At 38.3% G+C, this 72,089-nt stretch overlaps 2 protein-coding genes and 1 non-coding gene across 3 annotated transcripts; 2 read left to right on the plus strand and 1 right to left on the minus strand.

Annotated features, from left to right (window-relative positions):
• Nucleotides 1-27,688: 27,688 nt before the first annotated feature.
• LOC140891999 (protein OSB2, chloroplastic-like) lies at nt 27,689-29,227 on the plus strand. Its single transcript, XM_073300723.1, has one exon. It carries the CDS (start codon nt 27,694-27,696, stop codon nt 28,966-28,968), a length of 1,275 nt encoding a protein of 424 aa, XP_073156824.1. The 5' UTR covers nt 27,689-27,693; the 3' UTR covers nt 28,969-29,227.
• Nucleotides 29,228-29,572: 345 nt separating this feature from the next.
• LOC140892799 (beta-1,4-xylosyltransferase IRX9) lies at nt 29,573-33,186 on the plus strand. The gene is made up of 3 exons (XM_073301800.1): nt 29,573-30,418; nt 31,485-31,716; nt 32,901-33,186. Exons 1-3 carry the CDS (start codon nt 29,769-29,771, stop codon nt 33,018-33,020), a joined length of 1,002 nt encoding a protein of 333 aa, XP_073157901.1. The 5' UTR covers nt 29,573-29,768; the 3' UTR covers nt 33,021-33,186.
• A 37,457-nt stretch (nt 33,187-70,643) lies between these two features.
• Nucleotides 70,644-70,754, minus strand: LOC140894059 (small nucleolar RNA R71). Its single transcript, XR_012153612.1, has one exon. It is a non-coding gene; the product is annotated as a small nucleolar RNA R71 (small nucleolar RNA).
• Nucleotides 70,755-72,089: the final 1,335 nt, after the last annotated feature.

The following is a 72,089-nucleotide window of genomic DNA, read 5'->3' on the forward strand; positions in this document are numbered from 1 at the left end:
AGGATTGATACCCGATGCAGCGGAAGTTTAAAATTTTTATATGGAACGATTCCATAATGGGTATCAACCTTACGATTAAATTGTGTGTGTAAAAATTAAATAACGATTATAAAATTTTTACCTTTAATCTCGAATCGAGATTTTGGACACCAACAGATTTCTCTGCTCTTGTTGTATATCCCTGGAACTGATGGACGAACTGTTCTTCAATCAGGTCCACGAACGGATATTTAATCCCTCTGATAGATTGCACTAGAAAATCTATCAGAAGTTTCTACGAAGAGATTAACGAATTTGATCCGTTAAACCAGACTGCAATTCAAAATTCACAGGCTGGATTTTTCGAGTAGAGGGAGGGAGGGGGCGGCCACTTATTAAAAACGCAGCTAGGGTTTTAAAAAATATTTTGTGACCTGTTGTGTTTAATTTCTGTACTGCAATAACTTATTTATAATGTAGGCCACTAACAGCTTAGGGCCCATTAGTCATAAGTTCAAGCCCGACAAGCAAAGCCCGCATGTTCAAAAATTAATATAAAATTCATCATGACTCCGATTGATAAACCGATTTCACCAATGTGCACAGAAACCATTTCTGCACCTTTTAAAGTCAAGATAAATTTTTCTGAATCCGAATTCAGTGGTTTCCAAAAATGTCCATCCCTATGTTATTTTAGGAAATCTTACTCCTCTACTCATAATTAAGAAGTCCAACTTCTTTGTTCATTAAATTTAACTCTTTAAATTTAACTATCTCAACGGGGATTAAAAATCCATTACACTGTGTGACCCTCAATGGTTCAGGGATACAGCTAGCCGTGGGCTCACAACTCCTTGTGACTCGGAACAACAATTTCCGACTTGCCCATTGAATCATGGTAAGAGTGCCTAGCAACATCGCCCCATGATTCCCTAGGTATCACTGATAGTGCCTACAAGAACCAATAGATTTTGGTTAGCGTACAGTACGGTCTTTTCATCCATATATCCCGATCAAATCAACAACCATTGGTATATCGAGAGTCGTTCGAGATTCGATAACTATGCAATACATCTTGAAGATCAAATAGTGACATCTCATGTGCTACTAAGAAACCATTTCTTAAACCACATCATGTACTCTGGCCAGAGATTCGTCACACTAATATCTCCTCAGATCGCATAGGATATCCACACTCGCAAGTATGTGGTGAATCCTTGACAACAAAGCATCGACTCCTATATGTGTTGTAACTGTACCCAATCCCGACACCTGATGACCCCAATAGAGTCGATAAACGAGTCAAAGCACAGTACTAGCATATAGAGTCTCAATGATGTTTCAAGTAGTAAGGACTAATGGTGTACAACCAAAACCGCGGACTATATCCACTCGATAAGTGATAACCACTTGGAAAGTCCGGATAGGGTAGTTCGATCATTCATCATATGAATATCCATTTGCATGCTTCGAACATCTCTATGTTCCTTACCAATGAAACGTGGTACTCCGCATCGCAAATGCTAGTCTCAAACTCGAGCGATCCTTATCCTTATTATCGGACGGCTCAATCGACTAGGAACAGTTTTAGAATATACAGTGACTATAAGATGTGTTTCATGATAGACATCTCCATGTTCTACCACATCTTACATACACTATAGTATATTCAAGGTCTTTATCAAAACAACAATAGTATATCACAATATAACAATATGAAGAAAGATAAAGTCATTGCCATTAATAAAAGTGTAAATAATATTAAACAAAAGATTGTTTATACAAAGAGTCATCAAAGCCCTTAGCCACAAGTTGGCTCACCGGGCACCCACTCTTTCAAGTTGGAGTAGGATATTTGTTTTAGTATAGCCAGACAGTGTCTGACATAGTAGCGGAGCAGTGCTCGTGTTGTAGAGCCGTGTTCGAGGCTGTGGATTCGCAGCAGGGGAGTGCCCTAGTTGCGGGATAGTCGCCATCAGTGGGCTGACGACGGACGCAGGTATAGCTATGGTCTCCTTAAATTATTTAGGAGTATGCAATAGCTTAGTTAAGGCTTTTAGCGCTTATTGAATGATGCATGGGTATTTGCATTGTAGATTTGATGATAGGCTTAGAACCTAGAGTGGGACTACTAGGACTGCCTTAGAAAGGTACGTAAGTACTGACTGAGATTGCCAGCGGATATGCATGCTTATATGTTGCATTTATGTGTTTGCATGTTATTATTGTTATGCGGCATGTGCATATCTTCTTGTGCCTGTACATCTATATATCTTTCGAGACGAGCCAGTTAGGGTTGCTCAGCCCTGTTAGGACGTTTGATATCAAGTACCCTTAGGTACTGATACCTCGAGGACTCCGTGGTTCGTGTCCGGGATTCGGGAATGAGTGGTCGCACACAGTGGTTAGCTACCCCGATGTGACGAGCTTATATCCCAGGCGCTAGTTTGAGCAGTTTGTATACAGTTATCCCAGATATGGATACCCGGTCATTTGCATGCATCATATTTGTATGTTTATCCGTGCTTTCGTATTGAGCTTAGAGCTCACGTCCAGTATTTTCTGTGTATCTGGATACCCTATTCGATGGGGCAGGTATAGGTGCAGGATTGAGCACCAAGAGCCTGAAGTAGCCAGTGACCTTGAAGACAGCAGGATTAGCTGTAGGTTTTATTTAAAGTAATTCGATTGGGTTGTATAAATCGAGTTTGATTAGCCGGTTGTATTCTGCCGGTATACTTGTATATAGTCTTCCGCAGCAATTTGATTTAATGCATGCTTAATTATGCTCTTAACTCTGATTAGGTAGTGGATCCGGGTCAGATCGCTACAATAAGAGCGAAATTTTTCTAATGCAAAAACTACAGCTAATAGCTCCTTTTCAGTGGTGGAGTAGTTCCGTTGGGCATCATTTAGGATACGCGAGGCGTAGTATATAACATGCGATGCTTTCCCAACTTTTTGGCCTAAAACAGCGCCAACTGCATAGTCACTGGCATCACACATAATCTCGAATGGCTTGCTCCAATCCGGTGGTTGGATTATTGGTGCAGATGTCAAGGAGTCTTTGAGTTTATCAAAAGATGTTTTGCATGGTTCATAAAACTCAAACGGTACATTTTTTTGCAACAGCTTGCACATGGGGTATGCGATCTTGGCGAAGTCCTGAATGTACCTCCTGTAGAAACCTGCATGGCCAAGAAAAGAACGCATTTCCCGCACACATGTGGGATAAGGGAGAGACTGAATAATATCAATTTTAGCCTTATCTACCTCTATTCACTTAGATGAAACGACATGCCCTAACACAACACCTTTCCCAACCATAAAGTGACATTTTTCAGAATTTAAAACTAAGTTGGTTTCAACACACCTCTTAAGGACAAGTGCAAGGTTAGACAGACAGTTTTCGAATGAATCACCATAGATAGTAAAATCATCCATAAAAACTTCTAAGATATTCTCAATGAAATCTGAAAAGATACTAACCATACACCGTTGGAAAGTGGTCGGTGCATTGCAGAGTCCAAAAGGCATTCGTCGATATGCAAAAGTGTCAAACGGGCAAGTGAATGTCGTCTTTTCCTGATCCTCTGGCGCAATAGCAATCTGAAAATAACCAGAATATCCATCAAGAAAACAATAATAAGGGTGACATGCTAAACGTTCAATCATTTGATCAATAAAGGGTAAAGGAAAGTGGTCCTTTCGGGTTCTGGCATTCAGCTTCCTATAATCAATACAAACCCTTCACCCATTTTGAATACGGGTGAGAACCATCTCTTCATCCTTATTTTTCACCACAGTAATTTCGGTCTTCTTGGGTACCACTTGGACCGGACTGACCCACTGACTATCAGAAATTAGGTAGATGAACCCAACTTCAAGTAGTTTTAGAATTTCAGCTTTTACCACCTCCATCATGGGTGAGTTCAACTTCCTTTATGGCTGACGCGAGGGACTCGCTCCATACTCCATCAAAATTCTGTGCATGCATGTAGAAGGACTAATTCCCTTGATGTCTGCTATGGTCCATCCAATATCAGTCTTGTGCTCTTGAAATACTTTGACTAACTGTTCCTCTTGATCGGCTTCCAAACTATTTGAGATGATGACTGGTAATGTTTCTCCTTCTCTAAGGAAAACATACTTAAGATGGTTTGGAAGCGTCTTTAGTTCGATCACTGGTGCTTGAAAAACAGATGGAAGGCGCCTAGTGTTAGAGATTGGTAGAGATAAATAAGATACATTACCTGACTGAGGTAGCTCAAGCGAATTGTTCAAAATTCTCTCAATCTCTTTTACTTCTTCACTGATTCCAATTCCATCTTCCTGCTGAATGGGTGCAACGAGTGCCACCTCAAGATCATCTTTTCCTGCATACTCACAATAATCTTGGGCCAAGTAATCCACAATATCAACATAAAAAATGCAATCATCACTGCCAAAAAATTTCATGGCATCATAAATATTAAATTTCACAACCTCGCCATCAAATTTCATAGTGAGTGTGCCACTGTGAACATCAATTTTAGTCATGGAAGTTTTCAAGAATGCTCTGCCTAACAAAATAGGACTATTATGATCACCGTTTTCCATGTCTAGCACATAAAAATCTGCAGGAAATACCAAATCTCTCACTTGCCCTAACACATCTTCCACTATCCTCCTAGGGTATGCATTAGACCTATCAGCTAATTGAATAACAATTCCAGTTTTGTTCAAAGGACCAAGTTTCAAGGATGCATAGATAGAATATGGCATAACATTTATTGATGCTCCTAGATCTAACATGGCCTTCTCAAGTCTAACATTCCCTATGGTACATGGGATAGAAAACATACCTGGATCCTTGCATTTTGCGGGCAATTTTTGTTGGATCACAGCAGATACGTTCTCACCAAGTTCCACTTTTTGACAACCCTTCAGTGTCTGCTTCCTCTTTGCTGTGCACAGTTCTTTCAAGAACTTCGCGTATCAAGGCACCTGCTTAATAGCATCTAACAACGGAATATTCACCTCACATCTACGAAAAGTCTCATACAGATCCTTTATCCCTTCATCTTTTCTAGACTCCTTAAGTGCTAAGGGAAAAGGGCAACAGGCTTATATTCAGAAAGTGGAGGAAAATTACCTCTTGGCGTCTCTTCCTCGGATGCTTCTCCATCAGTCGCCTTCGGTTCTTATTTTGGTTTCTCCTTGGGTGAAGCCTCCACTTCTTTCTCCTTGATCTTCAACTCCTTCCCATTCCTTAGAGTGATTGCACTTGCGTTTTCTCTTGGGTTTTGAATTGGTTGAGAAGGTAAAGAATTGGAAGGTTGTGCTTCTAGTTTATTAATGGCGGTGGCGAGCTGTCCCATCTGGGTGTTCAAGTTTTGGATACTTGCTCTAGTTTCCTGTTGAAAAGCTACAGTATTAGTTGCAAGATCCTTAACGATATTTTCAAGAAACTCACCTGGTGTTGGTATCTGAGGTCGCTGCTATTGTTGAGGGTACGGTGGCCTATAAGTTTGATTGTGCGGTGGTGCTTGAGGCCCTAATTGATTTGCTTGAAGGTTCCCATATCTTAAATTTGGATGATCCTTCCAACCAGATTGTATATGTTGGAATAGGGATCATATTTCCGCTGTGGTGGTCCAGGAAATCCTCCAGTAGCATTGACCTGTTCCACCGATTCTTCTTGAAGTATGGGACACATATCAGTAGCATGTCCCACAGCAGCACAAATCCCACATGATTTTGCAGTCTGTCCATTTCCTACAGCCATCTGACGCACAAGAGATGTTAATTCAATTAATTGCTGCTCAAGAGAATAGACATTTACCTCGGTGTTCTTCATTTGTAAATTCTCATTTCTGATGGTGCCAATTTTTTTAGAATTGGCAGCCATAATCTCTATCAAATTCCTTGCTTGTACCGGAGTTTTGTCCACAAAACCTCCTCCACTGACTGCGTCTAGCATACTCCTATCCTGATGTAACAAACCTTCATAGTAAAATTGTATCAATTGATTTTCACTTATCTGGTGCTGCGGACAGATAGCACAAAGCTTCTTGAACCGCTCCCAGTACTCATATAGTGATTCTCCGGAGTATTGCTTGATTCCATAGATTTCCTTCCGGATGTTCGCAGCTCTAGATGCTGGGAAATATTTCTGCAGAAAGATCCTTTTCATCTCCGTCCACGTTGTGATAGACCCAGAGGGCAAGTAGTATAGCCAATCCTTAGCAACACTCTTCAAAGAGAAAGGAAAAGTTCTCAGCTGAATCTGCTCCTCTGTCACTCCATGGGGCTTTATACTCGTGCAAACCACATGGAATTCCATCAAGTGTTTTGTAGTGACCCGTATCCAGAATTAGCAATTAATGAGTATATTAATTGTGTAATCATTTTTAGATTAAGTAAAACATGATTAAGGAAATTCCAAATGGGTTAACGGAGTTCATAAATGGATCCAGGACACTCGAAGATGGCTTAGAAGGCCCCAAGACTCGAGTGGGATCGGAACCACCGATCCAGGATCGGAGCTTCCGATCTTGGTGACATCGGAACCCAATCGGAACCACATCGGAAGCAGGGAGATCGGAACATCCGATCAGCAATCGGAGCTTCCGATGGTTTTCGGTGACAGGTGTGTGGTTTCATGTGGACTGAATTGACACGTATCGAACGGAGCTTCCGATCGGGAGAACGGAGCTTCCGATCTGCCGGAACGGAACGTCCGATCGAGGAACAGAGCTTCCGATCGACGTCTATAAATATAGGGTCCGAGCTCCTCATTTCTTGCCAATTCCGAATTCCTCTCCTTCGCCCTAGTGTCTCTATTTTAGGGCTTTGGGTACTCTTATTTTAGAGTTGAAGGAACATATTTTAGTATAGTTGGACAGTGTCTAACATAGTAGCGGAGCAGTGCTCGAGTAGCGGAGCAGTGCTCGAGGCTGTGGAGCTGCAGCACGGGTGTACCCCTAGTTGCGATATAGTCGCCATCAGCGGGCTGACGACGGACGCAGGTATAGCTATGGTCTCCTTAAATTATTTAGGAGTATGCAATAGCTTAGTTAGGGATTTTAGAGCTTAATTATTGATGCATGGGTATTTGCATTGTAGAGCTGATATAGGCTTGGAATCTAGAGTGGGACTGCTAGGAACTGCCTGTAGTAAGGTAAGCAAGTATAGACTGAGATTGCCAGAGGGTTTGCATGCTTATATGTTGCATTTTGTATGTCATTTATTATGCAGCATGTGCATATCATATTGTGTCTGTCCATCTTGTGAGATGAGCCACGTAGGGTCGCTCAGCCTTGTCTGGACGGTTGATGTCTAGGGCCCATTGACTGACGGGTCATGGGTGGCTAGCATCGGGGGACACGGTCCATGTTCTGTAGGAATGAGCAGTGTACGCAGGGTTTGCTCCCCGGGTTGTACCACTCATATCCTAGGCACCATTACTGAGCAGTTATATACAATTATCCCAGATATGGATACCCTATCATTTGAATGCATCATATTTTGTATGTTTTACCCAGTTCTTTCGTATTGAGCTTAGAGCTCACGTCCAGACTTTTTTGTGTATCTGGACACCCCATTCGACGGGGCAGGTGTAGGTGCAGGATTGAGCACCAGGAGCTTGGAGTAGCCAGTGACCAAGTGAAGACAGCAGGATTAGCTGTAGGTTTTGCTTTTAGGATTTATTTATTTGATTGGGTTGTATAATCGAATTTATTTAACCGGTTGTATTCTGACGGTCTGTTTTTATTTAAGTCTTCCGCAGCGATTTATTTAATGCATGTTTAATTATGCTCTTAAACTCTGATTAGGTAGTGGATCCGGGTAGGGTCACTACATTTATTGGTATCAGAGCATATGCATGCAAGAGACTTGGGATATAGTAATGAGAATTTGGGTTATCTTTATAGGATGGATGAGACCTTGGAAGAGGTGATGATGCGGCGATTAAGTTGCCCGAAGACTATCATCATCGGCAGGATTTCTGAAGATTTGGCTTATGGGATTCCAGCAAGTGCGGACAGGAGTGATGGATCGTGTCCGAGTTTTCAAGATTTCTACTCAGGTGGATCCTAGTTTTGGATCGAGTATCGGATGTCAGAGGCAGTGGCAGAGCATTGGATGGGACGCACTTGATGCTTGCATCTGTATCGTCCATACCATGATGACACTACTCTGCAGATTCTCCAGTCATAGTTGGAGAGATTGTCAGATAGACCTTCACCAGAGAATGCCTCGAGTGCCTAAAGCATGACAGGTTTTGAGAGTGAGGTCTTTAACCTCATGCAGAACATGGTTTCACCGGTATGCTGATATCTATGCATTCGGTAGGCACACGAGAAACATAATTTTCAAAAGCATGATATGAATACAAGAAGAACGCTGATGGTAGATCGTGAGCAGAAGGGGTCAACTGACATGCACTGACGCAGAGCATAGCTGATTAGCTATCACGAGCCATTTCTCCGGAGTTCTTCATAGGAGGACATGTAGAGAGATTTGGTCGGGAGTATGCTTGTATCGATGCGTGCGTCGATTAGAAGCTTCATGCTCAAGAAACGAAGACTAGTACGATGATTTAAATACTGTATCGTTGTAGTTGTAAACAGTATTTCAGTTGTAATGAATCATCATACTTTGGTTGTATCATTTCAAGTTAGATTGTACATTTCATTTTATTTTGAATGCCGTATGTATTACATGAGATTATAATAAAGAGAATTGTACATAACTTGAAATAAGTGATACATGTTTTATTTATCCAGCAATTCGTGAATGATTGCAAGTGATTTTTCTAGGATTGGCATTGTTTTAGTTGATTAGTGTTCGAACTATTGCAGCTCATGAGGTTTTGAGTGGGCCGACTGTGACAGTGTGACATGTGGTTAGTCTAGGCGTTTTCCTAGAATTGACCTAGTTAGTCGGTGAACTAAGTTAGTGCCAACGATGAATGGACTCATCTAGAGGCATTAAGAGTATTGTTCGGTTTAGAACATTTGAACTTTGTTCTAGGTTGTTTTCTTGAGAACAGTAGGCTGTCTGACCTTTGTTAGGGTGAGGCTTGTGATGATGGGTTTTCATCGGGATACCAGGTCCAGTATATACCGAGAATTGTGGACTATGACCAGGACTAGATGTGATGGGGCGCGACCCTATGCCAGTGTTACTCTGGGAGTCCTTATACTTCAGAGGTTATCTGGGAGCCTTTGTGCTTCAGGATTGGCGGTGGGAAGGCTACTCAGTCTAGGGATTTGGTGACCTTGGATTAGATATCAGGTTTGATATCGATGGTTCGATGTCGTCTGGTGTGCCAGAAATATATATATTGAGTTTTCTGCTATGGGAACCAGTCTTTGGAGGGATTTCCTTGACGAGTGTGTACCTTGAGTAGATAGGTATTAACCTTTGGGTTACTGCTAGACGTGTGGATCTAGTAGGTGGACGGATTTCTACCTGCGATGACTAGGGGTTGTCATCAGATTTGTGGTAAGAATTTCATTGTGATAGGAATTATCCAAGATACTTGATGGAATGCTATTTTAAAGACTTAGACTCGAATGCGAGAACTACTCCATGATGAATGACTTCATCTGCGAGGGATTATATCAAATGTTGGGGATTGTACATGACTAATTAAGATGTGGGGAAGCATGGCCTATACCCGTGAAACCTTGGTGGTTGTCCAGGTGGGTTATTGAGGTAAGCTACCTTAGTCTTGAACTGTTGCACAATCTTAACGAGAGATATAATCAAGATAGTGTCCGAAGATTGTGGAAATATTTGGGATTATTTAGTTATTCTTCCTGGACTTGACGAGCCGTGATGTTCATTCTGAATGAACGAGGTAAGGACAGTGAGTCCAGTGGTTGCGCTAAGTACTGTCTGATATTTTCAGAGAGTGAGCGTAGGATTTTTCATGGGAAGGAAATGGCTTAGCTTATTTTGATGTTTTCCTTGGGTGAACAAGACAACGATTAGTAGTGCTAAGGTGGCACGGGATCTGTGCTAGTGACTACTAGTGGTTATTGGGTAACTCTGTCAGAGTTAGGATGATTAAGTTCAGAATACGAAGCAGCGGTTAGTACTGCTGAAAAGGCGTAGGACTTGTGCCAAGTAAACTACTTATGTACCGTGATCTGACACCGTTTGGAAATGGTTCTTTGTGGCAGCTGAGTCATGGTTATTGACCGAGCCATGTAGGTTGGATGATCAGTGGTGGTTTGATCTGATAAGTGCAAGTTTAAGTAGATCGACGAATTCGATTGGTTGAGCCAATCAGGGTTGATCAGGATGTAGCAATTAAGAAATACTTGAGATAGTATTTTGTCGAGTAGTGCTTATGGGATGAGTACTGGATGCCATCTTAGAGCATTTGACAATTTGGATGATTTAGAATCTCTAGGTTTGCCGGAGACGAATCTATCGAAAGATTGCAATTGACTTGTATGGTCAAGTTAGGTGCTAACTTGACAGTGGAGGCAAGCAAAGGAGTTGGTAGTTTCCAAGGATTATGCATTCTTGTTAAGAAGGAAGCTGATATTGATCAAATCAATTGCTTAGTGATAGCAATAGATAAGGAAAGGATCATGTTGTTGTTTCATGTGAGATTTTTCCATTGAACAACAATAGTAAAGAGTGTCAACCGAACATTTCTATGAAATGTTCCTGTGAGGACATCTATGTATACCATTGTGTTTGGATCCAACGAATAGTTAGAAATGCTAATGGACATTAGCAAGGAACGTTAGTTGTCTGATCTGTGTGACATTAGTTAGGATCTGATTCTCGAAATCTAGCAGGATGTGTCACTAGTCTTCTAGCGTGAAGAATGATGCCTCTGAAATGACAGAAATAGTCAAGGATTGACTTAGTAGCCAACGAGGTTTGCCTTTGGGATAGAAGATTTCGCAAGATCGTGATGGATCAAGTTATTTCTTTCGAGTCAGTGATTCTCATCTATGCAGACTATTTGTCAAAGATATTGTGTTGCAGCAATAAACGACAATCAGAGACGTATTGTGTGGCAAGTTACTTCAAGCACAAGTATTTCCCAGGATAGACTAGGAAATCGACGAATTAGATCATTCAGTGCTGAGACTGATGCGTTCGGCAAGGGAGCGATTTGACTATTGAGAATCCGTTGGGATTTAGTTCCAGAATCAGTATGTTCAACCTTGGGAGGTTGGTATGAGCTGATGGTATTATCAGAGACTCTGAGTTTAGTTATACCAGGCGCAATGACTGTCGAGTTTCAAGACGGAATAGGAAGCGTTTCCATATGTCTATGCACTGTGGAGTGTCCCAGTCAAGCATATTGGTGGGAGCTTGCCTTAGTCTTGATGAGCGCACGGTGATTGCGGGTATGTATAACTATTAGGAGAATGTTTATCAATCGAAAATTCATGAGATGAATAATCTATGATCGAGATGATGTAGATCATCATGGGTGTAATAAATTCTATTGCAATGTATGAGTGACTTCGTAGGCCAATGGCTATGAGATGACGTAGCGTCATGAATTGCAAGTGATGATATTTATCATCAGGGCACAGTGTTGAGGTTATACTAAGAAACGTGGACAGCAGAATGCACTAGACATGATGGTTTAAGTTTCCAGTATTTCTTGGGAGGCCGGTTATGCTTCAGGGAGAGTGGGGAGAATAACCAGTCTAGGGAACATTATGAGCAGTTACGTTGGAGTATAGACTTGAGCAACTAGATTCTCTTGAGGGGAATTTGGGCTTTGTTGTGTCGGCACAGTGTTGGGAAAAGTGTTTCCTAACTAGAGGTGTTGAGCACCGAGAACTTTTGTAACCATTAGGTGGTTAGTCTTGATTAGTGATTCGACAAATGCAGTAAAACCAGTTAGGTTATGACTTGGTCTTCGTCAGTATAAGATTTCCTTTGAGACGATAATCTTGATCAAGCGGGTATTGTATCCTTCGTGGTTAGGAAGATTGTGGTCCGAGGGAAAGAGGTATCAGTGTTACGATACGCTAGCGCAAGGGAAATTCGATTGTCGACCAGTAGCGCAGTAATTTTCAGCTGGGAAAATGTTAATGCGGTTCAGCATTAATGGAGCTTGCAGCGAATTCGACGGGAGTCTGAGTGTGTCGGAAGCTATTTCGACCAAACACTCGAGCAAGGGTTTCTTGTATGTTCTCGAGGTATTACCTTAGATTTCGACGACGAAATCTTTTAAGAGGGGGAGAATGTAGTGACCCGTATCCAGAATTAGCGATTAATGAATATATTAATCGTGTAATCATGTTTAGATTAAGTAAAACATGATTAAGGAAATTCCAAATGGGTTAACAGAGTTCATAAATGGATCCAGGACACTCGAAGATGGCTTAGAAGGCCCCAAGACTCGAGTGGGATCGGAACCACCGATCCAGGATCGGAGCTTCCGATCTTGGTGACATTGGAACCCAATCGGAACCACATCGGAAGCAAGGAGATTGGAACGTCCGATCAGCAATCGAAGCTTCCGATGGTTGTCGGTGACAGGTGTGTGGTTGCATGTGGACCGAATTGACACGTATCGAACGGAGCTTCCGATCTACCGGAACGGAACGTCCGATCGAGGAATGGAGCTTCCGATCGACGTCTATAAATATAGGGTCCGAGCTCCTCATTTCTTTCCAATTCCGAATTCCTCTCCTTCGCCCTAGTGTCTCTATTTTAGGGCTTCGGGTACTCTTATTTTAGAGTTGGAGTAAGGAACATATTTTAGTATAGTCGGACAGTTTCTGACATAGTAGCGGATAGTGCTCGTGTAGCGGAGCAGTGCTCGAGGCTGTGAAGCTGCAGCAGGGGTGTACCCCTAATTGCGAGATAGTCGTCATCAGCGGGCTGACGACGGACGCAGGTATAGCTATGGTCTCCTTAAATTATTTAGGAGTATGCAATAGCTTAGTTAGGGCTTTTAGAGCTTAATTATTGATGCATGGGTATTTGCATTGTAGAGCTGATATAGGTTTGGAACCTAGAGTGGGACTGCTAGGAACTGCCTGTAGTAAGGTACGCAAGTATAGACTGAGATTGCCAGCGGGTTTGCATGCTTATATGTTGCATTTTGTATGTCATTTATTATGCAGCATGTGCATATCATATTGTGCCTATCCATCTTGTGAGATGAGCCACGTAGGGTCGCTCAGCCCTGTCTGGACGGTTGATGTCTAAGGCCCATTGACTGACGGGTCATGGGTGGCTAGCATTGGGGGACACGGTCCACGTTCTATAGGAATGAGCAGTGTACGCAGGGTTTGCTCCCCGGGTTGTACCACTCATATCCTAGGCGCCATTACTGAGCAGTTATATACAGTTATCCCAGATATGGATACCCTATCATTTGCATGCATCATATTTTGTATGTTTTACCCAGTGCTTTCGTATTGAGCTTAGAGCTCACGTCCAGTATTTTTTGTGTATCTGGACACCCCATTCGATGGGGCAGGTGTAGGTGCAGGATTGAGCACCAGGAGCTTGGAGTAGCCAGTGACCAAGTGAAGACAGCAGGATTAGCTGTAGGTTTTTCTTTTAGGGTTTATTTATTCGATTGGATTGTATAATCGAATTTATTTAACCGGTTGTATTCTGCCGGTCTGTTTTTATTTAAGTCTTCCGCAGCGATTTATTTAATGCATGTTTAATTATGTTCTTAAACTCTGATTAGGTAGTGGATCCGGGTAGGGTCACTACATGTTTATTCGGGTCCTCACCTGCAAGACCATGAAAGGAGGGTAATAAGTGAATTAATCCAGACTTAAGCTCAAAAGTAGCATTATTTTCTAAAGTAGGAAAAGTAATGCATAAAGGTTGTTGATTGGGATCAGGAGTGCCCAATTGTCTAAGACTTAGGTTTGCATTAGCAGTCATCTCTTCTTCAGGAAAAGCAGCTCGAGCGGCTGCTTCTTGTTGTTGCCTACGAAGTTCTATCCTTTGCCTGTGCAAAGTTCTTTCAATCTCCGGATCATAGAGAAAGTCTTTTTCAGCAAAATCACCTGAAAGCATGAACAAGAGAGAACTAGAAACAAGGAAAAAAAAGAAGAGAGTGAGATAAAACAGAACAAAACAAAAGAAATAGAACACAATAAATTAGACACCGTTCCTCGGTAAAGGCGCCAAAATTTGGTAGCGCTTAGTCGTGTCGCGCCCAAATTAACCCAACTCAGATTAACTAAATAAACATGTAGTAGCGAGAGTAGGGATCGTTCCCACGAGAAAAGTGAAATTTATTTGTGTTATTAAAAATACTGGAAATAAATAAAAGGGGATTTTGAGATTTGAGATTAACTACTGAAAATTTTAAGCAATTACAGTTTAAATTATCACTATCATGCAAGAATAACAATTCAACTAGAGAAATCAATAAGAGATGAGACTTGGTATCGGTCGACTATACCCTTGATATTCATTCATTCAATCATCGATTCCCTAAAAATAATTAATCCTATCAAATATTCTTCATTGGAAACCAAATTCCTGTTTCACCTTAAGTTTAGCTAATTAGAAAACAACATTCTAGATTAACCCTTACCAATAAATTAACCCGGATTCCAGCGATCTAGATTTAAATTTACGGTAGCATTCAAACTAGTAAAACTGACGAACCTAGACAACACAAATACCAGCGGTTGTATTTAGCCTAGCAATACTTGATCCTACGATTTAATAAATTCAACAGCAGAAAATATCAAACGTAGTTGCTTCGCAAATTAGTTAATTCAAACAATTACGGATTCGAACTCTAATTTAGCTATAGCTTGTAAAACAAAATCCTAAGATGGCCAATCCTTAAATCTCGCATACAAACATAAAATCAAACAGATCAAATATCTGTACTTAACAAGAATTAAACACTGCAAATCGAATCTCATGAATAAATTATATCAAGGTTTCGTCTCCCTCAACCAAGTATAAAAGTTTAGCTACAACGATTCATCACAAAATCAATAAAAATTCAAAAGAAGAGAAGAAAACTTGAAAGAGAGATGTAAAATAAAACCTAGCCGCCAAGAAAGAATGTCTAAATTCTGATAAATCTCTCAAAAACGGAATTCAAAAACCTAATAAAGCCTAGAGTCCAAAATAACAAAGTTTCCAAAATTAAAATAAAATTCCCGATCAGGCTAGCACGCTCGAGCGCATGAGTACGTCCGCTCGAGCGCGTCAAAATATGCGATCTCACTGTTTTGAAACTTCTCAGCCGCGCTCGATCGCACGAGTACATCCGCTCGAGCGCGTGGAAAATGGAGTGCCCACTGCCTTCATAATTCAGATGTCGCGCTCGATCCTATGAGTACGTGGGATCGAGCGCATGAAAAGTCACCAACAATCTGTCAGTTTTTTCTTCAACTTGAAATCTCCTACACATTAAACCCGGGAGTATGTTATGAATGTAAATGCATGCAAAAGACAAAACTAAAATAAAACATGAACAAAAATAAATAAATTCATGCAAACTCCTAACAAAATAACAACAAAATATGCAAACAAAACACGACTATCATTCTCTTCCCATGTTTACCAGCCGCTATGGAGTGTTGCTGAGGTGACGAGCTTTAACCGTTTACATCTAGCCAAGCTTGAGGGCATGTGGAACAAAGACCCATTTGTGGTGTCATATGACACTTACTTTGGGCGTTAGCCGCTCTTTGAGGAGTGCTTCTGAGGGTCAAGCTGAAGTCTGAAAATCAAGCACTGCTTGGGAGGCAACCAAAGGGGGGTATTCTCTTTTGTTTATTTTATTTATTTGTTTTTTATTTATTTTTGCATTTTTACTTACATTGGGGACAATGTAAGATTTTAAGTATGGGGGAGAGGACTTAGCCAATCATTGAGAGAATTTAGCCAATTTTTGAAGAAAAAAAAATTATGAGCTCATAGTTTTTGATGAATTTGACTGTTGCAATTCACTAACCCATGATGATATCTAATTGATGACATACATGCTTTTGAAAATAGATGATTTTCTAACCCTGGAACCCTTTGATCTCCAATGCAATTTAGACTTTGATATGGTTCTTGAGTTTTTTAAGCACGCATGTTTAACCGGTGAAGTGTAGTGATGTATTAGATATTGTGGATGTCTGTTGGACCATTGCACGAAAATAGATGTTTGTGGAACATGATAGTTCTTGAGTCTTGATGATATATTTGATGTGACATATACACTCTTGGGCGCACCTTTTTAAATATTTTATGAAATGGTTATGAAATTCTAATTAGCTCCATCCGGGTTGCGAGCAAGAAGATTGAAATCCTAATCGTCTTGTTTGTGGCTAAGTATGCGGATTGAATGGGGTTAAAATTTTGAAATTTTTTGAAATAAAAATTCCATCCGGGCTTGGAATGTGAATGAAATTCTATTCACTATTTCATAGCTAAGCTTGCAGACCTAATGGGGTTGTAGTTCCATCCGGGCTATATACGGGGGGATTTAAATTCAAATCCTATCTAGTTATAGCTAAGTATGCGAGTAATTATTGGGACTTTATAAATGTCGGATGCAAAATTCGATGGTGCGTAATTATATCTCAAGAGAGTTGTGTTGTGTTGAAGAATTGTTGAGAGGAGGGTTCTTGATTGTGAAGCATTACACTGAATTGGTATAGGTCGACGAACAGTCTTGAGACTTTGTTTTTTGAAATTGCATGTAACTGGGGTATCATGTCACACGCACACGTTTGGGGCTATATCTCTAGTTGAAATGTCAGGATATTGAACTTGTTCCATTGTTATCATTTTAACACCTTTCTTGATCATGCATTGAGTTAATTGCCGAGGTACAAATGTGAAGATCATGGTTATTTTTGTTATGGATTATGAGTTCGACTTTATTGTTGGTTTTGTGTTGCTTGAGGGCGAGCAATGATTAAGTATGAGGGAGTTTGATGTGATGATATTTTTTGACATTTATGTGTGTTAATTGGCATGATTAGAAGAGTTTGCATTAATTAAATTCATTGTATAGTTCCTAATCATTGTCTTTGATTTAATTTAGGAACAGAGGAAAAAAGATGATAAAAATATTGATGGAGCGCTATTGAAGAGTGTGTTGAGAGTTTGCACTACCTGTTTGCGCTTAATTCTTATTGTTTGCACTACTTCTTGTGCAAACGCACTACTTGTTTGCACAACTTCTTTGCGCATGTAATCAGCTCAACACCAAGCGCAGTTGAGGAAGTGATGCCGCGTTTGTGCTTGGGAAGATTGTTGTTTGTGTAATATCCAGAAAATCCATAAAACTATTCTTGATTTATTAAAGAAATTTTAAATGAATTTTAAGTTATTTCATTTGATTATATTTTATTTAAATGTTATTGCTATTTAAATGCTTTTGTCATTTAAATGTTTTATTGTGTTAAATGATGTTTAGTTATTTCATTTTATTATTCATGATTTAAAAGGTTATGCTTGATTTAATGGTTTTATATTTTAAATTGTTTTATGTTATGATTATGTATATGATTTCATGATTTGTGTGTTTAATGTTTTAACGTTCTCGGTTGAACTAATCATTTCAGGGCGAGTTTGATTCTGAACTCACGGAACGAAGCTAACCTATGAACGAGATCGTAGGAATTATTTTTACGAGTATTTTAAGTATAATATTGTAATAATTTTACTTTAATCTTCAAGAGGTGGAATATTTTATCAGTTCGTTTCGAAACATGTGACCTGAATGTGTTTTAAGTAATCAACACACGTTATTTATTAATTAAACGTCACCTCATCCATCTACCATTTACCCACCTCATTAATCTATGGTTTCCCCCTCCTACTACATGCTCAACCCCACCCCATTATTCTATCATCCCCCCTCTTCACGTCAACTTTTTCCCATTCATTCTCTTTCCTTCCATTCTTCTTCCCTCTTCATTTCTTGGTTCCATCGGCTTCCCCAAATCCAAAGTAGTTTAGCTTCTAAAATTCCATTTGCGCCAAGGTTAGTCCGTTGCCGAGGTTCCGGATCTTCTCGATCTTCATTCAAGGCAAGTTTTTCAACAAGTATTTTAAGATTTTGAAACTCATTCAAGATTATAATTATTTTAATATGAAAATGTATGTTTATGTGCATGTTTTAATGGTTTTAGATTTTGAAGAAGCATGAAATTACGAGTGTCAAGTTATGAATTGTTGAAATTGTGAAACGTGGTCGTTCTTGACAAGTTTTTGATAGATGTGTAGAAAATAATAAATCTTTGAATATTATGATGTTATTGAAAGTTTTAAAGGTGAGAAATTGATGTTTAATTGAAAGAAAATGAATTTTTGAGATTTTGAAGAAGTTGAGAAATTTTGATAGTATTTACGGTTTAAAAGTTATGAAGCAAAATCATTTAATATTTTAGTCTTTTGAAGTTAGTTAATCCATTTTCAATTACAAGAAGATGAGGTTTGATGATTTATGTAGTTAGGATTTTGGGTAAAAGAAGTTTATGTTTGAAGTTTGAAGTGTTGAAGTTGTGTTTGGTGGCATTGGATTATCAATACTTGTTATGATTTTGAAAATAAAAATTAGTGTAGTAATCCAAATGATATGAGGCCAATTTTATTTGAAAGCTATCTTATTTATCTATAACTTTGATGTTTTAGGTTTTGTCAAAATCATTTTGGAAGATTGGTCAAAATCACCCCAAAGTGTGTCGAGTGTTTTGAATTCCCGGCAGTGACATATCTGGGGAGAATGAGCATAACGTTTTACGGAAAACTCCAATTTAGGTGAGGTTTTCGGCATTAGGAAGCCAAGATCCAGAACTACAACTTTCCTGTTTACCACTCTTCCAAATTCCGGCTTCAAAATAGAGTTTCAGAGCGAGAAAGAAGATCCATCTACGCAGGTTAAGCGCGCCCACGCCGAGAATGGAGCGGCCGCGCCTAACCTTCGAATTTCAAGTTCTTTTTATGTTATTTTAGGGTCTTAAATTAATGTTTATGATCTTTTAAGGCTTCTAAAATATATTTAAGAGTTTTTATGCAAAAGGTTTGAAGTTTTAAGTCAAGAACGACAAGAACAACTTACGTGGATCGATTACGCTATGTGATGCATGTAAATGTCTAAGTTTCATTCATGAAACCTATGTTCAATATGAAAGTATGATTTTTATCATCTATGACATGCATGAAGTAATGGAGTAAAGTTTTATGTTCATGAAATGAAAGTTATGACGGAATTTACGATGAAAGAATGATGTTTCATAATGAATGAAATTATATGATGAATGATGTTAAGATGAAGCATGATATGATATGTTGATGCATGAAAAGATTTTGATGTCTTATGTGTCTTTGTGGTGGCAAACACGGGATTGGTGCTCCGGTTTGGGCTCCGGAGAGGGCCTTTCCAAACATGGCTCATGAGACAGATAAGTACACGGGACTGGTGCTCCGGGATGAGCTCCGGAGAGGGCCTTTCCAAAGAACGAATGTTATGAGGCTTAGTGCCATATGCTTGTTGATCAACAGGGACTACGAATGTGCCCATTATGAAGGTTTCCACAATTTCACATAATTCATCACCCCAAAATGATAAGTTTCTATGTAATGTTCATGGTTTATGTTAATGATTTGATGTTGTCCAAGTTGCATGATTTTATTTATTAGATGTTAAGTGCAAAAGTTTATTTAAGAATGAAATAGTAATGTTTTGGAAATATTCATGAAGTCTATTTTCAAGATTTAAAGTTAAGTAAGTTGATGTCTATGTTTAAGTTTCTTGCATCTTTTAAGAGTTTTGAAGTTCATGTTTAAGATTTTAAGTTTAAAGTTCCATGATGTTTACGTTAAAATTATTCAAGTTCAAGGTATCATGTTATGTATGCTCAAGTCATTTTAAGTTTAAATTATTTTGAAGCTATAATGACATCGATATGTATATTTTAATCTTGCTGAGTCCTTTAGTTTCACTATACTTGAATGGTGCAGATGTTTTAGCAGTTTTGATTTAAAAAGCTTTGGTAGCACGACTGAAGAGTCCAAGAGGCGAAGACATTGCATGACACAATAGTTCAAAAGCTCTGATGTATTTAAAAAGAAAATATTTACCTATGTTTATTTATGTTATGTTGTTACAATATTTTATTTACGATGTTCAAAAGTAATAGTTTAATTATTTAAATTGTCAATATTTTAAAGATGAGTTTTGAGGATCTCAAATGGTTCGTCTTTTAAATATTCATTTCAGTTTGATAGTTGTTAAGTGAGTTTCTCAATTGCTTTCAACTGTATTTTATTTATATAATAATTAATTGAATTCACATTCCCTTTTCCTATTTAAATGTTAGTAGTAAGTTTTGACGTGCCGTATTTTAAATGATCTTTGTTATTGAGTTGCATCAGTGTTTATTAGACTTCGTGAACACGGAGTCATGAGTTCTATTGTTAAAGATTTAGATTTTTAAATTCTTTTGGAATTGGTGTGATGCACTCGCTGTATGACTTTTAAGTTATGAAAAATTTTTCCAACCTTTTCCGCAATTATTTTATTAAATGTTCTAGAATACGGGACGTCACAGTTGGTATCAGAGCAATTGGCTCTGGGATATAGTTCGTGCGTGCAATCTCGTCAAGGACTCGAATGCTCCTGCCTCCATGACTGTAAGTTTAATGTTTGAAATTTTCAATTGTGTTTTCTCTTACAGTTATGATCGGGTGTGAATTTCAAAAGGAAATTTTTCATGTGTTTAATGGATTTTGGATTTGTGATCGTGACGAACTTTACTTGATTAAGAGCATCTTGAGGAAATAATGAGCATTGTTCAAAGACATGAATTTAGATTAATGTTACTTTCTAAATTTGGTTAATAGTAATATCTTGTTTGGATAAAGTGAGTGATCATTTTTAGATTTGAATGTGCTATACTTTGGATACTATAGTTGGAATAAAATATTTTGTGAGGGCACGGGATTTATTGATGAAAAAAATTCCTTCTTGGGCATTACAGTTAAGATTATTCTCTGAGGATGTTATACTTTCACCATGAGGAATGTAAGATGATTATTGATTTTTCGTTGGAATACTTTTGTTGTATAGAATAGATTCGATGACAACTAATGTCCTCGGTGATTGTTTCTTTGGACTATAAGAAAAATGCTTTAGGATTAAGCTGTGACACGAAAATTTGTTGGCATGTGAAATTACTTTCGGAGTATTACAAGGTTAAGTTAGTTGGAACAAGCTTATTTTCAAGGTTAATAGTTTGAATGCTAAGTTTTAACGGATGAAATCTAGAATTTGGTTGAGCTTAGTAAAATTCTATCATTATGACAATACAATATAAGGGAAGAACAAAGAGTACAAGCATAAGTAAGAACAAATAAAAGACTTGTGATGGATATTCACCGAAAAATATAAGGCCCGTGAATAGTTACAATCATAAGTAGGAATCACGTGTCTGAAGATTTTGAGGATTTTGGTGATCTGAATTAAGTCTTAAAGCAGATTCACAGCCGATTTGAACAGATATGTTTCGATCTAAATTAAATCATCAAGCGGATTCGTGGCAGATTCAAACATATGTGTTTTGGTTTGATAAGGTTAAAATTGCAAATAAGAGCGATATATTATTTTATCAGAGTGCGCAGCAGATTGTTGATTTATAAGACAATAATATTGGAAATTAGACATGTAAGTGTGGGATTGTATGGATTAGTTGAGGAAAATTTATATTTTTGGAGATTGACCAGTCAAATTTCGAGGACGAAATTCTTTTAAGGAGGGTAGATTGTAATATCCAGAAAATCCATAAAACTATTCTTGATTTATTAAAGAAATTTTAAATGAATTTTAAGTTATTTCATTTGATTATTTTTGATTTAAATGTTATTGCTATTTAAATGCTTTTGTCATTTAAATGTTTTATTGTGTTAAATGATGTTTAGTTATTTCATTTTATTATTCATGATTTAAAAGGTTATGCTTGATTTAATGGTTTTATATTTTAAATTGTTTTATGTTATGATTATGTATATGATTTCATGATTTGTGTGTTTAATGTTTTAACGTTCTCGGTTGAACTAATCATTTCAGGGCGAGTTTGATTCTGAACTCACGGAACGAAGCTAACCTATGAACGAGATCGTAGGAATTATTTTTACGAGTATTTTAAGTATAATATTGTAATAATTTTACTTTAATCTTCAAGAGGTGGAATATTTTATCAGTTCGTTTCGAAACATGTGACCTGAATGTGTTTTAAGTAATCAACACACGTTATTTATTAATTAAACGTCACCTCATCCATCTACCATTTACCCACCTCATTAATCTATGGTTTTCCCCTCCTACTACATGCTCAACCCCACCCCATTATTCTATCATCCCCCCTCTTCACGTCAACTTTTTCCCATTCATTCTCTTTCCTTCCATTCTTCTTTCCTCTTCATTTCTTGGTTCCATCAGCTTCCCCAAATCCAAAGTAGTTTAGCTTCTAAAATTCCATTTGCGCCAAGGTTAGTCCATTGCCGAGGTTCCGGATCTTCTCGATCTTCATTCAAGGCAAGTTTTTCAACAAGCATTTTAAGATTTTGAAACCCATTCAAGATTATAAATATTTTAATATGAAAATGTATGTTTATGTGCATGTTTTAATGGTTTATGATTTTGAAGAAGCATGAAATTACGAGTGTCAAGTTATGAATTGTTGAAATTGTGAAACGTGGTCGTTCTTGACAAGTTTTTGATAGATGTGTAGAAAATAATAAATCTTTGAAGATTATGATGTTATTGAAAGTTTTAAAGGTGAGAAATTGATGTTTAATTGAAAGAAAATGAATTTTTGAGATTTTGAAGAAGTTGAGAAATTTTGATAGTATTTACGGTTTAAAAGTTTTGAAGCAAAATCATTTAATATTTTAGTCTTTTGAAGTTAGTTAATCCATTTTCAATTACAAGAAGATGAGGTTTGATGATTTATGTAGTTAGGATTTTGGGTAAAAGAAGTTTATGTTTGAAGTTTGAAGTGTTGAAGTTGTGTTTGGTGGCACTGGATTACCAATACTTGTTATGATTTTGAAAATAAAAATTAGTGTAGTAATCCAAATGATATGAGGCCAATTTTATTTGAAAGCTATCTTATTTATCTATAACTTTGATGTTTTAGGTTTTGTCAAAATCATTTTGGAAGATTGGTCAAAATCACCCCAAAGTGTGTCGAGTGTTTTGAATTCCGGCAGTAACACATCTGGGGAGAATGAGTATAACGTTTTACTGAAAACTCCAATTTAGGTGAGGTTTTCGGCATTAGGAAGCCAAGATCCAGAACTACAACTTTCTTGTTTACCACTCTTTCAAATTCCGGCTTCAAAATAGAGTTTCAGAGCAAGCAAGAAGATCCATCTGCGCAGGTTAAGCGCGCCCGCGCCGAGAATTGAGCGGCCGCGCCTAACCTTCGAATTTCAAGTTCTTTTTATGTTATTTTAGGGTCTTAAATTAATGTTTATGATCTTTTAAGGCTTCTAAAATATATTTAAGAGTTTTTATGCAAAAAGTTTGAAGTTTTAAGTCAAGAACGATAAGAACGACTTACGTGGATCGATTACGCTATGTGATGCATGTAAATGTCTAAATTTCATTCATGAAACCTATGTTCAATATGAAAGTATGATTTTTATCATCTATGACATGCATGAAGTAATGGAGTAAAGTTTTATGTTCATGAAATGAAAGTTATGACGGAATTTACGATGAAAGAATGATGTTTCATAATGAATGAAATTATATGATGAATGATGTTAAGATGAAGCATGATATGATATGCTGATGCATTAAAAGATTTTGATGTCTTATGTGTCTTTGTGGTGGCAAACACGGGATTGGTGCTCCGGTTTGGGCTCCGAAGAGGGCCTTTCCAAACATGGCTCATGAGACAGATAAGTACACGGGACTGGTGCTCCGGGATGAGCTCCGGAGAGGGCCTTTCCAAAGAACGAATGTTATGAGCCTTAGTGCCATATGCTTGTTGATCAACAGGAACTACGAATGTGCCCATTATGAAGGTTGCCACTATTTCACATAATTCATCACCCCAAAATGATAAGTTTCTATGTAATGTTCATGGTTTATGTTAATGATTTGATGTTGTCCAAGTTGCATGATTTTATTTATTAGATGTTAAGTGCAAAAGTTTATTTAAGAATGAAATGGTAATGTTTTGGGAATATGCATGAAGTCTATTTTCAAGATTTAAAGTTAAGTAAGTTGATGTCTATGTTTAAGTTTCTTGCATCTTTTAAGAGTTTTGAAGTTCATGTTTAAGATTTTAAGTTTAAAGTTCCATGATGTTTACGTTAAAATTCTTCAAGTTCAAGGTATTCTGTTATGTATGCTCAAGTCATTTTAAGTTTAAATTATTTTGAAGCTATAATGACATCGATATGTATATTTTAATCTTGCTGAGTCCTTTAGTTTCACTATAATTGAATGGTGCAGATGTTTTAGCAGTTTTGATTTAAAAAGCTTTGGTAGCACGGCTGAAGAGTCAAAGAGGCGAAGACATTGCATGACACAATAGTTCAAAAGCTCTGATGTATTTATAAAGAAAATATTTACCTATGTTTATTTATGTTATGTTGTTACAATATTTTATTTACGATGTTCAAAAGTAATAGTTTAATTATTTAAATTGTCAATATTTTAAAGATGAGTTTTGAGGATCTCAAATGGTTCGTCTTTTAAATATTCATTTCAGTTTGATAGTTGTTAAGTGAGTTTCTCAATTGCTTTCAACTGTATTTTATTTATATAATAATTAATTGAATTCACATTCCCTTTTCCTATTTAAATGTTAGTAGTAAGTTTTGACGTGCCGTATTTTAAATGATCTTTGTTATTGAGTTGCATCAGTGTTTATTAGACTTCGTGAACACGGAGTCATGAGTTCTATTGTTAAAGATTTAGATTTTTAAATTCTTTTGGAATTGGTGTGATGCACTCGTTGTATGACTATTAAGTTATGAAAAAATTTTCCAACCTTTTCCGCAACTATTTTATTAAATGTTCTAGAATACGGGACGTCACAGTTTGCGCTGATGCTGTTTGCGTACAGATTTGCAAGAAAAGATGCCCGCTCGATCGGTACACTTCAACTAATCGAGCAGTGCCAAGGAATTGGAAAACAGTAGGATTGGAAAAATATGCTCGCTCGATCCGCAGACTTCAACCGATCGAGCGAGACGGGCTGTTTGGAAAAAAATCTGTAATTTAGGAATTTTTATTTTTAAGGACTCTAGCCTTAATTAAAATATATATCTCGAATTTTAGAGTCTTGGGAATTATTCGAAATCAGTTTTGGACGGCGAAAACATGGAGAGCATCTTGGCGGCTAGGTTTCTTTTCTCTTTTCTTAAATTTAATTTTCTTTCATGAATTTTTCTAGAAAATTCATGAATATTGTTGGCTAAGTTTTAGTACTTGGTTGAGGAAGACGAACCCTTGATTTTGTTTATTCATGAGATTCAAATTTTTCATTGTTTAATTCCAAATTGCATATCAAGAGTTGTTTTGGATTGATTGACATGCTTGTATGTGAGATTTTAGGATTGATCACCTTGGGATTTTGCTATACAATCTATTGCTTAATTAGAACTCAAATCCGTAATTGTTTGAATCATCTGATTTTTAAAGAAACTATGATTAATATTTTCTGCTGTTGAATTTGTTAAATCGTAGGAACAACAATTGACTAGATTAAATACAATCGCTAGTATTGTGTTGTCTAGATTCATCAGTTTTACTCATTTGAATGTTACCGTGGATTTAAATATAATCGCTGGTATTGAGTTAATTTATGGGGTAAGGGTTAACTTAGAACGCTGATGTCTATTTAACTAAAATTAAGGTGGAACATGAATTAAATTTTCAATGATGAATATTCAATGTGAATTAATTATGTTTAGGGAATCAATGATCGAATGAATAATTTCAAGGGTGTAGTCGACCGATACCAAGTCTCGTTAGTTTATTGATCTTTTTTATTTTAATTCTTGCATAGTAGTTTATAAAATCCAAAAAACCCCCCTTTTATTATTTTCAGTATTTTAAGAACACTATTTAAATTTTACTTTCCTCGTGGGTACGATTCCTACTGACATTACTGCATATTTTGTTATCTGATTTGAGTTGGGTAATTTGGGCGTGACACGACTAAGCGTTACCAATTGGGCATGGCTTCGCTGCTCCTCTGGAAGAACCTCGATGTTGGCCGGCCCTCGATGATAAGGTTGGAAACTCCCTAAAAACAATAAGATTGAGAGGAGAGTTGGTGATTGTGAGAAATAAATGAGGCCCTTGGATGACCTATTTATAAGCGGAGTTCGGAAGCTCTATACCCTAGTTCGTAAAGTCCGAACTGCACATGGTTGCCATGTTCCGAACTGTTGTGATCGAAAGCTCCGATCCTCACTTCGGACGTTCCGACTCATGCATGCATTGATGTGTCAAAACACTATTGACACCTCACTCAGTGTGCATGGCCTAACCTTCGAAAGCTCCGAACGCCTGTTCGAAAGTTCTGATCCCACCCTCAGATTCCAAAATGTTGGCCATTGGGTTTGGTGCTTTCGATCCCAATTCGGAGGATCCGAACTCTTTGGTTGCTCTGAAGCTCGATTCCATAACTGATCATATTAAGCATCTGGTTAAGTAGGATTATTCTTAATCATGTTTTATCATTTAATCTCGTAAAATGAGTTGTGTGTTATTACATAGGTTCTCTAATTCTCGTAATCTTAGACAATTGATTGTTACTTCGCAATTTCGCATGTCAAAAATAAATTCATAGTGTTGGTGATCAATTGGCTTTAACTCAATTGAGAAGAAAACATATAGATAATACTGAGCAAATTAAAACAATTTTCTCTTTTCATAAGCAAAGAATGAATTGGACGAATTAAGACAAGTTATACATAAGTAACCTAACAATAATTCTATGTTCGCGTGGTTAAAACAACTATTCAACTCTTGAAGTTACAAATCTACAACTTCATAAAACATTTGATCAATATGGTAATAGGGAATGTTTGTCCTTTCTTCAATATTTTATCATGATCTCCTATGAAACTAATGATTCATGTGTGAAGCGACCGTCTCATATTTAACACAAAATAAAGAAACTCATTCAATAACAAATCTCAATAATTATAACGTCTTAATCTTTTCTTTGTAAAGTTTGTGACAAATCATCAATGATCGGTGATTCCCAAATATTCTTCATTATTGCATCTGAAATTTTCCATTTTATCTATTTTATTATTATTTTTCCTTAAAGATATATTATACACAGTATTTTTATTTTTATTTTTATCGCAACCCCTTCTCCTTGGAACCGGGTCGCCTATGGCTTCAAAGGCAAACACTTGTATGCAACCGTTGCACGGGTCATATTCGTGTGACGGGTCTCTTATATGGGTTATCCATTAAAAAGTATTACATTTTATGTCAAAAGTATTACTTATTATTATAAATATGGATAGGGTTGACCCGTCTCACGAATGAGACCGTTGCACAGGAGTGTTACTCGGCTTCAAATAATGATTCTAATTAATCATAAAAAATTTATAAGAACATCTCCAAAATTTCAATTTTAATATAATATATAGATTTTTTTTATAAAAAATGATTTTATAAACTAGTATACATTGTACAAAAAGATTTTAGAATTCTTAATTTCTTTTTCCCAAAACCTTACAGAAACCCTAATTCAAATGTGTGATTATGCTCCACTAAGTGTGCTACAGCGGGTGAAGCTAAGCTTGGATCAAGGAAGCCCCAATTTTTCTGAAGCATTTCCATTACCCGCCATGAATCTGCACCCCAGAGCCAAATTATCGACCCGTATGATTTTCCCCTCTCCGCCTCCAAGAAAACCCTTTGTTCTCCTCCGAATCATTAACACCCTGCAACGATTCAATTTCTACTCCATCGAAACCACTAGCAACATCAAAAAAACCTATCAATTCACCAAGCCCGGAGCCCGGAAATCTTCTCAGATATCACCAATCTTGAATCAGGGAATCAAGAAGCACAGTGAAGTGCTAACATCTTGGCCGAGACCAAGAGAGATTCCATACCAACCAAAAATTGCAAACTTGGTGAATTTGATCGGTCATGTCCAGACCGCTGTGAGGTTTGAGGTTTCTTCTAATGGGAAACGCTTTGCTGCCGCTGTGATTTCTCAAGCAGATGGCGGTGAAAAGAATTCTTTGTTGATTCCTTTGGTTTTTGAAGGTGATTTGGCCCATATTGTGGCGTGCCATGTGAAGGAGAATGACACTGTTTTCGTTTCTGGAAAGTTGAGTAGGGATCATCCTATGCAATTGATGTTGAATCAGTATCTCGGAAGTTTTTGTGTTTTGGCGGAAAATCTTAAGTTTGTGGGGGGATTGGAAGTTAATTTCTTGGAAAAGAGAGAAGGGGTCTTGTTCAACATGGATTCGCATATTCTAGGTCGAAATGATGGTGAAATAGTTGACAAGGTTAAGTTTAAACCAGGAAAAGGTAAAGGGAAAAGCATAAAACGAACTCGGAAGAAAAAGGACACGGAGTTGCAGTTAGATTTATGGAGGGAACTTGTCAAAAATCCTCTGCAATGGTGGGACTATCGTGATCACAAGTCTAATGGATTAATTAAGGAAAATTTCCCCGATTTTAAACAAAAAGTAACCGATAAGGGACTCTGGTTGAGTAGTGCTCCTGAATGGGTGTTGCCAGGGCTTGGAAAACTGGAATTTGACGTCAAGGTTATTGGCGAAAGGCCTGGTGAAATGGACAGACCAAGTCAACTTGACAGATCTTGGAAGAATTTGGTTGAAAATCCAGATAAATGGTGGGACAATAGAGCAAACAAGAGAAACCCGAAGGGACCAGATTTCAAGCACAAAGAGACGGGTGAAGCATTATGGTTAAGCAGCTCGCCAGCCTGGGTGTTGCCTGGTTTACCGCCTTCAAGATATGTTCGAAGATTGGTAATTCATACGTGATTCAATTTCCACCTTGTATATGCCTTTACTTTTTGTGGCATTGCCTCGCACATATTTTCCTTTCTTGTTAAGGAAGTCGTTCATTTTCTTGTATACCAACATTCTAAATCATGTCAAACGTGTGTTAGTTAATGAATCATTTTCCAACGATTACTACTTGTTTTGGATTGCTTTAGATGTCAATCAAAGCTCTTAACTCACAAAAAAAAGATTTTATCCCTTTCAAAGACAACTTTTTTGGGTATTTTTATATACACCGTATTGTGTTCATTCTTTTGTATCCGCAGTTAGTGACGGAGTACAAGAATTAGTATTTGAAGCTTTGAGCTGTGAAGTATATTCAATTATCCTTCAAATGATAGCACAAGAGTTCAAGTTTTTTCTACTAATTTTCATCATTATAAAAAAAATGAAAGAAAAATAAATTAGGTGGATGAATTTACATCTCAACAACTATTTGGTGCAAGGGAGCAATTATTTTTTATTTTATTTCTTATATGTCAAGGCATGACCCTGTCAAGCATAGCCTAGCCAATTAAATAACTCCATTCACTAACAACCATATGATTCAATTCACCTATATTAAATTCTTAATCATTATATTTTGTATCCCGCCATATTTAGAAGCGTAATTATTATTTGCGTTACTTCTGTTTAAGATTCTTGAATTTGAACACAAATCCCACATCATTACATCCCTCCCCTCTCCCAAATCCTTCATTCTCTTCCTCAAGAACTTCCCAACTGTCGGAATCCGGTAAAATCTGGAGAATATTAGTTTTTTACTCAATTCTTGGACTATGGCATCTCTGGAAAGATCAAAGAAGAAGATGCACTTATGGAAGAAAGCCATAGTCCATTTTATACTATGTTTTGTGATGGGATTCTTCACTGGATTCGCCCCAGCCAGTAGAGCCTCGATCTTCTCGGGCCATGTTGCAGCCCCAAAAACCGTAGAAGTTTTTCATCAGACAAAAACACAGAATCTCAACAGAAGTTTGTTGGACGAGAGGCAAGAACTAAAAGCGCACGTTCAGAACTTGAAAAATGAGGTAATGTCAGAAGAGGAGGATGAGGAGGAAATTCAAGAAACCGATTCGAGGAGATTGGTGATTGTTGTTACTTCCACAAGTAGGAGAAATAGGCTTCGCGAGGTGCTGCTTTTAAGACTTGCCAACACACTGAAGCTGGTGGCTCAGCCGTTGTTATGGATTGTTGTGGAACAGAAGTCTGACGAATCCAAGGTTTCAGAGATGCTAAGGAAAACGGGAATCATGTACAGACATGTTGTGTTCAAAGAAAATTTCACAGATTTCGATTCTGAAATGGATCATCAGAGAAATATTGCTCTTAATCACATTGAACATCACAGATTGAGTGGAATTGTCCACTTTGCAGGGCTTTCCAATGTTTATGATCTCAGTTTCTTCGAAGAGATTAGAGCAATTCAGTAAGTTTTATTCTGCCAATTCCTGAATTATTATTATTATTTAATTATTTTTTTGTAAATTCATCTTTTCGTGTCATAGCTTTTTTATGTGCCAACCGTAATAATTTGTCCCTGAATTATCTTCTTAATTAACTTGAAACGGTATCGAACATTCTATAAAATATCATAGTCCATATTTTATTTTTTGACAATTGTTATAAGGTATCTAGTATTGATGAAGCTATTATAATTTTTAGTTATTCTTCCTATTTTCTTTTAAAAATTCAAGTTTGAAAATTCTCATTCTCAAATATATATAGATATATAGATAAATAATATTAGAGGACTGTGGTTAGTGTGGGTTGCAGTAAAATCTCGGTTTTAGTAAAGTCTGAAAACTCGTCACCGCTATCCTTATATGCACACCTGATAAACCATCACACTTTATTGCAACTTTATTGCAACTCACACTGGCCATAATTCTCTAATATATTTCTTTAATGCAAGTTGACTTTATGTATTAGTTGAACCCAAAATCTTTATTGAATGTGTGTGTATATTTCAAATACCACTTGAAAAACGCAGATTAAAACTCAACTCTAAATTTGAGATACTCGAGAAATTCTATGCTACCTTTGGGGTTGCTACCCCAAGGGCAGATCAATGGTGTAGATTGATCTGCAGATCAATTGATTTGATCTGCAGATCAAATCTACACCATTGATTTGGTAGCCCATCTGCCAGCATCGAATCACCCGAGATACTCACTCTCTTTTTTATTTGTTTATAAGTAGGTTTCATGTAGGACAGTTCATACATATAGTGAAAAAATATATTTTCACCATAAAAAAATAATACTATTATTACATTGGTCGGATCGATTTTGAATCCATCTCACAAAATTTATCTATAAAACAATCTCATAAAAATATTTATGTTTATTTAATTAGGCTAGAGAACAATAATAATTCTAACTATCTTCATGGATATTTATCTATTACAATGACAACATTGGAAAATATATTGTTTAATCTTTATCATTAGTTATAATTTGTGATAAAACGAGCGGAATGGATTTGATTTCCAGGGCATTTGGAACGTGGCCAATAGCGAAACTATCAGCAAACAGGAAGAGGGTGATAATCGAGGGGCCGATTTGCAATTCTTCGGAAGTTATGGGGTGGCATTTGAATAAAATGAGCTATTTAATAGATACAACACCACCCTCTATCCATATCTCAAGCTTTGCATTCAATAGCTCTGTTCTTTGGGATCCTGAGAGATGGGGACACACTTCATCTGTTCAAGATGCATTGCAGGTACATTACATCTTACTTATCTTTTTAAAGAAGAGCATCATATAGTAACAAAATTAAAATTAAAATACCCTTCAAAAATTAAAAAAAAATAAAATTTTTATCCCTATTTTAAACTTCATTTGTCCATTATAATCTTCATTTTATGATTTAATTTTATTTTCAAATTTAAATTAATTTGAAACAAATATATAATACATATATACAATAAATAATATTAATATTTTAATAACACACGCAACTTATTTTATTTTTAACTTTAAATTGATTTGTAACAAACATATAATATATGTATATAATAAATAATATTCATATTTTAATCACACAAGCAGCACATGAGCAGACGACTAGTATATATATATATATATATATATATATATATATATATAGAGAGGAATTTTCAGCTGCACAACCATGTTTCCCCACTTGGTCCGCTACAATTAAAACCCGGTAGTGGGTTTTAGTGATGCGAAAAAAAACAAAAACCACTAAATCCACTACCGGGTTTTAGTGGTCGCGGACCAAGTGGGAAAACATGATTGGACAACGAAAAATTTCTATATATATATATATGTGTGTGTGTGTGTGCGCGCACGTGCGCAATACAATATTCAATTTTTTTAAAAGAATAAAGCAATTTTTACGTGACGGGTATTTCTAATTAATTCAATCTTGTGTCGCACGTCAATTTATATTATTAGTTTCCTTATATTTACGGAGAAATTCGACACGTATAATATTGCACTTATTAATATAAGGTGGTTTCTTCATGTATTTTTAGAGTAGATCTTTTGTTAGATGATTTATGGAACTATATCCGTGAAACGGATCAATCTGATTCATATTTTCGCAGTAAAAAATAATATTTTTAATTAATTTGATTGGATTAATAGAGTTTTATATAACAAAATTGATTCAGGAAACAGTTTCATAAGATGTTATGATTTTGGGTTTTGGCATCAGTTCTACACTCGATAAATTTATTTCAATATAGTTAAATTTGACTATTTTTTCCTTCCCATTTCTCCTGGTTATTTATATGAACTTATTGGCCTGTAAAAATTTTTAATGTTAAGTTGTGATATTTTAATGTTTAGACTTGACTTGATATATTTTAAAAATACCACTTTTCAATTTAGATTCTCATGTCTAAACTCCTTTTTTTTAAAACAAAAATTTAATTTCAGGATTCACTAAAATTTGTTGAAAAAGAGGTTCTTGAAGAGGAAACCAATTTAAAGGGGATTCCAGCCGAGAGTTGCTCTAATGTTTTGCTGTGGGACCTTCATATTTCCTCCGAAAAATAGAACATTGTCATCAAATATGGCGATAGACCAAACGAAGTTTAGCAGAAATTAATAATGTGACAAAAATATTTCACATTTTTTATTAGTTTGTAACAATAATTATTGCCTTACCCTTATTTTTGCAACCCTTTGATATTGGTTTTTTTGTATTAGAAAGAATCGTATATCTTTGGCTGTATTCTTCATTGTAACCCTTTAGAAGGGTAAATTACTAAGTTGTATACATCTTTATCAAATCTCAAAATAGCTGATAACCTCTTTTTACGAAAATAAATGGCATTTAATAATTCTGATAATGTGTAGTTGAATGTATAAAAATTTTCATTAAAACCATACAACATGCATGTGTTTTTACCATTAAAATGTGAGTTTTTCCAACAAGACACTGAAAAATGATCAGAGAAATAAAATGACCAAAAAATTAAACGTAAAAAATTAATGTAACTTATATTCGTTTGTACTGATTAGATTTAAATTATATGTCTAAGTTTTAGCATTTAAATGGATCATTAACAACGTACACCCAAGTTCTTCATCCGTTTGCTTATAAGAAGATGTGATGTTGTGTACCACATTTCATTGGTATGGACATAGAGATATTTCATCATACAGATTAGTGTTCATACAATGAGTTCACTGTACCCTCCCTCTCGGACTTCTCAATTGGCTACAAGGGCGGGTGGAGGGGGTGACAGCCCAGGTCTGCTTTGGCCCATGTAGATATATATCTTGTTTTTTAAACCAAATTTTTTTATGTCTTTAGCCAAAATTGATTATAGCCCAGCCCATATAGATTTATTATTTTTGATATATTATATAAATTTTATAAATACATTGATATTTCAAAAATTTTAGCCACTTTTTACTTTATTTCTGGCTCAGCCTCTGATTGGCTATCATTCATCGAGTGGATAAGTCCGTGATTATGGTCGTACACCATTAGTCCTTTTGACCAGAGACAAAACTGAGGCTTTACATGCTACGACTGTGCTTTGACTCGTTTACCGACTCCATGAAGGTCAATCAGATGGTGAGATTGGGTACAGTTGCGACACATGTAGGAGCCAGTGCATTGTAGTCGGAAATTCACCGCTCACCTATGGGTGTGGATATCCTATATGATCTTATAAGATAATAGTGCATGAAATCTCTTACCATAGTATGAAATATGCATTAGGGTAAAGTGTCACGTCCCAAACTTTATTGAGTGTTACTCAAACATACATACTTAAAAATTTTGGAGAAAATTTTAAATTTTGCGGAAGTATCATCTTTTTTATTAAATAAGAGTATTAAAAAGTGCACGAAATAATGAAATCAACTTTCAACAAACTTTGCCAACATGACAATCAAATGAAAATTTAAAAATTGTTTTCCCTTCATCAGAATAAAATAATTGTTTGATAAAATCTCATCCAAATACCTCGCACTCATGCATCGCCCACTGGACCGACCATAGCTCCTTTTCATGTCCACCAACATATTCATCGATGAAAGTATCGATATTCTCGTTACCTGCACCATTCAAGTATAGTGAGTCTAAAGACTCAGCAAGAATAATGCATAAAAGGATTTTTACTAAAACAATAACTGAGACAAAGCATTAGCATAAACTTTCATGCAAAACTTAACGTGAACATATCTTGAAGAAATCATAACAATAATACATTTGGGGGTGATGAAGTATGTGTATTGTGGTAACCGTCATAATGAGTCATTCATAGTTTATGTTGTACAACAAGCATATGGCATTACGCCTGTAAACATTCATTCTTTGGATAGCCGCTCCAGAGCTCATCCCGAAGTGCATACCCCTTATAACCATCTCGTGAGCCATGTTTGGATAGCCATAGAGCCGTCAATTTGGGTTAGGTCCACCGGAGTTGGCCCGCCCCACCCCGCCCCGCCCCGCCCCGCCACACAATTTAAGTGGGTTGGGTTGAAATTTTTTCAACCCAACTAAAGGTGGTCCTAGGTGGGCCAACCCGCCTAGGCACGCGATCCGCGCGGGTTGGCCCGCGGACCTGGAGAATTATTATTTTATTCTTAAATTTATTGTGATATATGTATTTTTTTAATGAAAGTTGTGAATTTTTTTTTGTATTAATTACTTAATTTATATAAAATTTAAACGTATGAAATCAATTTTTTTTTATTAATATGTTTTTATTAATATTTATTTAAGAAATGAAATTTATAATTAATTATAATAATTTTTATTTATTTTTATATGTAGTGAGCCAACCCATGATCCGGCCCGCCTAACCCGCAACCCATCTTGGGTTGGGTTGGATTGAGGATTTCCAGCCCACCGAGATGATGGGTCGGCCCGCCCTCGACCCGCTAAAAGGTGGGTTTTTGGTGGGCGGACCCGCCCCGCCACGGGTTGGCCCGTCTGACAGCTCTAGATAGCCGCTCCGGAGCTCATCCCGAAGTGCATACCCCGTGTAATCACCACAAAACGCATAAATCATCAAAATATTTTTTTTCATGTATCGTATCATTCATTGCATCTAGGGATGTAAATGAACTGAACTGTTCGCGAGCTATTCGGAGCTCGGCTCATGAAAAAGATCGTTCGGGCTCGTTCGTTAAGCTTATTGAGCCGAGCCCGAGCTTAATTTTGAGCTCGAAAATTTTAACGAGCCGAGCCCGAGCTTAAGGATGTTCGGCTCGTTAGCTCGCGAACATGTTCGTTAATAGGCTCGGAAGCTCGAGCTCGGCTCGTTTAGGTGGCTCGTTAGCTCGGGCTTGGGCTCGGCTTGTTTAATGGCTCGTTAGCTCGGTTTGTTTAATGGCTTGTTAGCTCGGCTCATTTAGTGGCTCGTTAGATCGGGATCGAGCTCGGCTTGTTTAGTGGCTTGCGAGCTCGGGCTTGGACTTGGGTTTGGATCGTTTAGTGGCTCGTCAGCTTGAGCTCGGGTTCTGGATCGGGCTCGACTCATTTTGTTGGCTTGTGAAAATATATTAATTTATATAGTTTCTCGAACTCGGCTGGTTTAGTTATTTATATGCTCATTGAGTAAATTTAAATCTATAATATTTTAAAAATTAAATTAAATATTCCTAGAAAAAACTTGTTTTTTTTAACTAATAAAATTTTGATTTGTATTTGAAATTTATATCAAAGTATTGATATGATATAATAAATTTATTTGCTTTTAAAATAGTATTGTAAAAATTATTAATATTGTTTTTACATATATATGCACACGAAACATTTGTTTGAAATTATAAAATTGTGATAACATCATATCAAATTTTCAATTTTAAAACAAAAATTAGTATATTGTAATAAATAGAAAATTGCTGATAAGTGATAACATCTAATCAAATATAAAATAAAATTTTTTATATTAGCATATATTTCATTTATATAAATGTTCACGATATGGAGACACAAAATTAACTGAAATAAAAAATTAGTTATAATATTCGATCAAATTTCAAATTGTGAAACCAAATTCAGAATTTCATTACAGATAGAATTTATGGATATTTTCACATATATATGGATACAAAAAAATTAAGTGTAATTAAAAAATAATGATAACATTTACTTAAATTTAAAATTTTTATAGAAAAAATAGATACATTATTATGCATCAATATCGTTTGTGAATATTTTTGCACACAAAAACTAGTTAAAATAAAAAATAGTGACAATATTATATCAAATTTTGAACCAAAAAATATATATTTTATTATTTTTATTTCTTTTATTGGTAATTACGTTTTAGTAATAATTCAATATATATATATATATATATATATATATATATATATATAAAATAGAGTTTTGCTATCCTGCCCACCCACCGTGCCCACCTAATGTGCCCACCATGAGGTGACACTCAACTATTGGACGCAAAATTCATCACATCCAATAGTTGAGTGCCACTTCATGGTGGGCACGGTGAGTGGACAGGATAGCAAAATTGTATATATATATATATATATATTTGGTATCGTATGGACAACAATCTTAAGCACTTACATGGACAACAACTGATGTAACACTTTGTACATTCAATCAGTTATTATCACATGAGTTGTTAACCAACTAGGTGTCCATGATGGTCAAGTAAAAGTTTAAGGTAGAACACAAAATATCTTAAATTTCAATATTAAATATTTTTTTTTATTTTAGATTATAATTTTATGACATACTTCGGGTTATATTAACAAAATAATACAACCCTAATCAAATGGAAGGTATATAGGTTTATAATTTATATTTTATTTAGTAATTTTGTTTACAAAAATACATGCGTGTATATAGCCATGAAAATACAGGAACAATTTTTTTCATTCATTTTATACATTTTCTTTTAATGATATTATTTATCTATGTGAAGAAAAAATTAGGTATATATAATTGAGATGAAAATATTATGATCTAAATCTTATCACACATTGGTTATTAAATCATTATATATAATTAAAAAAATTTGTGGAATAATAATATCATTTCATTGGTATAGGTAATAAAAATAAGCTTATCAATTATCAAACAAATTATAAAACCAAATTTTATTATGATTAAAACTTAAAAGTTAAAACTATGAATTCACTCTTATTAAATAATATGATGTTTATATGTGATCATTAGAATTATTATGTGGAATGATGTTTTAAAACTATGTCACCATATAGGTGTCCATAAATTTGTGGTAGGGTGAAGTTTTGTTAAAATATTTTCAAATCTTAATTTAATATTTTCAAAAATTTAGTTGCAGACAACGACTTAATACATCATTTGCGAGTGGAATAACTCTTCAAAAACAACAACTTATTTTCAGAAATTGTTTTACATAATTATAATAATTACCGATACGTTAGATACGTACAAAATTATAAACGTGTTTTAACGTATTTTAAAATTATCGATAATTATAACAACTAATTATTAAAATTACCGATAAATATAACAACTAATTAAAATTACAAACGTATTTTAAAAAATGGTGGTCGCATTCAATTTTCTTCTTGCTTATATTAATTTGTGATACTGACTTTATTTTTTATATTGCAGGATGATTTTTAATTTTTATTAGAGATGATGTTGCGAAGAATGTTGGTTGCAGGATGGATTTAATTTTTATTGGAGATGCAGTTTGCACTTTTCTAATAGTTTTTCTAATTTGGGTTTTTTATGTACAATGTAATGATGTTATATTGTTATTGTGTATCGTTGTAGTGGACTGTTGCATATGACATACATTTGATAATTAATTTTATAGTTTTATTTATGTTTGTCATCTTTATTTTTTTAAGAAAAATTTAATTTTAGTTTATATAGAGATTTATATTTTGTATTTAAGCTTCACAAGCTCGAAAACGACCCCGAGCCCGAGCCCAAGCCCAAGCCCACTTAACGAGCATAATACGAGCTTGCTTAACGAGCCGGTTAAACGAGCCAGCGAGCTTGAAAACGAGCTCGTTTAACGAGCCAAACTCGAGCCAGGCTCGTTTCATAGGATAAATGAGCCGAGCCCGAGTCCGAGCTTACATATTCAATAAACAAGCCGAGCCGAGCTTTATTACAAAAGCTCGGATGGAGCTCGAGTCGAGCCCGAGCCTCCACATATACCAAACGAGCCGAGCCCGAGCCTGATACTGTTCGGTTTGGCTCGGCTCGTTTACATCCCTAATTGCATCATATCATATCGTGTCATCATCATACACCTTGTAACATCATAAAATCATGCTCTTAAACTTTTCGTGATATCATCATGCATAAAATACTTCAAAACATTTCATGATAAAATAGCTTTAATGGGGAAAAATCACATAAACATGCAATACTTAGCATAATCGATCCACGTGAGTCGTTCCGTCCGTCCCGGACATTCGAATTTGAAACTTTTTCTATGGAACATCTTAAAAACACTTAAAGGATCTTAAAAATAAAAAAACTTGAATTTTGGACTGAACGCATGAAAACTAAAATTTTGAGACAGAACCCTGCTAGCTTGAGCGCAGGAACTTGCTGCTCGAGTGAGCCATGCGTTAACGCTCTCTCTCGAGCGGAAAAAAGATGCGCTCGAGCGAGAGGCTCGCTGCCGAGATTCCTAGGCAACGATTGTAACGCCCCGTTTTTATCTTAAATGAGTTTATTTGAGTTAATCGGAGATTGCAGAGTTCACGAGCCGACTTGATTTTGATCAGGGTCCTTTTTGCAAATTTTGGAAATTTCAGGGACTAAAGTGCAAATTTGGAGTTTAATAATATTATCTACACTTAGATTTGTAATTAAATCACTTCTCCTCCTCCACACAACCGAGCTCCACCATTGAAGACGCCTCCAACTTCTTCCAAGCTTTCTGTTTTCAGTCTGAGCTCGATCCGTCCGTTAGAAATTAATTCTGAAGGCAGATTATCGATCACTGCAGTGAGAGCTCTGTTATATTGTAAGTATTTCTCCGATTGGATATGTTTTGTTTTTCGAAGGTTGTTAGAATCGATTTAGATTCTAGTATGTTGTTCTAGACAGAGTTCTGATCGTTTATTATCTGTCGGTTTTGAATTAGAGCGACGTCCGGATTTGTTATGATTTTTGGAAGCCATTTTCGAAAATCTTGGTTTTGAGATTTGTTGGGTTTGTCTTGTTGTTGTGGTTTTAGCATTGAATTGAGTTGATATCAGTATTGAACTGCTGTCTGCGTTGCCGGTTTGTTCAGTTTATAGCCGTTATGCCGTCGGTTTGAGTTTTGAGGGTTTCAAACCGTTTTTGAGTTGTTGAACTTGGCTTGTAAGTTGGTCTTTGTTGTTGATCAATCTCTTGTATCTGAACAGATTCGTTTGGAGTTGTCAAGCCCTGAGTTAGCAGCTGATTGATCGTTTCAGAGTTGGACGAAGATCGGTAATGAGATTTACCTTGATCCGTAGTTGTTGTTTAGATTGTATAGTTGTTGATACAATCTTTTGTTGTAGCTTTCCTGGAGTTGGAACTACTGCATTGAAAGGTAAAAGCAGTCATCGTAGCGGGATAGCATACTCGGGACTGTTGGTTCTCGAGTTTCCCTTTTTAAATCACATATTGCATTGATATTTGTTCTAGCACGTGGAACTTGTAATTGTTGATTGATTGAGTTTTATTATGTGGCTTATGTTTATGTTTCTGTTATGCATTCATCTTGAGCCTACTTTGATTTCAGCGGGCAGAACCGCCCTTTTTGTTAGACGTTTGGGAACTATGATTGAGTGGCCTAGGTTGTAGTATTTCGCCTAGTGCTAGCATACTCATTATGGTTGCTCAAAGTCTAGAGGAGTGGGATACGTGGCACCACCTCGATTGGGAGAGTCGGTGAGTCGTTACGTGATCTCATCCTCGGGATCCCAAAAGCAGAGCAATACTCCCGCGTTTATCAGAATCGATATCCTGGTTTTAAAGACATGCATATCATTAACTTCGACTTGAATATGTGGTTTGATAGCATGTTGTATATTCATTACTTGATATGTTGCTTTTACTGGGATTATCATTCTCACCGGTTATCCGGCTGTTGCTTTGTTTTGTATGTGTACTTGGCAACAGGTGGGGCAGGAACAAGTCAGAAGAGGCATGGTTAGCTTCGAGGGCAAGTAGTAGAAGTGAGACTCGGTTTAGAAGTCGAATTAGCATGTTTATCTAGTTTAAGATTGAAGCATGTTAGAACTCGAACTTGATATGTTTTGTTATTCGAATTAGTTTGTATTCGGATTGTAATCTGAAATCGAAGTATGTTGTTGTTGTATCGATTTAGACTTCTGGTTGTTTTTAGGCCTTCTGAAAGCATGACTTGTTATGGCATGTTTCCCTACACCCTGTTATTGTAATTGTATTTGAAGGCATGTCGGACCAAGCGCGGAAATCCTTTTCCTTTTTCTGCAGCCTGAGCATTTCTGCCCAGGCCTTCCGCGCGCGGGCGAGGCGTTCCTCGCGCGCGCGCGAGGCCTCCGTTGGGCCTCTGAATGGTTTGCCCGCGCGCGCGCGAGCTTGGTACCTCGCGCGGGCGCGAGCCTTTGGTTGGTCTCGGGATCGTTTGCCCGCGCGCGCGCGAGCTTGGTTCCTCGCGCGGGCGTTTTAAAAAAAAAAAAAAAAAAAACTTTTGAATTGTTTTACTCTTGGATTCTTGTTCGCTTACTTGTTGTTTAATCCGAGATTAGTGGTTTAGAATCGAGGTCTCACATTAAGTGGTATCAGAGCGTTAAGATTCTTGGTCGAACTAGAGTGAGCGGGGTAGATCGAGTCTGTGTGTAATGACTCCTCGCATGTGTTTGAATTATTTAATTGTGTACTTAATTCCATGCGAGCATGCTTTATTGTTTGAGCATTATTTGAATTACATGGTTGTGTGATTTAAATTAATAAAGCATGATCTACTTGAGATATAACTGTTTCTGTTCTCGACTGGTATTCGGTATTCCAAGCGGTTGTAAGGGCACTGATGGTAGCGATTGAGATATCTCGTGTGCTAACCTTTGATTATCAGATGGGTCCTCGTCGAGTGATAAACAGAAACACACCACCAGTTATCCCTGCGACTGAACAAGCTAGCACTGAGGGTGATCAGTTGGATGCTTCAGCAACTCCTATGGAAACCTTGCTGAAGAGATTTCAGTCGCTCAATCCGCCATTGTTGATGGGTTCAGAAAATCCAGTTGACTGTGAGAGTTGGTTGGATGATATGGATCAGTTGTTTGATTCCATTGACTACACAGATGACCGCCGAATCAGGTTAGTAATTCATCAGCTGCGTGGTGGTGCTAAGAGCTGGTGGATCATGACAAAGAAAGCATTTGAGAGTAGAGGTACAGAGGTTACTTGGACTCTTTTTAAATCTGAGTTTTATAAGCGGTTTTTCCCTATCTCGTATCATAAGGATAAGGGAGCAGAGTTTGCAAATCTGAGGCAAGGGAATCTGAACATTGAAGAGTACGTGGCTAAGTTCGATAGTCTGTTGCGTTTTGCACCGCTAATTGCCGGAGATGAAGAAGCTAAGGCATATCAGTTCATCAACGGGTTGAACCCCGATGTCTTCACGTTGGTTAACACCAACAGGCCTAGCAACTTTGCGGATGCCATGAATTACGCAAAGGGAGCAGAAGCAGGCTTGTGGAGGCAAAGAGGTAATCAGGGGGCACCTCAGCAGCAGAGGCAGTATCAGAACCAACCATCTCAGTACCAGAATCAGCCACCTCAACATCAGAACCAGCAGCAGAGGTATGAAGGTGGAAACAGTGGGGGAAACAGAAAGGATCAGTACAAGGCAAGAGGTAAACAGTTCAAGAGACAGGGGAACAGTTCGTCCAGTTCCAGTGGCTCGAAGCAATTCGGTTCAGGACCGAGTTCTGGGTCATCATCCTTGTACTGCAGCAAGTGTGGAGGAAGACACTCACCGGATCAGTGTGTGGGAGTCTTCGGCAATTGTAACACATGTCAGCAACCGGGACACTTCTCTAAAGTGTGCCCTCAACGTAATAGAGATAGAGCTCAGAGTGGGAGTTCGTCTAGACCTGCAGCTCAGCCGGAGAGGCAGTCGTCTGCAGTGCACTCTTTCCAACCCCAGCAACAGCAGAACAGACAGGGAGGTAGCTCTAGTGCAAATCAGCCTCCGAGACAGCAAGCACGAGTCTTTGCGTTGACAGAGGATCAGGCTCAGGCAGCACCTGACGATGTCATAGCAGGTAACTGTTCGATTTTCGGTCATTCTGCTCATGTCTTGATAGATACAGGTGCTTCCCATTCCTTTATCTCTGAGAAATATGTGTTATTGCATGCTTTGCCAACTGAATTGTTGCCTACAGTAGTAGCTGTTACTTCACCTTTGGGTGGAGGAATTGTTTCTGTCCGACTAGTCAGGAACTGTGAATTTTGTTTCGAGGGGAATTTGTTAGAATTCGACTGTATTGTGCTTGGGTTGTCAGATTTTGATTGTATTGTCGGGATAGATGCTTTAACCAAGTACAGGGCGACAGTTGATTGTTTTCTGAAGGTTGTCAGGTTCAGACCTGAAATGGCAGACGAGTGGAAATTCTTTGGTAAGGGTTCTCGATCTAGAATTCCTTTGATTTCAGTGTTATCTATGACTCGTTTGTTACAGAGAGGTGCAGAAGGATTTTTGGTTTATGCGGTTGATGTACTGAAATCTAGCCCAGCTTTGGTTGACTTACCAGTGGTTAGAGATTTTGCTGATGTGTTTCCGGAAGATGTTCCTGGATTGCCACCCATTCGAGAGGTTGAATTCAGCATTGACTTAGTGCCAGGTACTCAACCTATTTCAAAAGCTCCTTATCGTATGACACTTGTTGAATTGAGAGAGTTGAAGGAGCAGCTTGAGGATTTGATTTCCAAGGGATACATCAGACCTAGTGTATCGCCTTGGGGTGCTCCTGTTCTATTCGTTCGGAAGAAGGATGGTTCTATGCGGCTCTGTATCGACTACCGTCAATTGAATCAGGCTACAGTTAAGAACAGGTATCCTTTACCCCGAATAGATGACTTGTTCGATCAACTGCAGGGTTCTTCTGTCTACTCTAAGATTGATCTGAGGTCAGGCTACCATCAGCTGAGAGTGCGAGAGGAAGATGTTCCTAAGACCGCATTCAGAACGAGGTATGGTCACTTTGAGTTTATAGTCATGCCGTTCGGTTTGACTAACGCTCCAGCTGTTTTTATGGGTTTGATGAACCGTATCTTTCAGCGTTATTTAGATGTGTTCGTCATTATTTTCATCGATGATATTCTTATCTACTCGAAGAACCGTACTGACCATGCAGAGCACTTGAGAATCGTCTTGCAGATTTTGCGAGTTGAGAAGTTGTTTTCCAAGCTATCGAAATGCGAATTCTGGTTAGATCGAGTTGTCTTTCTCGGTCATATTATTTCTAAAGATGGGATTTCTGTCGATCCCAGCAAGATCGAAGCGGTTATGAATTGGCCTAGACCGACATCAGTACCTGAGATCTGAAGCTTCATGGGTTTAGCTGGTTATTACCGTCGTTTCATCGAGGGTTTCTCGTCTATTGCCAAGCCTATTACCCAGCTGACTCAGAAAAATGCGCCTTTTGTCTGGACTACAGATTGTGAGGCTAGCTTTGTTGATCTGAAGAGGAGACTGACCAGTGCTCCAATTCTTTCTATTCCGAAGGGTACTGGAGGTTTCACAGTGTATTGTGATGCTTCTAACTGAGGTTTGGGTTGTGTTCTTATGCAGCATAAGCATGTGATAGCGTATGCATCGAGGCAGCTGAAACCGCACGAGACTCGTTATCCGGTTCATGATCTTGAACTTGCAGCAATTGTATTTGCTTTGAAGATCTGGCGTCACTATCTTTATGGTGAGTCTTTCGAGATCTTTTCTGATCATAAGAGTCTTAAGTACTTGTTTTCACAGGCAGAGCTGAATATGAGACAGAGAAGATGGTTAGATCTGTTGAAGGATTTCGACTGTGAGATCAAGTATTATCCAGGGGTGTCGAATGCAGTTGCAGATGCCTTGAGCCGAAAGCTTTGTTCTTTATCTCTTTCAACTATCGGTGTTTCTCAGTTGGTCGATGATTGTTGCACTGCTGGTTTAGAGTTTGAAACAGATAGGGAGACTATCAGAGTGTTTGCTATTCAAGCCGAGCCGGAATTGTTTGTTGCAATCAGAGAAGCACAGAAGTCTGAGCCGAGCATTCAGGTTTCGGTAGAGAAAGTCAGAACTGGGCATCAGTCAGAATTCCAGGTTAGAGATGACATTTTGTTTGTGAATAACCGTATTGTTGTGCCTGATATTTCGGAGTTGAGACAGCGTATTCTCCAAGAGGCTCATTGCAGTCGGTTTAGCGTTCATCCTGGAGGTCGTAAGATGTACAACGATCTGAAGAGTCAGTTCTGGTGGAAGAGAATGAAGGACGATGTTGCGAGATTTGTATCTCGGTGTTTGAACTGTCAGCAAGTGAAAGCAGAGCGGAAGCGACCAGGTGGTCTGTTGCACAGCCTATCTGTTCCTGAATGGAAATGGGATCACATTTCTATGGATTTTGTCACGAAGCTACCACGATCCGTTCGAGGATGCAATGCTATTTGGGTAGTGATCGACCGATTGACGAAGTCCGCGTGTTTTATTCCGTACAGGATGACGTATCGCCATGATCAAATGGCTGAGTTGTATGTTAGCAATGTTGTGAGATTGCATGGTGTGCCGAAGTCGATCGTTTCAGACAGAGATCCTAGATTCACTTCTCACTTCTGGCACAGTCTTCAGGGGGCACTTGGTACTCGATTGCATCTGAGTACAACTTATCATCCTCAGACAGATGGACAGTCAGAGCGGACTATTCAGACGTTGGAGGATATGCTGCGAGCGGTAGTGCTAGACTTTGGCACTAGTTGGCAGGATTTTTTGCCTCTTGTCGAGTTTTCTTACAACAACAGCTTCCAAGCGAGTATCGGTATGGCGCCTTTTGAGGCTTTGTATGGTAGAAAGTGCCGATCTCCGTTGTTTTGGGATGAATTGTCCGAGTCACCAGATTTGGGACCGGAGATGCTTAGAGATATGGTAGAGCAGGTTAAGATCATTCAGACCAGAATGAAGTCAGCTCAAGATAGACAGGCGAAGTATGTGAATGTCAGACGTCGACCTCTGAGTTTTGAGCAGGGAGACCGTGTATTCCTTAAGATTTCTCCGTTCAGAGGCACCGTCAGATTCGGTAAGAGAGGAAAGTTATCTCCGAGATTCATCGGTCCGTACGAGATTCTCGAGAAGATAGGCGATCTTGCCTACAGACTTGCACTTCCTCCGTCTTTATCTGGTATTCACGACGTTTTTCACGTCTCTATGCTGCGAAAATATCATCCAGATCCTTCTCATATCCTTCAGCTTGATGAAGCCGAGTTAGACGAGACTCTGAGCTATTTTGAGCGACCGATTCAGATCCTTGATCGGAAAGAAAAGCAACTCAGGACCAAGTTGATTTCGTTAGTGAAAGTGCAGTGGAGCCGTCACGGAGTCGAGGAAGCGACTTGGGAGACAGAATCTGACATGAGACAACGTTTTCCAGAGTTGTTCGGATGACGTGAGTTCTTCTTACTGTCTTTTGATTCTTTATTCTATCTTTGAGTTGTGGTTCTCGTTGATTTCGAGGACGAAATCTCTTCTTAGTGGGGGAGAATTGTAACGCCCCGTTTTTATCTTAAATGAGTTTATTTGAGTTAATCGGAGATTGCAGAGTTCACGAGCCGACTTGATTTTGATCAGGGTCCTTTTTGCAAATTTTGGAAATTTCAGGGACTAAAGTGCAAATTTGGAGTTTAATATATTATCTACACTTAGATTTGTAATTAAATCACTTCTCCTCCTCCACACAACCGAGCTCCACCATTGAAGACACCTCCAACTTCTTCCAAGCTTTCTGATTTCAGTCTGAGCTCGATCCGTCCGTTAGAAATTAATTCTGAAGGCAGATTATCGATCACTGCAGTGAGAGCTCTGTTATATTGTAAGTATTTCTCCGATCGGATATGTTTTGTTTTTCGGAGGTTGTTAGAATCGATTTAGATTCTAGTATGTTGTTCTAGACAGAGTTCTGATCGTTTATTATCTGTCGGTTTTGAATTAGAGCGATGTCCGGATTTGTTATGATTTTTGGAAGCCATTTTCGAAAATCTTGGTTTTGAGATTTGTTGGGTTTGTCTTGTTGTTGTGGTTTTAGCATTGAATTGAGTTGATATCAGTATTGAACTGCTGTCTGCATTGCCGGTTTGTTCAGTTTATAGCCGTTATGCCGTCGGTTTGAGTTTTGAGGGTTTCGAACCATTTTTGAGTTGTTGAACTTGGCTTGTAAGTTGGTCTTTGTTGTTGATCAATCTCTTGTATCTGAACAGATTCGTTTGGAGTTGTCAAGCCCTGAGTTAGCAGCTGATTGATCGTTTCAGAGTTGGACGAAGATCGGTAATGAGATTTACCTTGATCCGTAGTTGTTGTTTAGATTGTATAGTTGTTGATACAATCTTTTGTTGTAGCTTTCCTGGAGTTGGAACTACTGCATTGAAAGGTAAAAGCAGTCATCGTAGCGGGATAGCATACTCGGGACTGTTGGTTCTCGAGTTTCCCTTTTTAAATCACATATTGCATTGATACTTGTTCTAGCACGTGGAACTTGTAATTGTTGATTGATTGAGTTTTGTTATGTGGCTTATGTTTATGTTTCTGTTATGCATTCATCTTGAGCCTACTTTGATTTCAGCGGGCAGAACCGCCCTTTTTGTTAGACGTTTGGGAACTATGATTGAGTGGCCTAGGTTGTAGTATTTCGCCTAGTGCTAGCATACTCATTATGGTTGCTCAAAGTCTAGAGGAGTGGGATACGTGGCACCACCTCGATTGGGAGAGTCGGTGAGTCGTTACGTGATCTCATCCTCGGGATCCCAAAAGCAGAGCAATACTCCCGCGTTTATCAGAATCGATATCCTGGTTTTAAAGACATGCATATCATTAACTTCGACTTGAATATGTGGTTTGATAGCATGTTGTATATTCATTACTTGATATGTTGCTTTTACTGGGATTATCATTCTCACCGGTTATCCGGCTGTTGCTTTGTTTTGTATGTGTACTTGGCAACAGGTGGGGCAGGAACAAGTCAGAAGAGGCATGGTTAGCTTCGAGGGCAAGTAGTAGAAGTGAGACTCGGTTTAGAAGTCTAATTAGCATGTTTATCTACTTTAAGATTGAAGCATGTTAGAACTCGAACTTGATATGTTTTGTTATTCGAATTAGTTTGTATTCGGATTGTAATCTGAAATCGAAGTATGTTGTTGTTGTATCGATTTAGACTTCTGGTTGTTTTTAGGCCTTCTGAAAGCATGACTTGTTATGGCATGTTTCCCTACACCCTGTTATTGTAATTGTATTTGAAGGCATGTCGGACCAAGCGCGGAAATCCCTTTCCTTTTTCTGCAGCCTGAGCATTTCTGCCCAGGCCTTCCGCGCGCGGGCGAGGCGTTCCTCGCGCGCGCGCGAGGCCTCCGTTGGGCCTCTGAATGGTTTGCCCGCGCGCGCGCGAGCTTGGTACCTCGCGCGGGCGCGAGCCTTTGGTTGGTCTCGGGATCGTTTGCCCGCGCGCGCGCGAGCTTGGTTCCTCGCGCGGGCGCGGGCGTTTTAAAAAAAAAAAAAAAAAAACTTTTGAATTGTTTTACTCTTGGATTCTTGTTCGCTTACTTGTTGTTTAATCCGAGATTAGTGGTTTAGAATCGAGGTCTCACAACGATGCACAGACGCCTTTATACCCTTCCTTTCTGATTTTTCTGCTCTAAATGACTCTCTTTCACCATCAAATATTTTACACTTGAAAAGAAATCATTCCTGGACAAGAAAACTTCAAAACTTGAAAAAGATTTGTCCCAAAAATTACCAACATCAAAATTTTGCAACTATGCTTCAAAATCCATAAAAACCTCAATACATTACACCTAGGACATCAGGAACACCTCACGCTTCATGTTTAAACATCATACTCATGAAATTTTACAAGACACATGCATTGATCATCATAAAACCACCTAGGGTTAAACCTTTAAAATAGATATAGTCTTGAATGAGTTTCAAAACAGTAAAAACTTGCCTGATATATTTGATTGGAATTAACCTGGACAAAAGGATGATATAGCCTTGAGAATCGAAGAACCCTAGCCTGAGTTTGTAGTGATCGAGCGAGAGAGATTTTGAGTGAACGAAAATTGAAGCGTTCTAAAATGAGAGAAAGAAAAGAAATTGAACTATTTTTTTTGTGACTAATGGGCTTCCAACAAGGCCCATTAGTTACAATTAAAAGTTTTTAAAATTTTAACTATCTCAAATTAAAATACACTGCATCAACTTAAACATTATTTAAATAAAATATTTTTCTTAACTCGTTTGGATGTAAGACTCGTTTCTACGACCCAGAATTAAATACAAACCTGAAAACATTAAAATCATAACACATCACATAAAATTCCAGGCATTAAAATAACTCACATAAATTCACATAACAATTAAACTTTTTGAAATAACATGCATTAAAACATATAATTAAAGTAATTTATCGTGATTAAACTAGTGAAATTTTTGGACATTACAACTCTACCCTCCTTAAAAGAATTTCTTCCTCAAAATTCGACTTATCAAACAGCTCAGGATAGCGTGCTTGCATATCCTGCTCAGTTTCTCAGGTAGATTCCTCAACCAATTGGTTGTGCCATAGGACTTTCACCATTGGGATCTCTCTGTTCCTCAATCTAGGAACTTGTCTGTCCAAGATTTGAACAGGCATATCTTCGTAAGACAAGTCTGGTGTCCATTCCACTGATTCATGGCGAATAACATGCGAAGAATTCGCCACATACTTCCTCAACATGGAGATATTGAAAAAATTATGTACACCCTCCAAGTTTGGAGGTAGAGCTACTCGGTAATCTCGAGCCCCAACTTTCTCTAGGATATCAAAAGGTCCTATATATATTGGACTCAATTTACCTCTCTTTCCAAATCTCAAGACACCCTTCCATGATGACACCTTCAAAAACACATGGTCACCAACTTCAAGCTCCAAATCCCTACGCCGTTGATCGGCATAACTCTTCTGTCAACTTTTAGCTGTCAAAATTATGTCTCTGATCTTGTCTATCAAATCCACTGTTTGAGTCACTATCTCCGGCCCCAAAACAACTCGCTCTCCAACTTCATCCCAATGCAACGGAGAAATGCCAACAGTTTCTTGATAACTATTGTTATAAGTGAACTCCACTAAGGGCAATTTCGACTCCCAATTCCCTCCAAAGTCAATCATACAAGCCCTCAACATGTCTGTCTGAGGGTGGAAAGCTGTGCTGAAAGCTAACTTCATTCCCAAACCTCTGTGTAAACTTCCACAAAATTTCAAGGTGAACTTAGGATCTTTGTCAGACACTATTATCACTGGAACTCCATGAAATTTGACAATTTCCCGAATATAGAGCTCTGCATACTGATTCATTAAGAGATTATTTCTGACAGGAAGAAAATGCACTGAATTCGTTAACCTGTCATCTATCACACAAATCGAGTTCATTCTTCGCGGTGTAATTGGAAATCCTACCACGAAATCCATAGTGACATCTTTCCACTTCCATGTGGGTATAGGAAACGGTTTCAAAAGTCATGCTGGTCTCTGGTGCTCAATCTTCACCTGCTGACATGTCAAACATTCACTCACAAATCTTACAATATTCTTCTTCATACCTGGCCACCAATATAAGGATTGCAGGTCCTTATACATCTTCGTACTCCCTGGATGAAGGGAATACGGAATAGTATGGGCTTCAGTCATCACCTCTACTCTCAGCGAGTCTACTGCTGGTACCCACATTCTACCTTTGCGATGAAAAATTCCATCCTTGATGGTATACAGTGTACCACCCTTAGCCTCATCTCTATTTCTCCACGCCATCAACTGTTCATTAGAAGCTTGACCTGCTCGAATTCTATCAAGCAAACTTGACACTACTGTTAAGGCTAATAGAGTGCATATCTCCATTGGTTCGGATACCTCCAAGTTCATCAGCTCTAAATCTGCAATTAACTCCTGTTGAACTATCAACTGGTTCAATGTCGCAAACTTGCGACTCAATGCATCTATTACTACATTAGCCTTACCTAGATGGTAGCTAATGTCACAGTCGTAGTCCTTCACCAATTCTAGCCATCTCCTCTATCTCATATTCAACTCCTTCTGAGTGAAAAAGTACTTTAGGCTCTTGTGGTCGGTCAAAATCTAGCACTTCTGACCATTCAAATAGTGTCTTCATAGCTTCAAAGTAAATACAACTGCAACCAACTCAAGATCATGCGTCAGGTAGTTTTTATCATGAATCTACAGCTGTCTAGATGCATAAGCTATCATCTTATCATCCTGCATCAGAACAACCCTTAATCCACTCTTAGAAGCGTAAGTAAAAACCAAAAATTGACATGTGCCTTCTGGAATAGCTAGCACTGGTGCTGACATCAATCTTTCCTTCAACTCTGCAAAACTTTTCTCACACTGCTCTGACCACACAAACTTCATGCCTTTCCGGGTTAGAGATGTCAATGATAGAGAAATCTTGGAGAAATCTTGAATAAACCACCTGTAGTAGCCTGATAAACCCAAGAAACTCTGTATCTCTGTAGCATTCTTTGGAGTAACCGAATTCCGAACTGCTTCTACCTTAGACAGATCCAACTCAATTCCCTTAGCTGAAACTATATGACCCAAAAATGCAATTTTCTCAAGCCAAAATTCACACTTACTGAACTTTGCATACATCTGCTTCTCCTTCAGAATCTGCAACACCGTAGACAAGTTGTGAGACCTAGGTTCTAAACAACTAATCTTGGATTAAACAACAATTAAGCATATAAGATCCAAGACTAAAAGTAAAAGAATTTTTTTTAAAAATGGGGTGCGCTCGGTCTGCTAAAAACTGTAGACCGGGCGCCTCCAAAATCTCAGCCCTACTGTTCTGCTCAACAGGGGTTGCGCCCGGTCTGCTAAAAATAGCAGATCGAGCGCGGCCAAAACATCAAACTTGCTGTTTTGCTCGGAAGGGGGGCGCTCGGTCTGCTATAAAATGTAGACCGTTCGCACCCTGCACCAGAACAACAAAACAGAAAACAACTTGCCAACTCAGACCAAAAGCCATTCAATACATCCAAAACATGATCATGCATTACAATCCCCGATTCTCCAAATAATACATGAGGTTCTAGAGTCTATCAGTTGCTCAGAAGATAGAACATGCAAAGACAACATTCTAACATAAGGCTCGCATATTCAATACAACATAAACAACGAAGTTCGAGATCTAAACATGTTTCAACATAAACTAGATAGACATGCTGACACGACTTCTAAACCGAGTCTCACTAGTAGCTCTTCCTCTTGCTGCTAACCAGGTCTTCGCTGACTTGAACCTGCCCCACATGTTGCCAAGTACACATACAAAACAAAGCAACAGCCGGATAACTCCGGTGAGAAAGATATTTGTGGGGACCTCGGGTTGCTAATCTCATCTTAGGGCAATTAATAATTAATAAACAATTAATCATGTATTTAAAAGAATCCTCAAACCAAATAAATTTTTTTTTAAAATATTGCACCTCGCTCGATCGGTAAAATCCTACCGATCGAGCGGGCAAGGGATCTCATCCCTCGGGTCTAAGCAGATCTTGGCCTCGCTCGATTGGTCAAATCTTACCAATCGAGCGAGCAAGAAAAATAAAGTTTCTGCACAGCAATAACAGGCCTCGCTCGATCGGTGAAATCCTACCGATCGAGCGGCCTCTCTGCAAAGAAAATTTGCAGAAATGTTTTGTGCTGTCAAGACTTGGATCAAAGCATAAATCCTCAACAAACATGGATTCTACACATGCTATAAAATCTGGAAATATGCATACATACATATATAAAGTCTCAAGCATCAATCCATGCAGTTATTACATCAAACGGATAGTTGTAAAGGAATTAAAGCCATAGGCTACACAAAGTGTACTACAAGTCTTAAGTTCCATAACAAGTTTGATGTTATCTAAGGTACATCATGTAGTAGCCCGTACCCTAATTGAGTAATTAAAGGATTAATGCTAATTAATTGAATTAGGTATCGGACGGATCGGAAGCTCCGAAGGCACGATCGGAAGCTCCGAACAGGATCGGAAGCTCCGATGAGCGATCGGAGGCACCGATGTTATTACGTCAGGCATGACGTGTGGTTGGATCGGAAGCTCCGATCAGGACCGGAAGCTCCGATCACCCCTATCCGGAGTCAACAAGTGATATTTTGACACGTGGCAGATCAGGATCTTCGGAAGCTCCGATGACAGGATCGGACGTTCCGATCGAGGTTCGGACGTTCCGATCAAGGATCGGAAGTTCCGATCGTTGTCTATAAATAGAAGGCCGAGACTTCACTTTCATTTGCCAATTCCGAGTTCTCCTTTCCTTTCTAGTCCTTTTGGAGCTGTTCTAGTCTTCTTAGGCTTGGTCCGGAGGTCAGAGAGGCGTTCGGTAGTCGTAGCGGAGTCGTGCCCAAGTTCTGGAGGCATCGACATCAAAGGGCTAACGACGGACGAAGGTATAGCTTTTGCTCCCTATAAATATTTAGGAGTATGCAATAGCTTAGTTAAGGCTTTTAGAGCACTTTAATGATAGTAGTATCATTTGGCAGTGTAGAGCAGACTATAGGCGTGGACCTAGAGTTGGTAGAGCTTGCACTGTTTTGAGGTACGGAAGTACTGTTCGAGATATCCTGACTGAGTATGCATGTATTATATGACTGCATGATTTATATGCCATGATATTATACTACATTCATTTGCATCTTGCTGTATCTCCTTCGAGATGTCTGTAGTAGGGTTGTACCCTATCCTGTTAGTGGATGGACTTCCATCGATTTGGGTCCGGCGTATCCACGGTTATCTCGGTATGGGAGCCACCTCCTGAAGCGATGGCACAGCGTGCTACATACCAGGGCCCGGTCTGTCTCTGTTATCTGATCCTTGACCTCGAGTCTATAGGAGTTCATTTTTCATGCATGTATACTCATACTCTCGCACTGAGCGTTTTATGCTCACGTCTCGTACTCTGTATTTTTTGGACACCCTATTCCATGGGGCAGGTTTGCGATTGGACGAGGAGGGTGGATCCAGGAGGGGCTAGTCAGTGGTTGGCCAGCTGGAGCTTCGTCTAGGTTTTATTACTGTTGTTTGGGTTTATACAGCTATTCGATTTGGTTGTATATTATTGGATAATTTCAGATTCCTTTACTTGGGATTGTATAATGTTATTGGATTCCGCAGTTTTATTCTGATATCTGTTTAATTAAGTTAATTGCATGCATAAGTTCTGTTTAGTAGGTGATCCGGGTAAGGGTCACTACATTTATGGTATCAGAGCATGCAAAAGAATTCTTGGGATTTAGTCTCATCTTGAGGTATTTTTGTAGATGTCAAATCGTGACGACCAGAGTTCTCATGGCAGTGTTGGTGGGCGTTGGGGTGATGCCGACCGGGAGCCTCGTCGAGAACGGCGTCATTGTCATCATGACGACGAGAGTTTCACTGTGCGTCGATTCTTAGCTATGGGTCCCAAGCCCTTAGTTGGAGGTGAGTCTCCGGAGGATGCGGAGAACTGGTTAGACCGCATGGAGACGACTTTTCAGACTTTCCAATGCACCGATGAGCAGAAGGTGAAGACCCTTGGCTATCTTCTGGATGGGCGTGCGCGCAGGTGGTGGAGGTTTACTTCTACACCTTTTGTTGCGGCGAGAGGAGTGGCCACCTGGGCCGAGTTCCGCACAGCTTTCGAAAAGCGGTATTTTCCTCCTGCACTCCGTCAGTCAAAGGCAGGCGAGCTACTGAGTCTGCGACAGGGAACCATGTCTATCGATGAGAATCAGCAGAGGTTCTTTGATCTGCTATCCTATTGCCCCGAGATTGCTGATAGCTCAGAGATGAAGTATAATCTGTTTCTTCAGGGCCTTAACCCTGAGATCCATGACCGTGTGGCGGTTGGCGACGACATGTCCTACGAGGGTTTGGTGAGCCGTTGTCATCAGGCAGAGGACAGCATTCGGCGGAACAGGTCTTTCCCTCAGTCGAGGCCTGCTAGTTCTTTGGGTCCCCGTGCCCAAACTTTCAAGAAGTCTGGATCTTCTTCTTCCTCTGGTTCTGGAGGTATTGTCCGTTATGGTAAGAAGGACAAGTGTGATCACTGTGGGAAGAACCATCCATCCGACAAGTGCCGTAGAGCTTCTGGAGCTTGTTTCCATTGTGGAGAGACTGGTCATATCCGGAGAGATTGTCCAATGTCTGGGGGAGGTGGTTCTGGTTCTGGTTCAGGATCGGGTTCTCAGGCCACCGTACAGCAGAGGTCACAGGGACAGTCTGCTAGGAGTTCTCATTTGAGGCCACGAGCTTTTGGCCAGGTGTTTGCCCTGAGACATGATCAGGCTGTGGAGGAGAATGAGAAAGTCATCGCAGGTACATTTATGCTTTATGGTATACCTGCTCTTGTACTTATTGACACTGGTGCATCTCATTCCTTCATTTTTGCACGTTTTGTTAAGAGGCATAAGTTACCATGCATTGCACTAGACGTAGTGATGTCTGTTTCTACTCCGACGGTCCAATCTGCTTTGGCTAAGCGTCTAGTGATGGGTTGCCCTTTAGAGTTCGAAGGGAACGTTCTGTTAGCGAATCTCATGGTCCTGGCGATGGACGACTTTGATTGCATTCTGGGAATAGATATGTTGACTACCTATCGAGCTTCAGTGGACTGCTATCAGAGATTAGTATGCTTTCATCCGGAAGGGAGTGAGAGTTGATTTTTCTATGGTGAGGGAGCGCGATCCCCGATGCCTTTGGTATCAGCTTTGAGAGCCTGTCGAGCTCTGGAGTCTGGCGGGGAAGGCTACCTTATCTATGCAGTTGATTTGTCCGCTGAGAGTATTGGGATAGAGAGCATTCCTGTTGTGGATGAATTTCCAGATGTGTTTCCTGATGAGATTCCGGGTTTTCCTCCTGCTAGGGAAGTCGAGTTTGGCATAGAGTTGATGCCGGGTACTTCGCCTATTTCTAGAGCACCGTATCGTCTGGCTCCGTCAGAGATGCGTGAGTTAAAGAATCAGCTACAGGATCTTTTGGACAAGGGGTACATTTGTCCTAGTGTATCTCCTTGGGGATCTCCTGTTCTCTTCGTGAAGAAGAAGGATGGGTCGATGCGGCTGTGCATTGACTATCGGCAGCTGAATCGAGTGACTGTGAAGAAAAAGTATCCGTTGCCTCGTGTTGATGACTTGTTTGACCAGCTGCAGGGCACATCAATTTACTCCAAGATTGACTTGAGATCTGGGTATCATCAGTTGAGAGTCCGTGATCAGGACGTAGCCAAGACTGCATTCCGTACTCGCTATGGGCATTACGAGTTCCTAGTGATGCCATTTGGTTTGACTAATGCGCCGGCTATATTCATGGATCTGATGAACCGTGTCTTCAGGGAGTATTTGGACAAGTTTGTCGTGGTCTTCATTGACGACATCTTGGTGTATTCACGTAATACGGAAGAGCATGTTTCTAACTTGCGGTTAGTACTGCAGACTCTTCGAGATGAGCAGTTGTACGCCAAGCTGAGCAAGTGTGAGTTCTGGATGGATAGAGTGGTCTTTCTTGGCCATATCATATCCAGGGAGGGGATTTCTGTGGATCCAAGCAAGATTGAAGCGGTACTTAATTGGTCGCGTCCGACGACAGTTGCTGAGATCCGTAGTTTTCTGGGTCTAGCAGGGTATTATCGTCGCTTCATTCTGAACTTCTCTCAGTTAGCTCGACCGTTGACGCAGCTTACCCGCAAGGGTGTGGATTTTGAGTGGTCCTCCGAGTGTGAGGAGAATTTCCGTGAGCTTCGACGGCGGTTGACTTCTGCGCCGGTGTTAGCATTACCGTCAGGATCTGGAGGGTATGTAGTTTACACGGATGCTTCTCTTCAGGGGTTAGGTTGTGTCCTGACTCAGAATGGGCATGTGATTGCATACGTTTCTAGACAGCTAAAGCTTCACGAGGACAACTACCCAGTCCATGATTTGGAATTGGCAGCCATTGTGTTCGCTTTGAAGATCTGGCGTCATTATCTTTATGGCGAGAAATTTGAGATCTTCACCGACCATAAGAGTCTCAAGTATTTGTTCACTCAGGCAGAATTGAACATGAGACAGAGACGTTGGATGGACTTGCTTAAGGACTATGATTGCGAGATTAAGTACCATCCGGGAGCTGCTAATCTCACCGCTGATGCTTTGAGTCGCAAGGTGCGACTATCCGCACTTCAGACTTGTTCGATGTCTAGTGCGATTAGTGACTGTTGTACTTCAGGTTTTACCTTCAAGCATAAGAAAGGTAGGCAGAGTATCCAGATGTTTGCGATATTATCTGAGCCAGCCTTGTATTCGCGGATCCGAGATGCTCAGATGTCTGATTCAAAGACCCAGCGTTTAGCTCGTCTAGCTAACGAGGGTAGCTCGTCTGGATTTCATTATCAGTCAGATGGCTTTCTGTGTTTGTCTGGTAGGCTTGTGATTCCACAGGATGAAGAGTTGCGAGAGGAGATTTTATCTCAGGCACATCGCACTAAGTTGAGTATTCATCCTGGGAGCAACAAGATGTACAAGGATCTACGTACTCGTTTCTGGTGGAAGGGAATGAAACGCAGTGTTTATCAGTTTGTTTCGAGATGTTTGGTGTGCCAACAGGTCAAAGCAGAGCACCGACGACCTGGAGGATTGCTTCACAGTCTGCCTATTCCTGAATGGAAATGGGAGTTTATCACTATGGACTTTGTGACCCATTTGCCGGTATCCCCAAGGAACTGTGATGCTATCTGGGTGGTGGTGGACCGACTCACCAATTCAGCGCATTTCATTGCCTATAGCCGGGAGTACAATGTGGATCGTATGGCTCGGTTGTACATTCAGGAGATCGTTCGACTTCATGGAGTGCCTGTGAGCATTGTCAGCGATCGGGACCCCAGGTTTACTTCTAGATTCTGGGGGAGTGTTCAGCGTGCGATGGGTACTACTCTCAGTTTTAGTACAGCCTATCATCCGGAGACTGATGGTCAGTCAGAGCGCACTATCCGTACGTTAGAAGATATGCTTAGAGCGTGCGTCATGGATTTTGGTTCAGCCTGGCAGGATCATTTGCCGTTGATCGAGTTCGCTTACAACAACAGCTATCACACTAGTATTGGGATGGCACCTTTTGAAGCGTTGTATGGGCGAGTTGTCGTACTCCACTCTTCTGGGAAGAAGTGGGGGAGAGACAGGCTGAAGGACCGGAGTTTATCCAGCAAGCGATAGACATTGTTGATCAGATCAAGAAATGGATTAAGACTGCACAGGATCGTCAGACCAGTTATGCTAATATCAAGCGTATTCGAGGTCGGAGAGAAAGTGTTTCTGAGAGTGTCACCTTTCCGCAAGATTCTCAGATTTGGCCTTAAGGGCAAGTTGTCTCCCAGATTTATCGGTCCGTTTGAAATCTTGGAGAGTATTGGCGATTTGGCTTATCGACTAGCATTGCCACCGCATCTATCCAGCATTCACGACGTGTTCCACGTATCTCTGTTGCGACGGTATGTGGCGGATGAATCTCATATTCTGCAGCGATCTGAGGTTCAGGTAGACAAGGATTTGACTTATGTTGAGAAACCTCTTCGCATCCTGGATTATAAGGATAAGGTTTTACGGAACAAAGTCATTCCTTTGGTTTTAGTTCAGTGGCAGCGCCGAGGCACTGAGGAAGCTACTTGGGAGCTTGAGGACAGGATGCGTAAAGACCATCCTGAGTTGTTTTGATTTCATTCTTTAAGTTGTATTCAGTTGCAAACTCTGTAAACGTTTGATTTGAATAAAGAATGTTTCTGATTTCTGTATTTGCATTCGGTACTTAAGATCTGATTTCGAGGACGAAATATCTTAAGTGGGGGAGAATGTAGTAGCCCGTATCCTAATTGAGTAATTAAAGGATTAATGCTAATTAATTTAATTAGGTATCGGACGGATCGGAAGCTCCGAAGGCACGATCGGAAGCTCCGAACAGGATCGGAAGCTCCGATGAGCGATCGGAGGCACCGATGTTATTACGTCAGGCATGACGTGTGGTTGGATCGGAAGCTCCGATCAGGACCGGAAGCTCCGATCACCCCTATCCGGAGTCAACAAGTGATATTTTGACACGTGGTAGATCAGGATCTTCGGAAGCTCCGATGACAGGATCGGACGTTCCGATCGAGGTTCGGACGTTCCGATCAAGGATCGGAAGTTCCGATCGTTGTCTATAAATAGAAGGCCGAGACTTCTCTTTCATTTGCCAATTCCGAGTTCTCCTTTCCTTTCTAGTCCTTTTGGAGCTGTTCTAGTCTTCTTAGGCTTGGTCCGGAGGTCGGAGAGGCGTTCGGTAGTCGTAGCGGAGTCGTGCCCAAGTTCTGGAGGCATCGACATCAAAGGGCTAACGACGGACGAAGGTATAACTTTTGCTCCCTATAAATATTTAGGAGTATGCAATAGCTTAGTTAAGGCTTTTAGAGCACTTTAATGATAGTAGTATCATTTGGCAGTGTAGAGCAGACTATAGGCGTGGACCTAGAGTTGGTAGAGCTTGCACTGTTTTGAGGTACGGAAGTACTGTTCGAGATATCCTGACTGAGTATGCATGTATTATATGACTGCATGATTTATATGCCATGATATTATGCTGCATTCATTTGCATCTTGCTGTATCTCCTTCGAGATGTCTGTAGTAGGGTTGTACCCTATCCTGTTAGTGGATGGACTTCCATCGATTTGGGTCCGGCGTATCCACGGTTATCTCGGTATGGGAGCCACCTCCTGAAGCGACGGCACAGCGTGCTACATACCAGGGCCCGGTCTGTCTCTGCTATCTGATCCTTGACCTCGAGTCTATAGGAGTTCACTTTGCATGCATGTATACTCATACTCTCGCACTAAGCGTTTTATGCTCACGTCTCGTACTCTGTATTTTCTGGACACCCTATTCCATGGGGCAGGTTTGCGATTGGACGAGGAGGGTGGATCCAGGAGGGGCTAGTCAGTGGTTGGCCAGCTGGAGCTTCGTCTAGGTTTTATTACTGTTGTTTGGGTTTATACAGCTATTCGATTTGGTTGTATATTATTGGATAATTTCAGATTCCTTTACTTGGGATTGTATAATGTTATTGGATTCCGCAGTTTTATTCTGATATCTGTTTAATTAAGTTAATTGCATGCATAAGTTCTGTTTAGTAGGTGATCCGGGTAAGGGTCACTACACATCATTTCAACTAAACCCGAGTCCTCACGTGCTAAACTCTTTCCCAAGCTGTCAAGGTCGTCTTTGACCAGCTCCTGCCCCCTCTGTTTCCATGCACACATACAAAACAAAGCAACAACCGGATAAACTCCGATGAAAAATAATTCCCAGTATAATCGACATATATAAAGCGTTAAATAAATCATATCAACTCTATTTATAAACGACTCAACAATAGAGTAAATAACGCATATATCAATTAAAAATTGATTCATATAACGTCGTTTGCCATCAAGATTCGTAAACGATCTTGACATGGATATCCATCTATCGTAGTCATTCTTGACTCAAAAATAAGGCCGCCTCAGACCTTGGCATAGAATCAATTCAATAACATATCATATCGTAATCATAACGACTCAAACTCAAAGATCCACTAACTGAGATGGATCGAAAACATCAAAAACAAATAAAAAGATAATCAAGTATGTGATTTTTGCGGGACAACTCAAGAAACGTCATTCCCGAGTTTCAAATCCCTGGCTCGCGATGTCGTCTTATACCTTCGTATATCTTGGTTCTGAACACTTCCAATCTGAAATATAACAATCAAAACAATCATATCAAACTTTATTCAATATGATCAATCCAAGATCGGATCAAACTCATCAATATAACGTCAATACAATCACTTCAAACCTCCAGAAAACTTCCTCGGTTCAAAGTCGGACTTCCTGAGTTGATCAAACTTGAAACTAATCTGAAATGTAACGATTATGATCAAGAAGTATCAGTATACAATAACAAGATCCACAACTCAATCATAGTCTATCAAAACAACTTCAAAACCTAAACCGACGGCGTAGCGATTGAAAATCGGTAACCGACGAAATATCGAAACCATTTTCGACTTCGAATACAATTCATACGTATATCACAACAGCAATAACCACTCATAAAATCATATAATAGCATCTATAACCATCGAACACTAGCTGAAAATCAGGATTAAGTGCAAGCAACATGAATTCTTCAACCCGGTTTTGATATCGGAATACATAAACGTCGAAGAACATATACATATCATCAATATCTGATATCTACCAACTTTTGAACATCAAAACATGCCGAAATAAGTAAAAAATTACATGAGATCGAAGCCCTCATCGCAAGAATTCCAGAACAATTTACGGAATCAAAATCGGATAACCGAAGCAAAAGATATAAGGATTTAAAGATCAATAGCAAATGAAGAAGATGGGCTCTTGGCTCTGCTCTGTTCTTTCCTTCCTCTATTTCTGAATTTGCACGTATGCTAGCTTAGTCATCAAAGACAAAATTGGATATATTCAAGAAAAATTGCACTTTAGTCCCTGACACTTCAAAAATTGCAATTCAGTCCTCGACCCTAATTTTAATTCAATTTCAATCCTAAATAATTTAAAAATATTAGAATTTAAATCAAAACTCTAAATATTCCCAAATTAAATATACTCGGATTAAAATTAAATAATCTCAGATTAAATTAAATAATCCTGGGCCTTACATTTCTCCCCCACTAAGACATGAGTTCGTCCTCGAATTCATAATCAGTCTAGATATGCAGTCTGTATATTCATAAGAATAAAGAATAACAGAAAACTGAATAAGAACTCACATCAGTGGAACATATAAGGAAATCTCTGCCTCATGTCTTCTTCAACTTCCCACGTCGCTTCTTCAACTCCGTGCCGAATCCATTGAATCTTTACCAATGGAATGGTCTTCGATCGGAGTTGCTTTTCCTTTCTATCGAGTACCTGAATCGGCTGTTCAAAATTGCTAAAAGTTTCATCTAACTCAGCTTCATCAGGTTGCAAGATATGAGCGTCATCAGATATATACTTTCGAAGCATCGAGACATGAAAGACATCATGTATTCCAGATAAAGACATAGGTAATGCGAGTCGATAAGCAAGATTGTCTTCTCAAGTATCTCATACGGCCCAATATATCGCGGAGATAACTTTCCTCGTTTACCAAATCTGATTGTGCCTCTGAATGGTGAAATCTTCAAGAATACTCTATCTCCCTGTTCAAAAGATAACGGCCGTCGTCGCACATTCGCATATCTAGTCTGTCTGTGCTACGCTGTTCTCATTATCTGCTGAATCAACTTCACCTTCTCAGTTATCTGTCTAATCATATCCGGTCCCAACTCAGGCACCTCTGACACATCATCCCAATATAATGGTGATCGACACTTCTTCCCATACAACGCTTCAAATGGAGCCATCTCTATGCTTGTATGATAACAGTTGTTATAAGAGAATTCCACAAGTGGTATAGATTCTTGCCATGTAACACCAAAGTCAAGTATCACATCTCTAAGCATATCCTCAAGAGTCTGAATGGTTCGTTCAGATTGTCCGTCAGTTTGAGGATGATAAGCAATACTCAAATGTAAACGCGTACCTAGAGCTTCCTGTAGGCTATGCCAAAAGTGCGAAGTAAATCTAGGATCTCGATCAGATACAATCGACTTTGGCACACCGTGTAGTCTTACCACTTCCCGAATATAGAGATCTGCCATTTGATCATGATGATAAGTCATTCGATAAGGAATAAAGCACGCATATTTCGTCAATCTATCTATGATCACCCAAATAGCATCGCAACCTCGGGATGATCGTGGAAATTTCATCACAAAGTCCATGGAAATATGATCCCATTTCCATTCAAGAATAGATAAACTCTGTAATAAGCCACCTGGCTTCTTTCTCTCAGCCTTCACCTGTTGGCAGTTCAAGCATTTTGATACAAATTTAGTCACATCAGACTTCATTTGTTTCCACCAGTACTGATTCTTCAAATCGTTGTACATTTTTCGGAAAGAGTGGGTGCCCGGTGAGCCAACTTGTGGCTAAGGGCTTTGATGACTCTTTGTATAAACAATCTTTTGTTTAATATTATTTACACTTTTATTAATGGCAATGACTTTATCTTTCTTCATATTGTTATATTGTGATATACTATTGTTGTTTTGATAAAGACCTTGAATATACTATAGTGTATGTAAGATGTGGTAGAACATGGAGATGTCTATCATGAAACACATCTTATAGTCAATGTATATTCTAAACTGTTCCTAGTCAATTGAGCCGTCCGATAATAAGGATAAGGATCGCTCGAGTTTGAGACTAGCATTTGCGATGCGGAGTACCACGTTTCATTGGTAAGGAACATAGAGATGTTCGAAGCATGCAAATGGATATTCATATGATGAATGATCGAACTACCGTATCCGGACTTTCCAAGTGGTTATCACTTATCGAGTGGATATAGTCCGCGGTTTTGATTGTACACCATTAGTCCTTATTACTTGAAAAATCATTGAGACTCTATATGCTAGTACTGTGCTTTGACTCGTTTACCGACTCTATTGGGGTCATCAGGTGTCGGGATTGGGTACAGTTACAACACATATAGGAGTCGATGCTTTGTTGTCAAGGATTCACCACATACTTGCGAGTGTGGATATCCTATGCGATCTGAGGAGATATTAGTGTGACGAATCTCTGGCCAGAGTACATGATGTGTTTTAAGAAATGGTTTCTTAGTAACACATGCGATGTCACTATTTGATCTTCAAGATGTATTGCATAGTTATCGAATCTCGACGACTCTCGATATACCAATGGTTGTTGATTCGATCGGGATATATGGATGAAGGGACCGTACTGTACGCTAACCAAAATCTATTGGTTCTTGTAGGCACTATCAGTGATACCTAGGGAATCATGGGGCGATGTTGCTAGGCGCTCTTACCATGATTCGATGGGCAAGTCGGAAATTGTTGTTCCAAGTCACAAGGAGTTGTGAGCCCACGGCTAGCTGTATCCCTGAACCATTGAGGGTCACACAGTGTAATGGATTTTTAATCCCCGTTGAGATAGTTAAATTTAAAGAGTTAAATTTAATGAACAAAGAAGTTGGACTTCTTAATTATGAGTAGAGGAGTAAGATTTCCTAAAATGACATAGGGATGGACATTTTTGGAAACCACTGAATTCGGATTCAGAAAAATTTATCTTGACTATAAAAGGTGCAGAAATGGTTTCTGTGCACATTGGTGAAATCGGTTTATCAATCGGAGTCACGATGAATTTTATATTAATTTTTGAACATGCGGGCTTTACTTGTCGGGCTTGAACTTATGACTAATGGGCCCTAAGCTGTTAGTGGCCTACATTATAAATAAGTTATTGCAGTACAGAAATAAAACACAACAGGTCACAAAATATTTTTAAAACCCTAGCTGCGTTTTTAATAAGTGGCCGCCCCTTCCCTCCCTCTGCTCGAAAAATCCAGCCTGTGAATTTTGAATTGCAGTCTGGTTTAACGGATCAAATTCGTTAATCTCTTCGTAGAAACTTCTGATAGATTTTCTAGTGCAATCTATCAGAGGGATTAAATATCCGTTCGTGGACCTGATTGAAGAACAGTTCGTCCATCAGTTCCAAGGATATACAACAAGAGCAGAGCAATCTGTTGGTGTCCATAATCTCGATTCGAGATTGGAGGTAAAAATTTATAATTGTTATTTAATTTTTACACACACAATTTAATCGTAAAAGTTTTGATACCCAATATGGAATCGTTCCATATAAAATTTTTAAACTTCCGCTGCACCGGGTATCAATCCTAATCGATTGCCATGACCAATTTTGTAGGTGTATGTTAGGAATTTACATTTGTTTTTATTGTTGTTGGATTTATTAATGGGCCTGGTTTATGGCCCAATATGAATGTCATATGTAATAAAATTGGGCTTGGTTTATGGCCCGTTCCCACCCCTTAAAAATGTATCCCCTGCTTGTCATTGTTATTTATTGTAAATACATTAGATTTAGTGGGAGATCAAGATTTGAAGATAGAGGTGGGCCCAGCAGACAATAAAGACAGAAGAAATGTAAATTGGAAGCAAATGTAATAGGATTGCATTGCATACTGCATATTACCTAGGATTGGACTAAGACTCGTGATTGGCAACCACGGGTCGATTAGAAATGGAATCGATCATCCTATATAATATGTGATATTATAGTTGTATGCATGTTTTAGACAAAATTGTGTGAATCCGACAAGCATACAAAATTTTAAAAATGATGAGACAAATTTTCATAATTAAAAATCCCTCATTTTAAATATGATTTAAAATTGATATCAAGATAAATAAAGGAAATTTAAATTTGTTTAAATGTTCCTACCTTCCATCAACGATCAATGTATGAGATGCTACCCGCGGATACGGTCCGGCTCATATTATTGGGGGGGCCCGTTCATCGGAAAGCTGTACATTGGATCGACACATGTTGTAAGTTGGGTGGAACTCCCATGGGATCGGCTCATATTATTGGGGGATCCACATGGCGACCGTCCATCACAACTTAATATTGATGGGTCATCTTGACATGTCACAATAAACGGCGTCATATTATTGGGCCCTTATTGGACATGAGGTAAAAACATGGAGGTTGCTTTGGAAGCAATTGGGCTCTACCTTTTGAAATTATGGTTGGCTGATATTATTCGGGACCATAGATTGTCAATTGGACTCCATGTTCTCACTAAGAAAAACAGTTTCCCGTTTTCACTAAAGGGTAGTGAAATCGTTAAAATAGTGGGAGTGAGATTCATAAAATAAATTTCGCCTATTTTATGTCTTAGTAAATTGCTTAAACAATCACTGATATTTGTCTGTTTCTTTTTAGTATTTCATAAGATGAATTCGCGTAATCCACTTTTCTCGATCCTCGAACAAAATAAGTTGACTGGCGCAAACTATACGGAATGGTTTCGTAAGTTGAAGATTGTCTTGACTTCGGAGAAGATGCTCTACGTGTTAGAAAAATCTCCTCCGAAGGAAGCACCAGCTGACGTAAGTCCGGAAGAGTTAGCCAAACTTGATACATGGTTGGACCATGATATCAAGACCAAATGCTATATGCAAGCCTCGATGTCTGATGAACTCCAGAGGCGATTTGAGGACACCGTGAATGCTGCTGACATTCACGTTCAACTCAAGGAACTTTTTGGGGCTCAATCGAGGGCTGAAAGGTTCTCTACTGTAAAGGAGCTAATGACGTGTCGCATGCGTGAAGGGACTTCGGTCCGTGATCATGGGTTACGAGTGATTTGGCTCATACAGAAGTTGGTAACCCTTGATTTGGTGTTGGAGCATGAACTCAACGTGGACTTACTACTTTTGTCTCTTCCTTCTTCGTTTGACGGATTTGTGGTGAATTTCAATATGAACAAGATAGAGGCCTCCCTTGAAGAGATGGTCAATATGCTTGTGACATATGAATCCACATTAAAGAAGGATAAACCGGCTTTCTTGGTGGGCTCCTCTTCTTCTGCTAAGAAGGGGCCAAGTACAAAGGGCAAGAAACGTTCTGCCCCACCCAAAAAATCGAACCCGAGAAGAAGTACAAGACAAAGGCTTCAAACATGGAAAAATCCAAGGATGTTTGCCATTACTGCAAGAAGCCCGGTCATTGGAAGCGTAACTGCAAGGAATATCTAGAGCAGTTGCGAACTGCAAAGGGTATGTTCTATATTGAAATAAATGTTTCACTTAATACTACTTCTTGGGTATTGGATACCGGATGTGGATCTCACATTTGCAATGATTTGCAGGTGATGACAAGAAGTCGCAGGCTTAGAATGGGTGAGACCCAGCTGAGGCTCGGAAATGGTTCCAGAGTTGAAGCTAAAGCCGTGGGAGATGTTTATTTAATTTTGCAGAACGGTTTTAAGTTACTTTTAAGAGATGTTTTATTTGTTCCGGATTTGATTAAAAACATTATTTCTATTTCTATGCTTGATAGAGATGGTTATTCTTGCAATTTTGTGAATGGGATTTGCAATATTTACAAGAATGAATGTTTAATTGGAAATGGACAACTTGAAAACGATCTATACAACTTAAAACTAAAAGACGTTCCAATAAATTATGTTGATAAACCGGCAACAACAAACAAAAGGAAAATCGATAGCCAAAACCCGGCAAACCTTTGGCACGCTAGGCTAGGTCATATTTCCTCAAGGAGGATGAACAAGCTAGTGGGAGAGGGCATGTTTGATATGTCTGATATTAACTCTCTACCTACTTGTGAATCCTGCCTAAAAGGAAAAATGACTAAATCTCCTTTTAAGGGGAAACCTACCTTTACTGATGATTATTCGAGGTATGAGTATTTATATTTAATGAAATATAAGTCTGAAGCATTTGAAAAGTTCAAAGAATTCAAGGCTGAAGTAGAAAACAAGCTAGGTAAAAGTATTAAAGCACTTCGATCGGATCGAGGTGGAGAATACTTAAGTACCGAGTTTTTGGACTATCTAAAAGAGAATGGGATTCTCTCTCAGTGGACTCCTCCTATGACACCACAGCCTTATGGTGTATCGGAGCATCATAATCGAACTTTGTTGGACATGGTTCAATCCATGATGAGCTTCACTGAGCTTCCACCTTCGTTTTGGGGCTATGCGCTTGAAACGGCGGTATTGTTGTTGAACAACGTCCACACTAAAGCAGTGGAAAAAACACCATACGAGTTATGGAATGGCAAAGCTCCTAAGTATTCGTACTTGCGGATTTGGGGATGTCCTGCTTACGTGAAGCAGACAGTGGGAGATAAGTTGGATAGTCGATCCAGCTTATGTTATTTTTAGGGTATCCGAAGAATTCAATCGGATATTATTTCTATTATCCTGCTGAAACAAAGGTGTTTGTTTCAAGGAATTCCACCTTCTTGGAGAAGGAGTTCTTATTGGATAAGAAAGGCGAGATGATGGAACTCAAAGAAATTCGAGAAGAACCCGAAATACAAAATAACGATCCTACACCTCAGAAACCATTGATAGACACGCCTGTACCTAGAAGATCCGAGAGGACTTCTAGACCTCCTATTCGATATGGTCTTCTTTTTGAAGGGGATCAAGATGAACCCGATGTTGGATGTGATCCAAGAAACTTCAAGGAAGCAATTTCTGATGCGGATTCAAATTTATGGCTTGAAGCTATGCAGTCGGAAATAGATTCGATGCATACAAACCAAGTTTGGTCTTTAGTAGATCCTCCCGATGGAATTGTTCCAATAGGGTGTAAATGGATCGACAAGAGAAAGCTTGGGCCTGATGGTAAGGTATTGACCTACAAGGCGCGATTGGTGGCAAAAGGTTATACTCAAAGACAAGGAGTTGACTATGATGAAACCTTTTCACCAGTTGCAATGTTCAAGTCCATAAGAATCCTTATTGCCATAGCTGCATGGTATGACTATGAGATATGGCAAATGGATGTGAAGACTGCTTTTCTTAATGGAGACATTAAGGAAGAAATCTATATGAAGCAGCCTGAGGGGTTCACATCCATGGGAAGCGAGCATTGATGAAACTTAAAATTTGTAATTATTTATATGTTAAAAAGTGTGTTTTAAAATTTAAGTTTAATTAAAATTATGAAGTTGTATTATTTTAGTGTTATGTGTTTATATTTAAATGTTTTACTAAAATGTTGTATTTTACGGTTTGCGCAGGTTTGGTAAAAATAAAATTACTCAAGCTACAGTGGTCATAATGGAGTAATCTCAAAACCTGTAGAATCACAAAAGAGGCATCTTCAACTTTGTAGAAGACAAGAAATTCCAAAAACTTCATTAAGATGATCAAAATAATAAAACATCAAAATGGAGATAGATTTAATTTTACTATGACCAGCTTGGAGTAAAAATATCATAAGTATTTCATATTTTATCCAAAAGGGGTGAATGAGTTGTCCAAACACATCTACACAAAATATCCTACGTGTTTTATGTTGAAAAGAAAGGCTGAATCGGTGGTCTAAGGTATCAAACATGCCAATTAAAGTTGGGTCATGGTATTGACATTCAAGGAGACAAGCACCCACCAACTTTACTATTTCACATTTAATGAGCCTTGGACTCTTGCTCTCATTTGGCCTATAAATAGATGTGTTGTATAAGCTTTGTAGTGTGCAAGAGTGTAGAGAATTCTTCATTTGCAAAATAAATATTGTGTGTGTGAGAATAAAAGTTTGAGTGTGCAAGTTTCTCAAGTTCAAGTATGAAATTTCTTTTATCTTTATTCTTGAGTTTCATGTTCATGGAAAGCTAAATCTTTTTATGTCAAGGTGAAAAGGTTTCATTGTTGGTCAAGTAAGATTGTCTATATTTTGTATATTCTTTTCTTTTCTATTTTTATTTTTACTAATTGATCTTTATTTGTAGGTATAATTTTGGATGATTTGTTGTTATCTATTTACATCAAATGCTTGGTACCTTGAATGTGGTTACCTTGATTTGTTGTCAAATATGATACAATAATTACTACAATAATTATATACTATAAATATATGTATCTATTTATAATAAAGTCATATATATTATTTAGACGATAGCGTGACACTGTCGGTTGTTCTAAATAATATATTGTGATTTGAACTAACATTTACTTTATCGCATCTAACTTTTACTTTTATCGCAACTAACATTTACTTTTCCGCAACTAACATTTACTTTCTCGCATCTAACTTTTACTTTTCCGCAACTAACATTTACTTTATCGCATCTAACATAAAGTCATATATTTTATTTAGACGATAGCGTGGCTCTGCCGGTTGTTCTAAATAAAATATTGTGATTTGATCTAACATTTACTTTTATGTCAATTTATATTTATGCATTTATATATATTATGGGTACCATGTATTAAATATCGGTGGATATTAATATAGTGGGAACTATATTATATGATATACTTGTTTAAATATTTAATTGTTCTTTTTATGTTTATATTTATTCATCTATATATATATTATGGGTACCATGTATTAAATATCGGTTAATCTGATATTAATATAGTGGGAACTATATTATATGATATACTTGTTTAAATATTTCATTGTTCTTTTATGTTTATTTTTATTTTAGTTTCTTTTATTTATTTTTATTTAGCAATCTTAATTAAACCAACAATGAACCTTTGAAACCTTGACAATTTTATAATTTGTGTATTTGAAGTTTTATAATAATATTTTCATCTATAATATATTATTGCTAAAATTAAACTTACAACATCCTCTCCGTGGATCGATCTCGTACTCACGAGTATATTACTTGCAGACAACCTACACTTGGGTGAATTACAATTTAAGTTGTAGCAAGTTTTTGGCGCCGTTGCCGGGGAGGTATAAATTAAGTTTAATTTTGTTATTATGTAAATAGTATGTTGTTTTTAATTGTATGATTGTTTGGAGTCGTAAACAAAGTGGTAGACTTGTTCGAGTAACTGAAAATATTTTAAACATGGACGATAATTCTAATAATCAATATGATAATAATAATAATAATCATCATCAAGAACATGAACAACCAAGAACACTTAGGCACCATATGAATCCAATAAGAACTAGTACACCATCTTGTTTAGTTTTTCCTCCTGATGCATCTAATTTCAATTTTAAGCCACAAGTCATTCAACTTTTACCAAATTTTCATGGCTTAGATTCTGAAAATCCATATTTGCATTTAAGAGAATTTGAGGAGGTTTGCAACACTTATAATGATCAAAATTGTAGCATGGATACTGTTCGATTAAAGCTTTTCCCTTTTTCCTTAAAAGATAAAGGTAAAACATGGTTGCAAAATTTGAGATCAAGTTCAATAAGATCATGGGAAGAAATGCAACAACAATTTCTAAAAAAGTTTTTTCCTTCCCATAGAACAAACTCTTTTAAAAGACAAATTACAACTTTTTCTCAAAAACAAGGGGAAACATTTTATCAATGTTGGGATAGATATAAAGAGTTACTTAATACATGCCCACATCATGGTTTTGAAATATGGAGAATAATTTCTCACTTTTATGAAGGTTTAATACCTAAAGATAGGCAAATGATAGAATTCATGTGTAATGGAACTTTTGAAGATAAAAACCCAAATGAAGCTATGGAATATTTGGAGTCATTAGCAGAAAATGCTCAAAATTGGGATAATATAGGCTCAATTGAACCAAGTAAAACCAATAATTCAACAAATGGGGGTGGTATTTATCATCTTAAAGATGATGTAGATATTCAAGCTAAACTTGCATCTTTAGCAAGAAAATCGAGTCATTAGAAATGAAAAAGAGTGATCAATTAAAAAGTGTTCAAGAAATTGTTTGTCATATATGTGACACACATGATCATCTTACAAAAAATTGTCCTACTTTGCCTTCATTTAAAGAATGTCTCCATGAACAAGCCAATTATGTTAACAATTTTAAAAACCAACATTAGATCCTTTTTCACAAACATACAATCCTGGTTGGAGAAATCATCCCAATTTTAGTTGGAGGAACGATAATAATGCACAACCTTCACAACAACCTTTTCAAAATAACCAAAGTCATCAAGGTTATGCTCCTTATATCCCACCTCCAAGAAAAAATTTTGAAGATGAAATTCATGCATACATTCAAAAGCAAGAGTCTATCAATATTCAAAACATTCAATCTATGAATGATTTGAAAGAAACTCTTGCAAAATTTGCATCTGCACTTAATATTCATGAAAAAGGAAAATTTCCATCTCAACCACAACCTAATCCTAAAAATCAAAATCAAGAAAAATTTGATCAAGTAAAATCTGTTATTACTCTTAGAAGTGGTAAAATAGTTAATGATCCATATAGTGATGAAAACAAAGATCAATTAAACTCAAAGAGTAAGGATTCAAATCCTGATACTTTTGAGAAAGATGATGCTTTGAGTCCTAAAAATAAGAAAATTGATGATAAAATAAATAAACATGTTCCTTTTCCTCATGCATTAGTAAATAATAAAAAACAAAAAAATGATTCTGATATTTATGAAGTTTTTAAACAAGTAAAAATAAATATTCCATTATTAGATGCTATTAAACAAGTTCCTTCTTATGCAAAGTTTTTAAAAGATTTATGTACTGTAAAAAGACAATTGCATGTAAAGAAGAAAGCATTCTTAACGGAGCAAGTAAGCTCTATTATTCAAAATAATTCTACCTTGAAATATAAAGATCCCGGTTGTCCAACAATTTCATGTATTATTGGAAAAAATAAAATTAAAAAAGCTTTGTTAGATTTGGGAGCAAGTGTGAATTTAATTCCTTATTCAGTTTATGAAAAGCTTAAGTTGGGAGATTTAAAACCTA

This window comes from Henckelia pumila, chromosome 3, assembly GCF_033568475.1.
Source record: "Henckelia pumila isolate YLH828 chromosome 3, ASM3356847v2, whole genome shotgun sequence".
Taxonomy (NCBI): Eukaryota; Viridiplantae; Streptophyta; class Magnoliopsida; order Lamiales; family Gesneriaceae; genus Henckelia; species Henckelia pumila.

Excerpts from the sequence above, each read along its gene's own strand:
- LOC140891999 (XM_073300723.1), top strand. The coding sequence starts at position 27,694 with ATGTGTGATTATGCTCCACTAAGTGTGCTACAGCGGGTGAAGCTAAGC.
- LOC140892799 (XM_073301800.1), top strand. The coding sequence starts at position 29,769 with ATGGCATCTCTGGAAAGATCAAAGAAGAAGATGCACTTATGGAAGAAA. Across the intron at positions 30,419-31,484 it reads GAAGAGATTAGAGCAATTCA|GGCATTTGGAACGTGGCCAA; the intron begins GTAAGTTTTATT and ends TTTGATTTCCAG. Across the intron at positions 31,717-32,900 it reads CTGTTCAAGATGCATTGCAG|GATTCACTAAAATTTGTTGA; the intron begins GTACATTACATC and ends ATTTAATTTCAG.